General features: G+C 45.5%; 2 protein-coding genes and 2 non-coding genes across 4 annotated transcripts in view; 1 reads left to right on the top strand and 3 right to left on the bottom strand.

Annotated features, from left to right (window-relative positions):
- The window catches only part of LOC127551946 (prosaposin-like), a 27,949-nt gene extending 23,078 nt beyond the window's left edge, over positions 1-4,871 (bottom strand). Inside the window, exon 1 of the mRNA XM_051982195.1 lies at positions 4,404-4,871. Within this exon, the coding sequence (XP_051838155.1) occupies positions 4,404-4,467 (64 nt within the window). The 5' untranslated portion in view covers positions 4,468-4,871. The remainder of the gene's footprint in view (positions 1-4,403) is intronic.
- Positions 4,872-12,597: 7,726 nt separating this feature from the next.
- Positions 12,598-45,238, bottom strand: PSAP (prosaposin). Its single transcript, XM_051982194.1, has 14 exons — positions 45,041-45,238; positions 28,932-29,065; positions 26,636-26,710; positions 26,059-26,184; positions 22,356-22,562; positions 21,684-21,827; positions 20,278-20,334; positions 16,677-16,805; positions 15,111-15,200; positions 14,576-14,750; positions 14,307-14,464; positions 14,038-14,118; positions 13,787-13,897; positions 12,598-13,579 (listed from the first exon to the last, which is right to left on the bottom strand). The coding sequence occupies exons 1-14, from the start codon at positions 45,081-45,083 to the stop codon at positions 13,544-13,546; spliced, it is 1,566 nt and encodes a 521-aa protein (XP_051838154.1). The 5' UTR covers positions 45,084-45,238; the 3' UTR covers positions 12,598-13,543.
- Positions 45,239-56,239: 11,001 nt separating this feature from the next.
- Positions 56,240-56,311, bottom strand: TRNAM-CAU (transfer RNA methionine (anticodon CAU)). The gene has a single exon. It is a non-coding gene; the product is annotated as a tRNA-Met (tRNA).
- Positions 56,312-57,154: 843 nt separating this feature from the next.
- Positions 57,155-57,227, top strand: TRNAR-UCG (transfer RNA arginine (anticodon UCG)). The gene has a single exon. It is a non-coding gene; the product is annotated as a tRNA-Arg (tRNA).
- The last annotated feature ends 14,209 nt before the right edge of the window (positions 57,228-71,436 follow it).

Here is a 71,436-nt window from a genome sequence, read left to right as displayed (position 1 = left end):
AGAGTTGTCTGGGAAATCTGTGTTCACACACACCAAAGTCAATCAGGTCAGTCCTTGGCCCTTACCCTTCAGCCATGAGCCAGCCAGTCCAGTCCCCACCCAGAACACCTACCTCTGGGATGGGCAGCGGCTCCTCCCACCTGCCTCCCTCCTCCCTCCATGTCCATGAGAAGCGTTGCCTTTTCTCCCCAAAGCAGAGCTGGGGAGCAGGAAGAAAGAGGCAGACAATCAAAGCTACACTTTAAGAAAAATCACTCCAATAGCTGCATTGAACAGAAATGTTAAACATGATATTAAACAATGAAACTCCACCAAGGCAGAATAAAAAGACATTATTGTCAGTGGTAGTCGAGGCAGAGAAAAGAAGGGAGAAAGAGGGACTTCCCATTGACGCTGAATGGACACCTCAGGATTTGACTCCGATGGGGAGAGATGGAGAAGCCCAGGCTGGCTTTTTGTCTTCCTGGATTTGCTCATTCCCAAACCCAAAGTTTAAAAATCACCTTTCAGCGTTAGTTCCTAAGTGAGGAGCTTAAGGCAGAAAAACCTGGGTTCAAATTCCACCTCAGATACATGCTAGCTACTAGGTGGGGAGCTGGTCGTATCACTTCATTAATTTGTTTTTGAATCTCAGTTTCTCATCTGTAAAAATAAAGGGCTTGGGTTGTATCATCCCTCCCCCTGTTTCAGGGAAGGAGCCACCTCAGGGACCAGGTGCAGCAATGCTATTCCCTTCAGAGGCTGCTCTCCTCCACTGGTTAGAGGCTTCCTACCCAGACTCCTGGAATCATTCCTGGCATCTGGGAGAAGCTCCCCTGGGACCATAGATTCCTGCAGAGGATCAGGCCCCCAGCCCTGCCTGGTCCGAGGAACTCGGCCACAGCTGAATGACTCTCCCAGGAATCAGTTAAGGTAGAGTGAGGAGAGCTGCCCGGCTGCCTTTTTAGGCTCTGAGGGAGGACTTGTCCCTAATGATAGTGATAATAGGGATATTGACGGTGGTGATGATTGTAACACTGGTGGTACCGGGGATTTCAATGATGGTGATGGTTTTATCACCGGTGATGTTGGTGACAGCAAGATGACAGTGATAATATAGGTAGTGATAGCAATATTAGTGACAGTGACATGACAATATCGGTAATAATAGTGCTAGTGATGGTAGTCTAGGTAGTGATGGCAACATTATTGATGGTGATGGTGACAATATTGGTCATGATTATAATGTGGGCATTGGTGGTCAACAGTATCTCATTACTAACCCCCAGTTCTTCCCCCTATGAGGTTGTACCGTCCTAAAGGCTTGATCTCCTGAATACTAGACTTGTCATATCAACAAGATCATCAGACATCAGTGTCCCGAGAGCTGGTTCTTAATCCCATTTCCAATTGCCCCCACACTGGCCACCTCAGCCTTCAGAAAATGTGATACAATAGGAAACAAACTGGCCTCCAAGTCATAAGACAGTGAGGTATCCATACCATTTCTGTTATTTAATAGCTGTGTGGTCAGTTTGCCCTCTCTGAGCTGTTTCTCTGTTCATAAAATAGGATAATTACCTTACTTTTCTAGAGTGATTTATATAAGCTAATAAGATAAGGTATGTAAAGCCTTTGACAAATCTTGGATGTTGCAACATCACCTGCCCAGGCTATACAGAATTGGCTCAGTTCTGTGGGGCAGGGATTAGGATCCCTTATCATTTTGATCCATTATAGTTGTGTGCCTTCCTTGCTCTTCTTACCTGCACCAGAACAAGCATTACTTCACTAGGTTTCACATTTTGGATGATTCTCCAAAGAGAAGGTACCCCACCTCTCCATAGCCTCAGGATGTGGACCTATTGCTCAGGCAGAACCCAATCACTCTGAGCAGGTGTATGAGTAAGCCCAGAGTGGAAGTAGGTGAAGGGTAGGGAAAACAGAAGAAGGAGGAGGAGGAGGAGGAGGAGGAGGAGGAGGAGGAGGAGGAGGAGGAGGAGAGAGAAAGAAAGAAAGAAAGAAAGAAAGAAGGAGGAGAAGAAGGAGGAAAGGAGAAGAAGAAGATCAAGAACAAGAAGAAACAAGAAGAAGGAGAAGAATTGTGACTAGTGTAGGCTAAGGAGACTTTATTATCCTGGCCTAGTCAGAACATATATGAAAGTATGGTGTTCAGGTCTGGATGCATGGGATTTTAATTAAACTTTGGAAAGGACATTAGTAACCTGGAGGGCAGAGTAGGCACTCTTCAGTCTGCCAGTACCGTTTATATCTGCTGCTGAGAGTCTCTGCCTTCCAAAGTCACTTACAAGAGAGTCTAGAATCTGGGGAACCATTTCCTTAGCAGTCACGTGGTCCTGAACCCCAGTGGACACTAGACGGCCAAACATGATGGCCAAATGCTGCGAGGTGCTGGCTGTGAATTCGCCAATTAGTTCACCTCTGTCCAGAAGAGAGAAATCCATACTCTTTGGACTAGATGCACTGACCAGATTGCCAGACCCCTCCATGAGCAGCACTAGGGAAATTTGATGAGCCTGAATAAAGCAGAGACAGCTGCTGAGCACGGGGAAGCCCAGGCGAAGATCTTGGGCCATCCTGTGACTAAGTGTCCGAGTCCTTTCCTACCCCTGAACTTCTATGATTGGTCATATTCATGGCTAGCAAGAGACTCCCAAGCAAGCTTATGCTTTTTACCTGCCTTGCCTCTGACCTTCCCCATTCCATCTGCATTTATGGAAATTGGAGATCAGGGCCCAAGGTTTCTCATCTCTGCACCAGCCCATTCAGTTCATTTGGCCTGAGGAAGAGCTCCAGAAGTCAGAAATAAAAAGATTCATTATGTAGGCAGGTTATTCTTCCTCCCATCTCCCTCATCTGGTCTCTGAACATGACCTTCCCAAGTGTAATCACCTTCTGCCCAACCTTTGCCCTCCCACGAATGAAGGAATTATCCCCTATAGCTGGGGTTTCTTGTCCAGTCAACAGGATTCATCATTTTGGACATAAACATGTTATTCATCAAACTAAAAGAAGCAACTTCATTTAAAAGAAAAAATAACAGGTAAAGTCAACTTTAAAGGTATAACTATTGTAAAAGATACCTATTAATCAAATCTGTTCCTTAAAATACATAATAAGCTTTTCAGCTTTATCTTTTTAGTTAAAAAAAGCATCTTTCCATCCAGATCCTGCTCCCCTGACCTCACACTTTATCACGAGATTTAAGACATTGACTAAATATACATCCTTTTAGAGTCAGAAGTCTAACTCTTTCTCTCCTTGACCACACCAATCAGAACGCTCTGGGCACAAATCTACAGAAAGGGCCACTAAAGACAAAAGGGACAGGGAAAGCAAAAGGGAAAACATATCTAAATCAGGCATTCTTCCTTTCTTTGCATTATGAACTCTCTGGGCAGTCTGGGCTAAGGATCCTTTCACAGCTGATGGTTAGGGATTAACCTATGGCCCTCAAGCCAAATCTGGATGGTCCCCTGTTTTTGTATGGCCCATTAGAAGTAATGCAAAAGGGGAAACTAGGTGGCGCAGTGGATAAAGCATCAGCCCTGAGGTCAGGAGGACCAGGAGGACCAAATTCAAATTTGGTCTCAGACACTTAATACGGCCTAGCTGTGTGACCCTGGGCAAGTCACTTAACCCCAATTGTCTCTGCAAAAGCTATTCTTAGTTCCAAAGCCACATAGAGAGGGGGAAAGGGAAGGAGGGAGGGAGAATAGTGGCTCGAATTGACTCAAGAGCAGACATTGTTGGCTGCTGAACTAGATTCACGACTGAAAGAAGATCTAAATTTTAACTCAAGATTAGTGTAAAGATGTTATTTTTCCCCTATCCAATTTCACAGCCAAAATCTATCCTCAGATGTCTCAAGTTAAGAACCCCTGGTTCTGGTCTGGATGGTTTTTCCTGGACCCCACTGAATCAAGCTGGAGTCCCTGGGTGGGATGATGAAAGTATCTTGGGTTGGGGTGGGTTCAAGAAGGGACCCTGCCGGAAACTGGACTCTGCCAAGCCAAAGTGCAGCAGAACGGTCAGAGCAACACTCCCCAAAGAGAAGGGGCCGGGGACTACCGGCTGGCCAAGTCTGCTTGGGCTTCCTTCTTTCTTCAGTGTCCGAACTTTGGAGGAGGAAACAGAGGAAGGAAGAAAACAGCCTGGATAATCCGCATCTCCAGGGTCCCCATAGGCTGGCAAGTATGACCCCACACCAACAGGCTCCAGGCCATGGCAGCCCAGGAAGAGGGCAGCTGGACTGTGAGGGGGGCCGCTCAGCACTGGGCCACGAGGCAAGGACGGCCCCTAGTCGCATCCTCTCCCTCCAGACTCTGCATTCTTAGCTCCCAGAAGAGATCTAGGTGGGCTTTTCCCTAATTCACTGGAAAAGACAAAGACTGTGAACTTACCTGGGAAGAAAGGGAGGCAGAGAGCAAGGAGCGAGAGCCTCCAGTATCCAAGGGGCAAATTCATCTCGGGGGATATCAAGTGTGCTTCCTTCCGGGGATGCAGGACGTCGTGTCTCCCGGTCTCTCTTCTCTCTCTGGCTCTCTCTGTCTTTCTCTCTGTGTGTCTCTGTCTCTCTCCCTCTCTGTCCCTCTCCTTTTCTCTGTCTCTCCGTCTCTGTCTCGCTCTTCTCTCCTTTCCGCACCAGAGGGAGCCGGCAGTGCCCACCGGCCGCAGCGGGGGTGACTGGCTACACCTCCGGAAGCCTCCCTGAGCCACCGCAGCCTCTGCGAGGCTGCCCACCCAGCCGGGGTCAGAGATGGCAGAGGGGTCGCGCGCGTGGGCGGAGGGAAGGGGGGGCAGCGGGCTGCAGCTCGGCGCCCCCGCCGCCCGGGACAGCGTATTTGAAGGTTTGAGCCTGGGAGGGCGGGGCTCCGGCAGCCGCTGACTTAGAAGCGCCTCCCCCGGGCACCGGCACCGGACCAAGGTGCGCGCTTGTGCACAGCGCGGAGCGCCCGCACCCACACACACCTGGGGACCGGCCTGGGGCAAAGGCGCAGGATAAACAAGTCCGCGCCTCAGAGCTCTCTCCGTGGAAGGAGGAGCTCCACGCTCACCTGGCGGGCGCGCTGAAGAGATGCTCTGGGGCTGGGGGCAGGGCAGGGAGAGAGGGAGCCCGGGCGGGGAGAGGGACGCAGCAATCAGCGAGTGAGGCGGGGGTCTGAGGAAGCGCCGGGGCTCCGAGGGAGGTGTGAGGAGGGGGCAAATTCCAGGCAGGAGGAGCGTGCGTCGGGGTGGAGCTAGGACTAGAATCCTAGTTTCCTCACACACACACACACTCACCCACAAACTCACTCTCACTCTCTCACACACACACTCACACTCACTCTTACACACTCACACACTCTTACACACACACTGACTCACACTCACACACACTCACACTCACCCACAAACTCACTCTCACTCTCACACACACACTTATACACACTGACTCATACTCACTCTTACACTGACACACACACACACTCACACACACACATACACACATACTCACACATTCACGTTCACACACATACTCACACATTCACATTCACACATACATACACACATACTCACACATTCACATTCACACACACACACACACACCCAGAGCAGTGTATATAAAGGTTGTACCTTCCTAGCCCAGAAATTTCTAACTTGGGGTCTCTAAACTTGGTTCTATTTTAATATTTTAATAACCTTATTTCAATATAATTGGTTTCTTTTGTACTCCTTTATTTTATTGCATGCATTTAAGAACCTTATTTCGTGAAGAAATCCATAGTCTTCACCAGACCCTATCAAAAGGGTCTAAGAGAGAGAATCTAAGAGAGAGAAGCTTTGAATCAACAGAATGTATTCTTGCAGAGACTAGCCATCTTATTTTTTACTTGCCCCCAAAGCTTTCATCATAGTGTAGGTGATTAATAAATGCTTAGTGATAGATTGAAAGTAAAAAGAGCTCTGGAGACCAAGGTTCTAGTTCTAGTCCTAAGAATTTGAAAAACAAGGGGCAGCTAGGTGCTGCCATGGATGGAGCACTAGCCCTGAAGTCAGGAGGACCTGAGTTCAAATTTGACCTCAGATACTTAACATTTCCTGGCTGTCTGACCCTGGGCAAGTTACTTAAGCCAAATTGCCTCAGGAAAAAAAAATTTTGAAAAAACATCCTATTAATGAAAGAGGGATTAGCCTTGTTTCCTTTAGTTCTAGAAGGCAGAACAAAGTAAAATGGGAGAAAGGTACTGGGAGGCTAATCTAACCTTGATGAAAGGAAAAATTACCCAACCATTAGATCTCAGCTTCTACACCTAGGGAGAGAATCAGATGGTCTCAAGGCCTTTTCCAACTTTGAATCCAAGAATGTTTTATCGTTTGTTTACAAGCAGAGAATATTCTCCCTCCATTGACTAAAAAATAAAACCCAAACTCCTTATCTTGGCATTTGAGGCCCTCTATAATCTAAGTCTAAAGAGAATTTCCAAACTTATGAAAGATATGTGTGGGTTGTCTAAATGTGTGGATGTTGCTCACAGATAGCAAGAATAAATAGGATGTGGAGCCGGAGCAGCCCTTCAGAAAATTTGAGCCCTCAGAATGTCATCTTGGGGGAGGAATAGCCAAGATAGATGACCTCTGAGTCTGAGCAATCACTCAACATCAAAGAAGGCTACTGGATTAGAATCATCTCTAAGTCACCACACAATATTTCTAGTCTAGAGATACAATTGGTTTAGAATAAACATCACTTCCCTGATCACTCTTAACGGCACTCATGGATGTCCTTCACTTGGGCAGCAAGGTGGGGCAGTGGATAGAGCACTGACCTTAGAATCAAGGAGACTTCATGAGTCTCAGGCCAAAGACACTCACCAGCCATGGGACCCTGGGCAAATCACTTAACCCTGCTTGCCTCAGTTTCCTCATCTGTAAAATGAGCTGGAGAAGGAAATGACAAACTGCGCAAGGATCTTTGCCAAGAAAACCCCAACTGGAGTCACTGAGTTGGATGTGACTAAAATCAAGAAGTCCTCCACTTATATGCAACATCTGACCTCTCTTCCAAACACTGACCCCATGGATATCCTCATTTTACAGCTGAAAAGACTAGGAAAATTTAAGTGAGTTGCTAGTGAGCATTTCAGTGAGGATTTGATCTCGGATCTAACTAGCTCAAATCTGGCACTCTGACCATTACCTGGTTAAGTAATGGTTACCAGGTTAGATCTGGTTGTCTGAACCTGTGTGAAATGAATGAAGTCAGCATTAGAGATCAAAGAGGACCAAGGAGTGATCTTTAGTATACACTCAAAATTAGAAGGCATGATCCAACAAAAAATACTAAAAAGGAAAGGTCAGGCAGATAAGAGAACCAAGATTAAAAGTTGTCAAGAAAACTCAAGAGATGAGAGAGAGTAATCAATAATATTAATGCAGCAGAAGGGTAAGGAGGACTGAAACAAGAATATAGGATTCCACAATTAAGAGAAAAGAGAAGGGAAGGGAAGAGAAGACACACTTGTTAATTGCTAAGCTTTACAAATATTGTCTCATTTGATCCTCACAAAGAACCTAGGAAAAGGGTGCTAAGATCAGCCCCATTTTACAGCTGAAAAAACTGAGACAGAATTTAAATGACTTGCTTTGTATCTCACAGCTATAAGTGGATAAAGCACTGGGCTTGAAGTCAGGAAGACCTGAGTTCAAATACAGCTCTGGAAATTTATTAGCTTTCTGACCCTGGCCAAATCACTTAAACTGTTACCTACTTCACCAGGTTATTGTGAAGATAAATTGAAATAATATTTTTAGAATATTTTAGAAATCTCAAAGCAATTTATAAATTGCTATTATTCTTAGAGAATATTTAGCAAAAACTTACTTTTATGACATAAGAATGACCTTCTCAATAGCCATTCTAACCCTAAGATTCTGGTACAGTGGCTCTAACAAGTCAGTCAAAAGGAAACAAGGTTCTCCTAAAAGGCACAACCAGTTTTCCAAGTGTTGTCTGTTACTTTCCTTTAGAATAAGAGCCCTTTAAGAGCAAAGACAATGTCTGTATCTTTGTAATTTTCATGCTTGTAAATGCTTAATAAGTGCAGTGCTAAATAATATTCTAAGTTAATAATATATTTATAATAATGTAAATGCCTAACAAAACCTTTTTGTTTTTATTTGTATTTATTTGTATTATTTTTTGTTTTATTATTTGTATTGTTTGTATTGTTTGGTTTTATTTATTTTCTAAAAAACAAACATTGACCACACAAAAGACCATAAAAAAATAATGAATAGCAAATATACTCATTAATCCAAGCTAAACAGCAAACAAAAATTAAGATGTTTCTCTGAAAAAAAAAATGTATCTGGAAGCAATGTCTTTTATGCAGGTACCGTCATTCTCTCAATTAATCAGGAGTCCTATCTCTTATAGGAAATACATAAAACTACTCCAGATGTGGGTGGAAGCCAAGTTACACTATATATACCCTTCCTATATCCTCATATTCAACTGGACCAACCTTCTTTCCATCCCTAAAATATTCTGTACGCATTCCTAGCTGTTGCTCAGGCTCTCCCATTGAAATCCTGCTCATTCCCTGTGCTCAAGGCCTACGGGTGAGGCCTTTCCTGACTAAGGCAATTCCCAATGATGCATTTCCCGGATTCCCGCAGAACTGACTTTCCCATTGGGTTGTTATTCCTTCTTCACTCTGGAAGAGGACCGAGGGCATCGGGAGGGGATGTCTTTATTTGCACAGGAATTGGATTTAAGTGCAGGTACCCCTCTTCTAAAGATGGTGCTGTTTTCTCATGGAGTTTTTTTAATTCTTTTTCTGTCCTCATTAATTAAACTATAAAAATCTGAAAGCCAAGGACAATGTCTTAAAGAGCTGTGTGTCTTCCCTCACTCACCATCAAATGGTCGTTCATTAATAGACCAGAGATTTTGAACCAAAAGGGACTTTAGAGACTCCCTATTTTTCCCCTAAGAGAAGGAAACTAAGAGAGAGTGGCCACAAATAAGAGTCAGCATTTGAACCCAGACCCTGAGACTTTAAGTGTAATCCCCTTTGTACCAACTACACTGTCCCTTCTCAGCTAAGCTTCAGACCTTCATTTTCAATTGCCATCTGATAGATGATTTTTCATTCCAACGTCCTAACAAACTCCCAAATTCAACATGTCCCAAACTTCATTCCATCTTCTTGCCCATCTCCCTGTCCCCACACAGCCCCTCCGCTCCCACTCACCCAAGTTCGGATACATCTTCCACCTGTCCCTAACCCTCTCGGACCACACATGCATCTAATAAGCTGCCTGACTTCACTGATCAGCCTTCAACAATATTGCTAGTATACATCGCGGCTTTTCCATTCCTCTTGTCAAAATTCCCAGGATCCAAGGCTCTCCTTCCCGTCCTTGTTTGGGATGGGGGAGATAATAAGACTTCTGACCCGCTAAATTCCTCCAAATCACTTAATAAAATGTCACTTTTCTAGTGAGAATAATCAATTAATAGACATTTATTAAACACCTACTGTATGCCAGGCACTAGGGATACAAAGAAAAGCGAAAACAATATATAAAAGGAAACAAAAAAGAAGTCGGGAAGGAAGGACATCTGGACAGAGAACAAAGAGGTGGCTGGCCCAGGCTTCCTCCTTAAATGGGGTTGTTGGGGGAAGCTTTCTGCTCTTTCAAATCAGAGGCAAAGAGGGGTTATTGCTAGTTCCAGGTTGAAAAGGTCTCACAAAAGGTTCCCGGGGCACAAAGGTGATGTCCGGTGGGGGACCGTCGGACAGGAGATGCTGGGAGAGTGGGGGCTCCCACACTGAATGACTAAACTGCAGATTCTAAACAATCAGAAGCAGCCTCATTTCTGCCTCATAAAACGCTTTCAAACTCCCATGCGCCCGGGGAAAGGAAGTACAATGAAATGGTCCAATTTCACTGCTTTAGGAAGTATGAAGAAATTCCTCAATGGATGAAGCAACTAGCCATTGGCTGATTGATTTGCCATGCCCTCTGGTGGCCTCGGGAAGTAGGAGCAAGCCTTACTCCCTGGCAGTCCAGAAGAGAGCAATCATGGAGGAAGTTCTTGAAAGGAATTTCTTCCAAGGCAATCCCAATAAACTTTGGATGGAAAACACCAGAAAAAGAACTATGGCGATGGAATCTAAAGCAACACATGCTACTTTCACTTCTTTTTTCTGTTTTTTTTTTCTCTCTTGATTTTTCTCTTGTTCTGATTTTTCTCTCCCAACATGATTCATAAAGCAATGTGTGTTAAAAATAAATTAAAAAAAAAAAGCACAGAAAAAAAGAGATGGAGATAATTCATCGTACCTACTCTATAATCTTAATTGGCTATTAGGTTGAACAATTGCTAAAGCCTTCAAGTATTTCGATAATTTTCTTCTCATAAAATTTTCACTCATAAAAGATTTCCCAACTTTTTCTGAAGCTATTCCGTCATTTCTTATAGCACAATAATAAATTATATTCTTATAATCTAACTTATTCGGACATTTTATAGTTAATATTCCCTAAATTTCCAATTCTTTTGCCACACACACACACACACACACACACACACACACACACACAAATACGCCCTGCTATGTTTTTTTGTATATATGGGTCCTTTTCCTTTTTTTGACCTCTTTAGTACATACCTAATACTGGTTCACTGTGTTAGAATTTGCACAATTACTTTTCAGAATGGCTGATTCTATTCAGTTCCATCAACAATGTATTATTGTATCTATTTTCCCACAACTCATCCACCAAATGATTTTCCCTTTTAAGTATTTTTGCCAATGTGATGGGTCAGAGGTGGAACTTCAAAGTTGCTTTAATTTGCAAGTCTCTAATTAGTGATGAGTGATTTTCTCCAAAAAAAAAAAAAAAAACCAAAAACCTGTCTATTCAGATCCCTTTGACTTTTGTAATAAAGCACATTACGCATTTCAAATGTTTTCTTATCTTTACCCCTATTTAATCATTTCAATTCTAATTCTAGCTTCACTGGCTTTTTTTAACACAAAAAAATTTTATATCATCAAAATTACTCATTTTGGGTGTTAGAATGTTTTCTTATTTGATAATAAACCGCTCCCCTTTTCCATAGGATGGGGATTTCTTCCTTGTTCCTCTAACGTTTACGCCAGTCATGTACTTTTTTGGAGTTTCTTTTGTCATATGACATGCTAGTCTATATAGACCTAGATTTCTTCCAGACTTCTTAAGCATTTTCCCAGCAATATTTGTTGAATAGCAAGTTCTTCCCCCACGGACTGGGATTGCTGGGTTTAACATACCCTAGAATATGACAATTTCCTTCAGCATATTGTGTTCCCATGATAAACCTCCTTCATACCTACTAATTTGTCTTGGTGATTAATGTCTTGTAGTATACTTGGAGCAGCCAGAGGGCAGAGGATAGCGCAACACACCTGGAATCATGAAGATTTTTCCAAGTTTAAATCTGGCATCACACACTGGCTGCTGTGATCCTGAGCAAGTCATTTAACTGTGTGCCTCGGTTTCCACATCTGAAAAACGAGCTGGAGAAGGAAATGGCAAACCGCTCCAATAACTTTGCCAAGAAAACCCCAAAAGGGTCAATGAACAATAGTTTGAGATCCAGCATCGTTAGGTACCTTTTTCAAATTCCCTTGATATTCTTGACCTTTTGTTCCTCAAGAACAAAGTTATTTTTTCTAGATCTATGATGCACTAAATAAGTCAATTTAAAGAGCCTGCACAGTAACAATTTAATGTCTCCAATTGTTTACATGTCTTTGTAGTCTATAAAGTTGTGTGACTTAGAAGGTAGACCAAGAAGATTTCTTCACCTTCTTCTGGATTTTGTCTCTTTTGTTACTATTCAGTAAATTTTTCCTCTGAATCCAAACATCATATTTGTATCATCTAAGTTGAACATTGACACTTGTTCTCTATGGTTTTTTGTTATAAATTTTTATCTATATATTGCAACTGGCTTTCCTCCTCCGGATACCACGCTTACAACTCCTGCTTGGGGGGGATGCACTTGCTGATAATAAATTTTGTTCTAGCTGCCGATTTTTACTCTGAGATTGTCTTTATCTTGCTGCGTTTTCCTAAACAGTTGCTACCTTTCATTTTATTGCATTAGCTCCATTTGTTTAATATTGCTTTCTTCTGAATTAAGTTTCTTTTTTGTCGTTTCCCCCAATTATACATAAAAACACTTTAAACACATTTTGAGTTCCTAATTTTCTCCTCTCCCTCCCCCTCATTGATAAGGCAAGCATACTTTTGGCTAATCTCCTCAAAAACAAATTCCTAGTTTTCCTCACCCTTAACTGTCCAACACTCCCTCCCTCTCTCTCCCCCCTCCTCTCCCTCCCTCTCTCCTCCTGTCCCTCTCCCTCCCTCTCTCCTCCTGTCCCTCTCCCTCCCTCCCTCCCTCCCCCTCCCTCTCTCCCTGTTTTCTCCTTCCCTCCCTCCCTCCCTCCCCCTCCCTCTCTCCCTGTTTTCTCCTTCCCTCCCTCCCTTTTTCTCGCACTGCCAGTCCTGACTCTCGGGACAAAAAGCTGCAACGACTAAAATGATTCCGACAACTTTAGTTTACTGGAACTTTTATTGTTAATTACAGAAAGCTTTAAGGCAAAACCAGAACAAAATTAAAAAAAAAAATCAACATTCACTTCATAGCAACAGCAGGTCTCGCCTCGGAACCCAGGGCAGAGCGGCGGCTGCTATCACAGGGGGAAACTGAGGCCCAGCCTACGTTTGGTAACCAGGGAGAAACTTACACTCGGGTGGGTCGGCCACGTTTCTACTAGGAAGTGAGAAAAGCAGGATCTTGTCACCCATGTTAATTTTAAAACCATAATAATTAAGAAATCACACTAAGAAGGCTCTGCCCGAGCGGCGCTGGGTAAGATCGGCCACGACAGAAGCCACCGTCCCCCAGAACTAACCCTTTCTGGGCTCCCTGACCTTGGACCAAGCAAGCGCCCCCCCCCCAACCCTTCCCCGGCAGACCCAGGTAGGGCCCCAGCCCATTTCCTCAAATCTCCCCCAAAAGCCAATGCTCCTAAGCACCGCAGAGAAGCCAGAGCCTGCAGACGGGGGTCAGCGAGGCCCGAGAGCGGCTCCTCCGACGGGGGCTGCGGCTCCATGCTGGGGGCTCCGAAAGTGGGGAGGGCTCTGGGTGTGGGCTGTCACATGGCAGCAGCTAAGGGGACGACCCCGGGCAGGGCGGTTCTAAACCCGGAGGCGGCCGAGGGAGGAGGGCTCAGGCCCCCTGCTCCCTCCCAGCCGCCTCCGGGGCCCCATCCTAGCAGGGGAGGGGGGACCACGTCCTAGCGGGGGAGGGGGGCGCGTGGCCTCTCAGACCCGTGGCAATGACGAACAAATGCACAAGAGGGAAGGATGGAGGAAGACGTCGTGGGGCTCATTTACAAACAGAAAAAACATGGGATCGCTACGTTCCCTTCCCCCAGAGACAAACAGGAAAGAAGGTGCAATTTCCCCGAGAGAGAGAGAGAGAGAAGGCGCTCCTCTAATTCCATACGTGGCGCTTGCAGTGCTCGACAGCCTGGAACAAAGACAAAGCGGGAATTAGGCCCCACGGGCCCAGCCGGCTCAGAGCGAGACCCGCGAGACCCCCGGAGCTGGCCGGCCCAGGGCCCGCTCCGCAGCGCGGGTGAGGGCGCCAGCGGGAGGTGCGGGCCCAGTCACTGAGGGGCCGGCCCGGGGGGAGGCGCCCCTGGCTGGGCCCGGGGAGGACGGCGCGGCCACTTACGTTGCACTGAGCTGCCGTCTCCATGTTCTTGCACCAGTAGCTGGGGCCCCACACACACTGCTCGGTTCCCAGCAGAGGCTTAGGAGCCGCCTTGGGGCAAGCTCCAATTTTCTGTACGGGGACAAAAGCAGAATGAGGGGGGCCCGGGGAGAGGGCAGGGACTGAGCTCCCAAGGGGCCTCTCGGCTTCCGGACACATCCGAGTGGTCCCCTTCCCTGGGGCTCCCACGGACCCGGGGAGTCCCCTCTTACCAGACACAGAGAGTTAGGGTCCATCTCGTCGTGCAGGGCCGCTATCAGGACGGGCTCGTACTCCTCCACAAACTCGTCGCACTGCGCACAGGAGGAGACTCCTTCAGCCCGGGGGGTCGGGGGCACCTCCCCCGCAGCAGCCCCCTCCCCCACACTGGGCTGCAGAGCTGCCGCCCCCGAAGGCTCCCCGGCCCATCCCCCTCCCGGCAGGGTCCCCGCTGGCCTGAGGTTTCCTGCCAAGTGCAGGCCTCCCCCCCCTCCGGCGGTACCTGATCCTTGTACACCCCGGGCAGCAGGCTGCAGGCCTTCTCGAAGGCCGAGAGAATCATGGCCTTCGTGCTGTTCTTCTCCAGGTTCTTGTCCAAGAAGCCGTCGACCTTTTTGCACATGTCACAGAAGACGCCGCTGCGAAGCCGGGCCACGTTAACTGCAGAACGGAGGGGGCGTGAGAGAGGGGCACGAGGGGGTAGGGGGGGTATGAGGGGGGATAAGGGGGAGCAGGGAGGTCCTAAGCCACGTCAGGGTCCTCCGACCTTACCTGACTTTTTGTCACGGCAAAGTTTGATCAAGCTGCAGACCAGGTGGGGGCTGGTCTCGTCCAGGAGCAGGTCCACAATGGACGGCCCGTAAGACTCCACCAGGTCCTGGCACTCCGCCTGCATGGACTTGGGGATCACGGAGCACACCTTCTCCACTGCATGAACCATATCCTCCTAGGGGGGGAGCCCAGAGTTAGACTGGGCCGGGCTCGGACGGGGGGGGGGGGGGGGGGGGGGGGGGGGGGGGGGGGGGGGGGGGGACGGCGGGCCGGGGGGGGGGGGGGGGGGAAGCGGGGTGGGGGAGGGACGGCGGGCCGGGGGGAGGCTGCAGGGGGGCTGGGGGGCTTTGTTCTGGCTTTGCAGGGAGCAGAGGTGGGGGAGGAGAGGCCGAGATGCTACCAGAGCTCTAAGTCACAGGGGTACCAAAGTCTCAGGGGGGACAAGCCCCTCTCCCCCTCGGACTGAGGGGACAGCCCGGCCCTCCGAGACCCAGGGATGCCGATCCCGGGGAGGGGAGGCCGTGAGCACACGCACCTTGGTCTTGTTGCCTTCCAGCAGTTTGATGATCTCCTTGACAACATACTGGCACAGCTCACAAGTGGGACCGCTCTTCACCTGGTTCTTCTGAGAAGAGAGCACAGGGGACAAGGTCGGGGACACAGACTCGGCCCCGGCCCTCCCAGAGCTTCCTGCCCGAGGCTCCTGCCGAAGCCCGGGGAGACTGGGGCCGCAGGGCCCCACGGGGGGGGGGGGGGGGGGGGGGCCCTGACCCTGAATTCCTGGGGGAACTTCCCGGGCCTCAGTGAGGAAAGCCCCGGGGGGCCCACAGGCCCGGGAGCCGCGGCCGATCCACACCTCACGCCCCAAGTTCCTGGACCTCGGGGTCCCTGCGGCAGCGTTCGCTCCCTGCCTCTCTCCCACTGGCACCGGGGCCCAGAGCAGCGGCTTAAACCTGGGCCCTTCCTTGGAAAAGTTAAGTGACCCGGCGAGGGGGAGGAGCAGAGGGAGGGCAGCCTGGGAGGCAAGGCCGGCTCTGGGGACGAGCCCAACCCCGAGACACGGACTAAGATCGGCTCTGGCCACTCCTTGGGGGGCTTCAGGCGCGTCACAACCTCTCCGGGCCTCAGTTTACTCCTCTGTAAGGACCAGATGGCCTCGGGCCATCGGTGGCTTCCTGGAGGTGTAATTCGGGAACGTTCAGGCTGAAGAGTTCCCATAGTTTCCATCTGTTCGTTCACTTTTCTTAAATCAGTGAGCATCCTCCATTTTCCCGATTTCTTTTTTACAACGAACACTGGGGAATTCCAAGGACTTAGAGAAGGTTGTAAATGCCCTTGTTCAAGCTGCTCCTGTACTCTATCTAATAAGGCCTGAATTTTATTGCTACCTAAGGGCCACTGTTCTATCCACACTGGTGTTTCAGTTTTCCACTGGATAGGAATAGGTGAAAGTGTTGGCAGGCCTTCAACAGCAGCCCTGCTTAAAAAACCGAAGTACTCATTTTTAACCCCAATTATTGTAAAACGTCTCTTCCCCACAGATTGATGGGGATTTTTTCAACTATAAAAGGAGTAAAAACTCCTGTTTTGCCTTCAAAAGTCCATCTCATAGGGGCAGCACTAACTTTATTGCTATTGATCCTCCTACTCCAGACATATAGGTGTCTGCTTTAATCTTTGGCCAGTGACTGGGCCAACTGGCACCTCTAATAACTGTATGATCTGCACCTGTGTCTACCAATCTTCCAATGGTAGGCCATTTATATAGATCGTGAGCATAGGTCGGTCAGCTGTTACTGCTGCTGTCCAGTATATTCCTGGATTTTGTGGTCTGGAGCCAGAACCTGGGTGACTGTCACCAGGCTGCTTATTAGGAGTCTGCTCCATCTCTCGTTCAGGCCTCCCTGACACCGAGGCCCTGAGCCCGTGAGACCCAGGCCTGCGGCAAGGCGGGGCCCAGACAAGGAGACCGATCCTGGGCTCTGAGTGGGCCACTTCACCTCGCTGAGGCAGGAGCCTCTCCCAGAAGGCCAGGGGGCTGGGCCCCGTGAGCGCCTCCTGGCGCCCGCCCGTCCCTCTGCCCGCCTCCGGCCCAGCTTACCTTGAGGGGCTCCACCAGCTCCAGGGCAGGAATGTCTTTGGTGCTGACCACGTGCGCCGGGAGCAGGGCCTGCAGAGGCACGTTCTTCTCTGCACAGAACCCGGCATAGTCACAGATGTCCCTGGGTTGCTTTGGAGAAGCACAGGGGGGAGTGAGCTCCAAGGACGGCCGGCACGAGCCCCCCTGAGTGCGCCCCCCACGGCCTCCCACCGAGGCGGGAGAGACAAGGCCGGCCCGCCCCCCCACGGCTGCGCCAGTGCTGGTGGGAACCAGCCCAGGAACCTCGGCCAACCCTGGCTTCCTCACCCACAGGCCCCGCCTAAGGCCCGTCCCGAGACCCCCGAAGGCCGCGTCCCCAGGGCGCAGGGAGGAGCTATTCCCCCAGGCAGTGACCAATGACAGCACCCGCAGCTCTGCCTGCCTCCCGCCCCCAGCGGCTCAATCACATCCCCAGAGACCCGGCCGGGACGGGCTGCAGTGCCCAGGGATCCGGCGAGCGCTGAGCCAGCCCAGGCCCGGGGGTCTTATGGACGATCCCCAGGCGGGCAGCCCCGGGCAGCTCTAAGCTGGGTTCCTGGGAAGGAAGACGAGGAAGCTGCTTGAAGGTGCTGCTGTTTAAAGAGCCCCCAAGCTGAGTTCCACAAACCCTACAAACTGAGCCGGGTCCCCCATGGCTGCGCGCACGCCCCCGGGAGTCCGGCAGACGCAGAGAACCAGACAGCACCAAGGGCCAGTGCACGGGCCTAAGGCGGAGGAGAGGAGCCGGAGCCAGCGACCGCTCGGCCTCCCCTAGAACCTTCCTCCGAGGGACAAACGCCCCGGCCCCCCAGCAGCTGCAGGAGACTGAAGAATGGGGGGAGGCCTTGGGTTTGAGCCCAGACTCCCAACCACTCAAGGAGGTCCCATCTCTGTACGGGCAACGAAATCTACCCGGGTCCGTGGCTGCTACTCAGCCGCGCAGGGACTTGGGGAGTAATCGGCGAGATACAAAATATCTGTCAGTGAAAAACTGCTGCAAGGAGCAGGACTCAGAAGCCCAGACTCCCAACGCGTCTCTGCGCAGGAGTCTCTTCCTCTCCCTCCCTTGGCAAACTACACGGGGGGCTCGGAAGCTTCTCTGCGTCTGGGACCTCCCAGCAGTGTCTGCGGACTCCCTGTGGGCAGCTTCCTGGAATGGTGGCTTTTAAATTCATAATTTAAGGAAATGATACATTTCAATTAGAAGTTAGCAAAAACATTTCCTTGTTTACATTTGCTCCAATAACTTTTCAATCCTTTACCTTCTCCTTTTCCCTCCTCTAGGGCTTTTGAATAATCATCATTGAGGCAAGAACTTGGTTTGAGGTTGGGGCACGAGAGACTCCTTTTCAACAGTAATTAACAAATAATTTTGTAACTGCTAAAATTTCAAACACTAAGGCTTTTTATTAAAATTTTCCCACTTGCTTTTTAGTGCTGCCTTGACTTCTCTGCCCTAATTTTATGGTATAAAAAATTAATGCAGCTAAATCAACAACATTCCGAGGCGTCCCTGAAGAAGGGACTGGTTGGTCTGACAGAGACACATCCAAAGGAGGCGTTTCCTTGGCTACCAGTCCTGGCTTTGCTGCTAACTCCCTGCGCAACCCGGACAACTTCTCTTGGGCTGGTTTCTCATATGTGAAAATGTAGCACCAAAGAGTTTTCAGTAGTTACTGCCAGTGTTAATGTTCTCACTGCCATCGATTACACCGATTTTTAATTGTACAAAATTAATAGGTGCCAGTTAACATTTAGTGAGCCTGCTGATCATCTAACCTGTCAGGAGGTAGATTAGCGGGGTTTATTAATAATTTTGTAATCAAGCTAAAACAGAAAACATCAAGTTACATTTCTTCCCCCATCCATACGGGGGGAAAGGGTTACGGACGCCACAATTCTACAGGTTAAAGGTCCCCCAGTCCTTCTTTCAAATAAAGACTATTCTCTGGTCAGGTGGCATCTAAGCCGGACCGCGTCCCTTCCCAAGGCAGGCGCGGTGGGCCCCAGCGCAGGCCCAGCCTCGGCATGATTCCCCAGAGGCAGCAGAGCCCGAAGTCCCAATTCCCTGGATCCAAGAGACCTGCTCTGGGGCTTTAGAGCGTCGCTCATGCAGCACAAGCGTTTCTAGGGTTAGGAAAGGCAGGTCTGGAGGCATGCAGTCCTCAGCCCGAAAGACCCGAGGTCTCCCTGAGCAATGAGCTGCTGCTGCTGCAGCCACCCCCGGGCCCGGCAGGAAGAGGCAGGTGGGCTCCCATCCCCTGCCTCCTCCTCTCTCCCCGGGACTATGGATAAGCGAGAGGTCAAAGGACAGCCCTCGAGACCAAGCTGGGAAAGGGAAATCCGAAAAGGAAACAGCCGCCAACCAGCACTAACTACCACTACCACTGACGGGTTTCCCGACACATACCTGATCCTGCGGTTGAGAATAAAAACAGGAGATCGGAGTGGAAAATCAGAGAAAGGAAAGGACACAAGAGGCAAGAAAAAAATGTTAAATAAAACAAAATCAAGCCAAGAACCACATGTCAACAAAGGGGTTACACGGAAGCTGAGGAGCCCGCCTGTCTTCGGGGGGGACCTACCTGGGCCCTGCCTGCCGGGCAGCCACACAGGCAAGGGGCTCCCGGCGGCCCCTCCACGCTCTCTGGACCTCGACACGCCCGAATGAATTCTAAATATAAACCCCCACTTAAACTAAGGGCGTGCGATTTGAGTCCATCGACACTTTCTATGGTTACGTGTGGTGAGGAGGAATAAATTCCCAATTCTGTAACGGACAGAGACCCGAAGATTAAGGATTCTGAACTACAGGAGGAAAGGTAAAGGAATGCCAACTGGTAAAGGTCAGAGGAGAGAGAAGTGCCCACCCGGAGGGGGTTAATACTGGCGAGTCATTTCTGGCGGACAACACCGAGCTCAGCCAGTGACAGTACGAGACTGAAACTCTTCCTTCACTCTATGGTTTTTAAAAACCATCTCTGCCGGGCCGGTCCTTACCCCCAGCTTCCTCTCAGGAAAGGGGGGGGGCCCCAGGACCACCCACCTCACGGGGATAGGACGCTGCCCGCCGCCAGAGCGAGGGCCTGCGGGATCCCCGGGGAGCCCTTCCCACCCCCGCCGTGGCAGAACACTCAGGGGGAGCATGCCATCTCCGGACTAAGCAGCACCAGCCCCGGTGCGGGCCCTGGCGGAGCAGCCCCACCTCGGCCCCCTCCACCCCGCGGCCCCCACCTCGCCCTCCGCGTGAGGCTCGAGCTCGGCAATTCAAGGATCCAGGGACTCTGACGCACGGAGCATCTGGCCCCCAGTAGCGGGTCCGCCTCCGGGCTGACCATCAGAAATAGCAATTTGGCAGTCGGGCTAAGGGGGCCTACAGAGCCCACGAGAGGCGCTAGGCCCCCTCTGCAAATAAGGAGAGCTCACATCTAAGGGGGAAGCACGTTAGTAAGAGGGTTAATTTTGCCAAAATCCTGCAAGGTCCAACAGAGTAACCCTGAGGCTGGAAGAATGACTCGGCTTCTGGCCGTGGGGGAAACCACGGTGGGTGGTCAGACCCCGGGAAGCTCTTCCCGCCACTTACCATGTGCATCATCATTTGGACGGCGACCTCGGAATACTGGTTGATGTAGTTCTTGCACTGGGAGTGGGAGAGAGAAAAAGTCCAGTCTGATTAAAGATGGAAAACAACCATCTAAAAAGAGACCAAGCCCGAGTCTCCCAGCGCCACTCTTTAAGATGGCTTCCCATTCTGCTGGACGGGGTCTGCTGGGAAGCGCGGCTCCGGGACCCCCATCACTTTCTCCAGGATTCGTGTGCACCTCTGGGAGGGGGCTACACGGCACCTCACTGCTCTCCCACCTGGGTCCCGGCGTCTCCCCGGCACCAGCTCCCCCCCTCTGAGCTCCTCGTTCTGGCTCGGGCAGTCCTGAGCTTTCCGGGCGGCTTCTCACCGCCTGCTAACCGCCACTTGTAGGGACAAACCCTCCCTCTCGCCCCACCCTCTTTCATCTTTCCCTTCCCTTGCTTTATTGGGATATAAGCGTCTGTGGTTTTCTATTGGCCAGAGCTGGCACTGAGAAGCCTCCACAAAACATTCTCACTTTTTGCTGCTGTTCGCTTGCATTTTGTTTTTTAATCTGATTTCTCTTGTGTAGCAAGAGAACCATATGACGGTGTTTATACACGGTGGATTTAACATAGATTTTAACGAATGCTGCCATCCAGGGCAGGGGGCCGGGGGAAGGCGGCCACGCAAGGGTCGATGCTGTCAGATTACCCGTTTCAGAAACAGAAAGCTTTGGGGGGCCTCCACAATCAGTCCAACCTCCCTTTCCAGCCTCCCCCCACTCATGTGCATTCCTGAAGGATCCAGACTGTTCCTTGACCTCAAGATTCCCTCTCTTGCCTCCAGGCCTTTGCACAAACCCTGTGCGTGCTTGGAGTCAATCCTCAATTCCACTTCTCAGGCTCTTCCTTTCCTTCAAGATCAAGGAAAACTACTCCCCTCTTCGGCCCCACCCACGAGTTAAAGCTCTTCCCTCTTCCTCAGATTTTCTATCATTTTAAAGACATTTTATTCTTTCTACAGAACCTAAATTCCTTAAGAAATGATTTCATTTTAATCTCTATTTTGAAATGCCGTATATTAAGAAACATCCACTTCCTGCACGCCTTTTTGCCTTTAATTTTTAAATAAATCTCCAGATTTCAAATATTTGGGGGGCTTGGCCCCAACTCCCATTCCAGCCTCCATGACTGTTTGCCTTGGGCCAATCTGAGGACTGGACGAGATAACCCCACTGAGCCAGCCCCAAGGTTTCCTGTCTTTGTAACTTAACCCACTTGGTTGATTTCCCTTGGACCATTTGAAACGGTGCCATTAAAAGCCTCCCCCAAAATGGTGGGAGGCCCAAATTCTCGGGTTTAGCGAGCACCGAACCGCCCGGCCCCGGGGAAGCCCTCGCGCGCGGAGCCAGAGGCGGTTACCATGTCCGACATGCCGGGTCCCAGGCGGTCACACTCCTGCTTGAGATGCTCCACCAGAGTGTCGACGAAGGAGGCGTTGGTCTTGATGGCGTTCTGAACGTCCGTCACCATCTTCACGCAGTCCTGGCACACGTCGTCTCCGGCCTGAGGAGAGGGAAGGTCACGCTCAGGCCTCCCCGCTGCCCCGCCTCCCACCCCCAACCACCCAAACCGCGCGGGCACCGACGGGGGCTCCCAGCGAGTTTTCTGCACCCACCCCGGGGGAAGGCATTTCTTCCAACCACCACTGTGCTGAAAAGTAACACAGCTCTCACTGCGGGGAATTCAGAGCCTCGAGAAGGCTCAGCACGTCACAGGGACCGAGCCACCGGAAAGAGCTCCCCAACCCCTCCCAGGGCCGCAGGCCCCCCCCCAGCTGCCCCTCCCAGGGCCACAGCCTCCCCACCCCCAGGGTCGCCCCTCCCAGGGCCGTGGGCCCCCCTCCAGGCCGTGAGCGGCTGAGAAGGTGGCCACTTGCTGCAGGGCCTGTCCCTGTGACCGGAGCTGGCAGGAAAACCCGGTCTCCGGGGCTCGGGCACGCCCTGGCCAGGCCGCAGGAGCTTTCCCGGTCCCCGCCCCCCACATCCCCCATTTTCCCCGTCGTAGCCCCCCCCGACCCCCCCGGCCGCCCACCTTTGGCAGAGCCGGCTTCTTCTGCTTCTCTCCCTGGGGGTACAGGAGGAGAGGGACGTTGGCCATGAAGGGCGGCATCAGTCGGGGCAGCTCCGCCTCAGGGATCGAGTTGGACTCCACTTCCAGCCGCCGCGGGTTCAGGGCAGCCAAGTGCTTCTGAAGGGACCGGCAGAACATGAGCGCGCTGCACACCTCCTCGGGGTTGCTCTGGAGGGACAGGAGAGCGGGCCAGGAGTTACCTCAGCCGGCCGAGCCGTGAGACAGCCCCCCGGAACCCCCGGCAGGCCCTTCTGGGGCAGCCGGAGCTGCTCTCTGCTCCCCGGGGCCCAGCGCTCAAGGAGACCAGCCCAGGCACTTTATCCCCGGGATCACAGACCGGGACGTTAGGGCTCCCAAGGCCATTTGCTCCTCATCTGACACCAGCCCCGCGGCGGCAGCGCCAGCAGCGAGCTCTGCTTTTAGCGACCCCTCTGGTTGGAGAGAGGAGGCTCACAAGCCCAGGGGGGCGCGTCCCGTGCGGGGTCACTCAGCCCCTTGTCTCACTGACCCCAAATCTGACTCTCTATCTTGCCCTGGCCGTAGCCCTCGTGCAGGTCCTGGACCCTTCCTTCAAACGCCCAAGGCCGTGAACCATTCCCCCGGGCCCAATTCTGCAGGAAAAACACCTCATGCTCCTCCTCCAGACCCACCCGAGCCTGCCCGGTGCTTCCCAAACCTGACCCATCCCCACACGGGAAGGGGCCTGAGGGGGCTGACAGCGGTCTGGCCGCCTCTCTCGCCCCACCCCCACCCCGGGGGGGCCGCAGGGGTCCCGAAGCAAGCCCGAGGCCGCGAGAGGCTGCAGGGGGAGCCCGGACTCTCCCGCCTCAGTCCCTTCCAGGGACCGGCCCCGGCCTCCACCCGAGCAACAAGGGACCAGGCTCCCGGCACCCGAGAACCCCGTCCCCATCCGGTATTAGACGAACGACAGTGCAAATGGTGGCCGGGCCCCCAAGCTCTGAACCCAAATTCCCATCAACCCGTGTTCCAGCTCAGGCCACGAGAACCCTTGCCCGCGGCCAAAGCGCAGTCGGGGTGACCTGCGCCCCAAGAACAGCGAGCGTGCGCACCCCCTCCCCAAGCCGGGGGAGTCATTGCTGCGCCTGGTGCACGCCGCTGGGGCCTGAGAGAACACCTCCTGGCTGGGCCCCAGGCACCCCTCGGGGAAGGCCCGGGGTTCCGAGGCGCTCTCTTCCCGAGTCCGACCGTGCCGTGTCTCCCATTTTACAGGAGAGCCACCTAACTCTGGGCTAAGTGCCCTCTCCCCTGCATCACACTGGCTCCCCAAGGCTCCCCCCGCCCGGCCTGGAGTCAGGACCCCTCCCGAAGACCTCCTGTCGACGCCCCACCCTCGGGCTCCCTGCCAGCTCCTGCCCTCCTAGGGGCTTGTGCTCCCACTGCTCCCGAGCTGGGTGGTGCTCCCTTGGGCGCTCTCTTCCACCCCCCAGCCAAGCAGACAGGCTCTCCTCCTCCTGAGGCCCCAGGAGACTAGGAGACATCAGCCGCAGGAGACGGTGAAGGCAGGCGTTTTACCTCGTCAGCAATCTTCCCTGCCACCACCAAAAACCCTCAAAACCTTTTTTAGACATTTAAGATTCTATAAATGCTGATAGAAGATGGGTCTTTGCTTACTAAAGATGGAAGATTTCTCTACATTTCAGGGGAAAATCAGACTCAAATTAGGAACATTTCCTCAGGTACAAAAATTCTAGGGTAAAAAAAGACTTAGACACGAAGCAGCGAATGAGGCCACGGGGGGAGTTGCCCGGGAGGTGCAGCCTGGCAAACCAGTTTAACTCCCTAATATAACCTGCCTTGGAATGCCAAGCTTCTCTACCCTTACTTGTACCTGACAACGCTGAGGCTCTTTCCATAAAGCTTCCTCTCTCCTCCCAGACACGCAGAAGAAAGAACCCCCGATGCCCTGGCTCCTCCTGCAGAGCTCCTCCTCCTCCTCCTCCTGCTCCTCCTGCAGAGCTCCTCCTCCTCCTCCTCCTCCTCCCTCTTCCCCCCCCCCGCCCCCGCCCCTGCTTCATCCTCTACAAGGTACCAGGGGCCACTCCCTCCCAATCCTCTTCCCTCCTCTCAGGTCCCTCAGCTTTTCCTTTTCTCCAGTGGGTGCCTGGGTGGGTCTCCCCCCACCTTCTGGTTCCTTGTGCCTCCCCACACGCCCCAGCTAGAACCCAGCCGCCTCCTGCAGGTCCCCGCTCCACTGCCTGGATCTGATGCAAGGGAGGGCTTTTCTTTTACTTTTTTTTTTTTTGGGGGGGGGGGGGACGCGGGGGGCGGTGAGGGAGACAAGGAAAGAGCGATAAACAATCTGAGAAGGAAACAAGCAGTGAATCTCTAACAAGTAAATGAGAGAGAAGGGAGAAGCACAAAGCACAGGGATGTGCATGAAGAGAGGGCAAGTGCAGCCGGGGCCGCCGCCACACAGGGAGACTGAAGCTGGTCCTGCTGCCTGGCGGTAGGGGCGGTTTCAGAGGCAGCCCCAGCCTTCCTTTTTCTTTATAAAGAACTCCCTGAAAAAACCACCTCCAAACTCCATCCCCACTCAGGGCCTCTGCATCCAACTTCACTCTCACGAGCCCCGAGGGACCAGCGGCCTGTGGGCCATCCCCCCCCCCCTCCCCACTCCCCACAGGTTCCCGGCCTCCAGGACCGCCCTTTCCTCTGGGTTTCTGTGACACTTCTGTCTGCGGGTTGTCCTCATTCCGCCTAACCACCTACTCCACGGCCAATGACGGCAGCAGCCCAAGGCTCCGTCTCGGACCCTTTTCTGGAAGCCCTCACTGAGTGACCAACGGTTCCCAAAGGTCATTTGTCTCCGAAGACGACTTCCAGGCCCGTCTCTGCCCACTTACGCCCTGCCCGAGATGTTTGGGACCACAGCCATCCGCCTGCCGCTCCTCCCCTCCCCAAGGTGGGCAGCCCGATCCCTCACTGACCGAGGCCGTCGGGGGCTACTTTCCTGACTGGGTCCCTCTCCCCTCAGGCAGCGCCTGGGGCCGTGACCCTTCTGCCCCCAGCCCCTTCCCTGCCAGGGCTGGGGAATACGGGCCAAGCCCAGAGCCGGGAGCCGAGGCTCCTTCCAGATACAAACCCTCATCTGACAGTGGGAAGGCCAAGGAGAGGCAGCAGGGCCCGGGGGGACCACACACGGGCCGCTCTCTGCCCCTGCAGACACCGTCCCCTGCGCGTGCTGCATCGCCGCGGTCCGGGCTCACAGGCCCAGAGCTCCCCGGCCGCTCCCCCGGCCCCCTCTAGCGCCCAGGGCCCGGGCAGGCTCCACACGGGGCCTTTTCCTCGATGCCCCCGGCTGCGTGCCTGCTGCCCGGGCCGTGTCCCATCTAGTTATAACTGTCCAGCTGTCCCCTAGGGCCATCTTTGCCCCCCGGGGCTTCAACAACGCCTGAAGCTTTTCTGTGGTTCAGTCCACAGGGACCCCACGGGGAACAGGATCCCGGGCTGGTCTGCCATTTCCTTCTGGCTCCTTTCACAGACGAGGCAGCGTGAGGAGCCTTGCTGGTTCCAGGTTGCCCTGCCTGATGCCGGCAAACCTCAGTGAGCGAGTGATGGGCCGCCCTGAAAACTGCCGCAGGCCTGGGCCGCGCGCATCCCCCGCCGGGGAGGCCAGCCCTTGCCACCCAGCCCCGGGGCTCACCATCTCCCCTTCGAGGGCGTTGATGATAACCGGGAGGTAGGACTCCATGATCTCCTTGCACTTAGACACCCAGTCGGCTTCAGGAAGCATCTCGCACTCCTTCTCCAGGTAACTCTCAATTTCGGCCTGGGACAAGGAGACAGGACAGCAAGGCCTGAGATGGGCTCCCAGCCATCCCCCGTGTGTGTGTGGGGGGGGGGGGGGGCGCCTCCAGCTGTAATTTCCCAGGGAAAGCTCCCTTAGGGGAGCTGGCCCAAGGTGCCTGATCCCAAGGCCCTCTCAGTGCTCATCGGTCCTGGCTGGGTAGAAAGAAGGGAAACTGCCAGCAAGGCCTGTCCCTCAGGCTGGAGCCTCGCCTCCCCAGGCTTTCATCAGCCCCTCCCTCCAGCAGAAGTGAGTCACCAGGAACCAAGACAATTCCTGGTTCCTTTTGGCAGCTGGGGGAGGGGGTTGGGGAACCAAGCAGAGGGGAGGAAAAATTCTTTGTGGCAAGATGCCTTCGTTGCCCTGGTAAAGTTCTCCAAGGTCGCCCCCCCCCTTTCTCCAGAGCAGGGCCCCTCGCCCAAGAGCGGCTTACCTCGGTGCCATTTTGTTTCAGAAAGTTCTCAACTATGGTGACCACCTTCTTGCAGGCCTCACAGGGGATGGATTTCTGAAAGAGAGAGCAGAGGCGAGTCTGGTGAAGGCTTAGAATGCGGAGGCAGGTCTGAAAGCCGGGGCTGCCGCCCAACGCTCTCCGTTTCTGGGTGCCCCCCACAGAAGGCAGCGCCAGGAGGGGGCCCAGCCACGGCCTGGCAAGCAGGGGACGGCGCCCAGCACAAAGATGCTCAGGGAGTGTTTAACCGGCAGAGCCCCGGATGCCTTCAAGCAACGGGGCGCAAGGACCCGCCCAGGGGTTTGGTTCACAAAGAGCGGGACCGGTCGTCTCCGAGTCCTTTCCCATCGGGATCCCGGGATTCAGAGACGTTTAATCCAGGAGTAATTTACTAAGGAAAGAGGCACCGAGAACAGCCGCCTGGATGCCATGAAATGGATGGAGAGATGAATGAACAGACACCGCTGTCAGACCGGCCAACCTAGAGCGCACCAGTGTCGGCGCATCCAAAGCTCAGCGATTATCCAGGAAAAAAGGGGCGACTGCAGGGCCAAAAGCAGAGGACAGTTTCTTATTTCCAAGGGCTAAGGACTGGAAAGAAGGAGAAGCTGAAAGACAGGATTTTAACAGGAAATCTGGCTGAGCAAAGGAATGATGGGATTATCTTGGGGGAACGAGGGCGTGCTTGAAGGCTATGGAAATCTGGGGAAATCAGAAGCTGGTCTTTGCAAAGAGATAAGGGCCGTGGCTTAGAGGGCAAGTTCTCCTAGAGGTGAAAAACAAGGTTTGAAATGTTCCTTGGGCAGTATCAATGAGACAGACAATTAAGGAAGGCCAAAAGGACTGTCCTTTAGGGGCCAGTTGGCCTCCTTCCTTATCTGCAGCAAGGGGAAAGGCCTGGGGTGGAGGGCAAATGGCGAGAGTAACGTAAGGCTGGGGACCGGCAAAGGATGACCCGGGATAGACAAACGAGAGCGGGAAGGGGCAAGAGGCCAAGATGGAGTAGACTGAGCTGATTTGAGAATATAAGGGGAAAAGAGTCAGAGCAGGAGGAACACTCCTTTAGGCACTAAAGGGATATTGCCCAGAGTCAAGATGATGGCAAAGAACAGATTTGGAAGGAACGAGGCATAAGGAGAAAGTTATTATCAGAGGAGAGGGGGAGAAGGGGCCGTGTGATTATCCAGGTGTGGGGCTGAGGGGGAGTAGGGGAGCCATGAGACTGGGGGACTGGGGAGTTTGAGAAGAACATCCATGTGGGGAAATGCCCTAGTAAGGAAGGACAGGAGTTCAGGAGGACAATTCTGAGGCAGGTTATTCTGAGGGAATCCTGAGGAAAGAGGGAGAGAAAAGAATGACCTGGGAGCCAGTGAACCACATCCACAGAGACTGGATGGAGGCAACATTGAATTAAATGAGTTTCTCTAACAGGATTTTTGCCTGGGAATTCTAATTTGCCGGGTGCGATGTGATGGACTTGGCTGTTTCCAGATTCATGCCATGACCGAGGGCCTCTGGGTGTGGCTAAGGCAGGGTCGGAGGGTTTGACCCGTTCCTGTACAAGTGAGCAACTGCAGAGCAAGCTCAGGAACCCTTCTGCTGCCGCCCAGAGTCAGCTGGAGCCAAAACCTAAAGCACATCTCCCAAGACTCCATCTCCCAAGACTCTCTTTCTGCAGAAGTTATTAGAAGAATTGGGGAAATTAGAATTCTGTGCCCCCAGATGCAGAAGGCAGGACTGCGCAGAGCTGGCTTTAACTCTTCTCTCCTGTCCCTGAATCCCCCTTCTACCCCAGATGGGCTTTTGCTGGTAAAAGACAATGTCAGCCTGGTTAAGGGAAGGCCCGTCATCTCTGTAGGGGCAAAGCTTGGCTTGGGGCCCCAAAAAGCAGGGAAGGATGCTGGGCGGGTAGAAATGAGCTAATGACCTCAAAAGATCTCCCAGTCTACAACCTAGAATCTCAGGCAGATACTTTTGTACCACACAAAAGCGAAAAGAAGGAACATTGTTAAGTTCAAAACCAAAAGCAGATTAAAAACTAAAACTGAAAATGATTATTTCCTAAATTAACCCGATTTATGATTGTTTAGAAAAGCAGGTGGAATCCTGGCAATTCCATCTGTCCTGATCTGCCAAGGGACAGATGACACACTTGTATCACCACAGAAGGACCTCCTTGCCCCCAGCCGGGCTCGAGATACCATTTCAGTCTGGAAGCTACTCTGCCCCGATCTACACCCGTACAACCCAAGCCACCCGACGCTCCACAAACACTCACCACCGTGGGCTTGCTCCAGACCTCCTGCCGGCAGTGCCTGAGAGCTCCACACTCGGAGGCCGTCTTCAGGTCCCGGCACCAGACCCCGGGACCCTTTGCACAGTCTTCCTTTTGGAACACAGCGCCAGCCAGGGCTAAAAAAGAGGGGGGGGGGGGGCACACTCAGAAACGATAAACTCTCCCACCCACGAGGCTGCCCTGGCCCGAGCTCAGCGTTTCCTCGGCAGCAGCGGGCCAGGACCCACCGCCTAGGCCCTCACGCTCGGCTCGCTTCTTGAAAGAAGGCCCATGGCCCCGACCAACCGGGTTTTAAGCCGTGCAAGGCATGAGATCACAGATCACTGGACAAACTCCTTGCCACTGGAAATCCCCTTGAACTGTCTCAATTTTCTGAGTCTTGAAAGAACATTCCCACTAGAAATCTACCACCTTGTTAAAAGAAACTCCATGAAAAACTTGCTTTAAGGCATCCTCCCGATACCTCTTTCTTTTCCTTCTCTAGAACAATAGCACCAGTCATTGCTGTATCGAACCCAGAAGGCAGAAAGTTCCAGGCTAGCTAAGGGACAACACCAACTCCCTTTCTACAAGGGTAAATCATCTGAGTTTTTCAGTTGAAAACGAGAAAAGGGGAAGCGCCAAGAAACAGGCTGGAGGCGGACACTAGGAGCATGTGACCTACCACCCACCGGAGTCGGGCCGAGGGGCACCTGGAGCCCTCCCTCCCGGGTCAGTTCAACCCCTTCCTGCCTCAGCAGCCTGCAGACAGCAAGATGCTCAGATATGAGAAACTGGAGACAAGCCAGTTTTGAACAGCTTATCCACAATCTACTGTCCAGAACAATAATTAAATGAATGGACAAATGTCTTCTTGCAGAAGCTGAAGATGGTTTCAACTCAGAAGGCATCTGAACACTAAAGATTGCCAGTGTCCAGAGGCTGTGAAAGAGGCTAAGGGGAAAACGAAAGCTTTCCATGACTGCTCCTACTCAGGAAGGGTCCAAGCCCATAAAATGTTGTTTTGGAGATTTATCAGAAGTCACATAGTGGATTTTCTTCTTTTTTTTATAAATAGCTATTAATTTTTTTTAATGTAAAGGGTTTTCAACAATTGCCCTTGGAAATCTTGTGTTCCATTTTTTTCTCCCTCCTTTCCCCTCCCCTAGATAGCAAGCAATCCAATATAAGCATGTGCATAAATTTTCTTTCTTAAAGCAATACACTGGGGTTTCTGTAACCTCATCATAATTTTAGGTAGACTAGGATGAAATTTTCACCAATTTATGGTTTAAAGAGTTCTGTGGTATCCAGTTTTTATGTTGTCATGGTTATGTACAGCATTTAGGGCAGCTAAGTGGTGCAGAGGATAGGAGCACTCAGGAAGAACTGAGTTCAAATCCAGCCTCAACACTTAGCTGTGACTCTGGGCAAGTTCCTTAACCCTGTTTGCCTCAGTTTCCTCATCTGTAAAATGAGCTGGAGAAGGAAATGGCAAACCACCCCAATATCTCTGCTAAGAAATCCCCAGATGGAGTGACCAAGAATTGGACATGACAGAATTAAACGAGCTTAAAATTAAGGGGGAATGATTAAGAAAGGTTTCTTCAGGTCAGCCTTGAGGAAGGTTTAAGGAAGCCAGGAGCCAGAGGGATGACAGAATGTTCCTGTGAGCACGCTCGAGACCAGGAACGCACTCTCTTGTGGGGCGAACAGCAGAATCAGAGGGACCTCAAGTCTTAAGAGAGCTTTGAATCTCAGACAGGGTTTTCTTCTGGACACTGGCATCTTATGAAAGGTTGTGAAGGCGTCTCCTCCCTCCCCCACCTCCAGTTCAAGCCTCCTGAAAGGAAACAGCGTCCCAAGTCACAAGTGCTGGTGGGCAGGCTCATCGGCCAAACAAGCAAGGCTATTTTATGAGAGGGTGACGTAAGACTAGATTACTATAACGATCTAGACATCAAATGAATTTTCAAATTGTTCCCATTACTCATTTAATGTCTCCTTGATCAAACCTGTTACTTACAGCACCCCCTCCCCCCAAGCTTAGGATTACTTTGGATTAGAACCTTATTGTTGGGAGGGAGGAGCAAAGAAAAGGAAAAGAACACAAAAGAGCTCTCCCACCCCCCAACCCCACCTCAGGAAGAAGATATTCCAAATGGTTTATGGGCAGCAGCTCCACATTATAGAAACATTATAAAATGGCAAGTGGGTTCCCATGTTTTTTATCTCAGTGAGGTTATAATCTGCTACAACAAAACTACTCCCAGCCCTGAAGGGGAGTCTAAGGGAGAGCTATCAGTACCTGAGCCTAGGGGGCGTGGGGAGTGGGAGGGCTGGAGAGCTCCGGATCAGGTGCTAGGCTTTAGGGGCTGTGATGTAAGCAATAGATGAAGTGCCAGAAAATGTCTCTTTATATACAAACCTCCTTACTTCTATCCCCCAAGTTGCTCATTTCCATTCTCTAGACCAACGGTTCCACATAAGTGTTCCACAGCGTGGACCGGACAATGCAGTAGTCTCTGAAACCCTCACAAATTCAACATTTTTATTTCTAAATATGCTAAGCATTTATAAATATAACCCACATACAAAAAAAAAAAAAAAAAACAGATCCTCAATAAGTTTTATTGGTATAAAGATAATGAGTAAGGTTTGAGAAGCCCTGCTCTAGATGAATATGGTAAAGAGGAGGAAAAACATCACCATAAAACATTTAAGGCAGATATTCCTTATACCGGGTCTGACTTTGCAAGGAGTATTGAAAAGGTAAAAGTTCTCCCCAGTGAAAGCACTGAGTCCTATCAGTACAGAGAAAATCGCCAAGTTCTGGATTCTGAAGACCAAGAGTACAGTCAACATACTAATGCTTTTTAGAAACAAAAGCACCGCCCGTGGAAGGCTCCCCACCAAATGGGGAGGGGACGCGAGAAAAACCATTTCAATTCCCTTCAGATCAGCTACACTACTCAGCGCCACATTAATGGTCCCCTAAAGATCAGCCACAAATGAGCAAATGCACTGCAGCTAACAAACGATGGGCTTGCACACACACACACACACTTAGGGCCCAAGGCAGCGCCTGCCACACAGTGGGTGCTTAGTATTTACTGAGAGACTGACTTATAGGGATGTGGGGTGCAAGGTGACCCAGGTTAGGAAGGATGATGGCAACTTCCACAAATGGGGGATCCAGAAGATGGGAGGTGAGGATAACATAATAAATCTACAGAGCATCTACTAAACCCTCCCTCCCTGCTCATCCAGTGGCTCTCACCCCGAAGTAGTTAGCTCACTGCCCCCGGTCAGCGCCTTCCATCCTACACTGTGAGTGTCACACGGTGCTATGGGATTCCTCAAGAGGAAGGTGATCAGGACCAGCAGTGTCGGCGTGAAGGGGCCCACCAGCAACTGGCCTTGGCAAGGCTGGACCTGGGAGGCGGGAGAGTTCTAGTCCGAGGGGACTCTGAGAACGGTGGGCTTCTCAATGGAGGGGAGGGGAACTATAATGGGTTCAGTTTGGGACATGCTGCATTTAAGTGTCTTCCAGAATACTCTGAGATATTTAACAGGCTGGAGACCAGCAGAGAGCTTAGGGCTAGATGGGTAGACTCAACGGCAGAGAGACTAACTGAATCACCAAGTGAAATCTCCAAGAAGATGCCAAATCTTGGCATTTCTGCCTCTAACATCCCGCTTGCATTCGTCTCCTGGTCTCATTCTGCTTCTCAGATTTGTTAAGAGAGCAAACACTGGCCAAATGAGAAAGAGGGGGTCAGGAAACCTGGGTCCCAGTCCTGGCTCAGACACTTAACTATGAACTTCCCCGCAATACAATTATGAATTTCCCCGAATTTCCCCATCTATAAAATGACTGGGGTAAGTAAATAAGATTGTGCTTCCATATAAGGAAAGGCTGTAATAGCCAATAAATCTGGGGTCAAGTTAACACTGATTAAAGCTAATCTAGATAAGTCCTTTATCTAAATTCTGAACAACAGGATTATAGGCTGGTCTACTAAATGTAACTGAAAATCTCATTTTGATTCCTGATTAGAAAAGAAACATCACCTGATGTAAACTGCAGACAATCTCCATTAGAATTAAGAAAGTCTATTATGCTCCTTTATCTTAAGACACAGCCTTTGACCCAGAACTCCAAGGGCCGAGTCCACGCCCCAGGGAAGAAGACTTTTAAAAGCCCCTATTTTACAGCTGCCAAGAACCACCCATTGATCGGGGAATTGGTGAATGAGCTGTGGTGCAAGAAGGTAATGGAACAGGTGCTGTGACCAGTGACACTGAAAGACAAATGGCAAGAAACAGAAGTCTTCTGTGAATGGCGCAAAGTGAATGCGCACAGAAGCTGCTAGTGCAGAAGTGCTTGGCCGGGTGGGTCTGGAGCTCAGTTCAAATCCTGCCTCAGACACGATTAGCAGAGTATGAGCTTCTTACTGAACTGACCCGTCTGCCTCAGTTTCCTCATGGTTTTTGTGAGGATTAAATGAAATTTCTGCAAAGCGCTCAGCACACTGGATTGTAAGCAACCTTAAAGGGAGGCGCAGTGGATAGTGCCAGACTGGCATCGGGAGAATCTTCTTCCCGACCTGAGGTCTAGCCTCAGATACTAACTGTGTGACCCTGGCAAAGTCACTTCAGCCTGCTTGATTCCGTTTCCTCATCTGCAAAATGAGCTGAAGGAAATGGCAAAGCACTCCAGGATCAGAGTCAGACAACACTGAAAATACAACTGAACAATGATTATTTCCCTCAGCAATATAAATGGAAACACAACAAAATTAAAACCGAAAAACTTAAAGCAGCAGCAGTTAGCTTCCAAAGATACTGAACTAGCTCCAGAGGGCCAACCAACCATCTTTTTAATCTAGATTATAATCTGCTGATTTTTACACAAATCCCCAGCACAATATCCTCTCACATGATTTAATGTCCAGACTTTGCCAAACAAAAAAATGCACTCAGGAAAAACTCGAGCCCCATCTAATCTCAAAACTCTTCTCCCAATGAAAATAGAGTGTAAGTTTTTTAAACAACAGTTTTATTATTTTTTAAATTTCATTTTTATTGTATCAAAATATAATGAACAAGTAATTAAAGTCTGGGGGAAAAACAGCGTCACCTCTTCCTCCCTCCCCTCAAAAGAATTCAGGTTAGTATGTCCAAATTCATAGACTCAATCTGTGACTGTAGAAGCCATTCATTAAGCATTGTGCAATACCCCAGGAAAGCCAGGCCTGAGAAGCCTAATTCTCCAGGGAGTAGAGAGGAGAGTTGGGGAAGAGTCAGGTTCCCGAGGGGGTGGGGAGAGCCTTAGAACAGTAGCAATGGTGACACACCCTTTCAGGGAGTGCTTAGGGACAACAGCTCTTGCCCCAGCTCCCTCCAGAGCTTGCAGAAGACAGGAGATGAGCTGGAGAACAGGGGGTATTCCTGAATTGCAAAAATTCTAGTTATTAACTGTGGAAATTCTAGTTAAGTAGCAGAAATTCTGCTGGTACTGCGCGGGCACTTAATACATGCGGACTGATTAGGCGTTTTGCAGCACAGAGGGACTAAAGCCTGCATGTGGAAATCTGCCCCTCAGACTGATTAATTAAAAGCAGAGCTCGGGCCTTCGAGCAGGGAGTAGGGGGTTTGTGGGCTCTCCCTATTTACTGCAGTCACAAGTGGGGGAGAACCCGGGGGCTATCCCACCCCACCAAGGCCTGACCAGCACTATGAGCTGCTATAATGGAACGGTCACAATGCCATTCCCTGGAAGCAAACGAGGCCTGGGACTGGGAGGATCACGCCGGGAGGCTGGCAAAGAGACACTGTCAACACTTTTCATAAGCCCCCTAACATGGCAATTCCAGCCACACACACCAAGGCCAGGGCTTAGGCTGGGCTCAGGAACTTGGCCTTTTAAACACTTTTTAGAAAGTCGGAGTCCGACACAAAGGGGTCTCTCTGCGATCCTATGGACAGTTTTCATTTAGGCGACTATCCTTGTCCTTCCTTCTCTGAGGCCCAGGACCCCAGGGAGGGGCCCGGGACATGCAGGTGAGTCCCACTGAAGTGAAGGAGGGAGGGAGGGCGGGGCAAGGTCACCGGCCTCACTTTTCCCTCCAGAGCCTTCTGGGTCCAGTGGCCAGAGACAGATGAGGACGCCCCGAGGAGGTCCTGGATGCCCGGGGAGACCTTGGCCTTTTATGTACAAGTGAACCCTCCAAAAGGCACGAGGTCGCCTCGGGGGCAGACACTGAGATAAGGGGCCAAGGAAAGGCTTCCTGGGATTCCAGGAGGCAAAGGAGAGGGATTGGGGGAGGGGGGAAGACTGGGAGAGGAGGAGAGTCCCTGCAAATGCATGGGGGAGGGGTTCATCTTGTTGGAGGCATAGCAAGGAGGGCAGCTGTCTCCGGCTGCAGACGAAGATAGGAAGGGTGGAAACTAAAGGGTTTTTAAAGGGAAAAAAGAGAATTTCCTATTTGATCCTGGCAAAAACGTACAGGGAGCTGCTACAGCCAGGTCACAGGTCAGACAAGCACTTTAAAGCTAACCTGACCACTGAGTGGAATGGAGAAGAGTGGGAAGATGGGGCAGAGAGGCTGTGGCCTAATAATGTCTAAATGGCAGTGGGTCGGCCTCTGTCTCCGTCGGTCTCTCCCTCTGGAACACATCACAATTACAAACATCTTCCACACACAGTCAGACCTAAATTATAAAAATGTCAGTTGCTCATGGGTAGGCTAAGTCAATATAATAAAAATGAGAGTTTTACCTAAACTTATTTATTGAGTGTCATGCCAAACTACCCAAATTATTTTATAGAGCTAGAAAAAAATAAAATTCATCTAGAAAAACAAAGTCAAGAATAACAAGGGAATTAATTTTTTTTATACTTTGAAAACTAAAGCTATATCAGAACGTGAACTAATTATAAAATGGTAATCATCAAAACTACCTGGTCTTGGCTAAGAAATAAAGTGGTGGATCAATGTAATAGTTGATTTTCACAAGACAGTAATTAATATATGTGATCATTGTAACCTAGTGCTACATAAAACCCCAAAGACCCTAGCCTCTCACTCTTGTCAAAACCTGCTGAGAAAACTGGAATACAGCAGAAACGAGGTGAAAACCAGCATCTCGCACTATACCAAGGTAAGGTCCAAATGGGTACATGTTGGCATAAAGGATGCCATAAGCAAACTTGCTCATATAAGAGCAAAGAATAATCTACCTGTAAGATTTATGGAGAAGAGATAGAGAGCATTATGAAATGAAATATCTCAACACTTTTATACAAACAAAACCAAAGTGATCAAAATTATAAGAAAAGCGGAAAGCTGAGAAATAATCTATTCTTCCCAACAAGTATTAGATAAAAGCCTCATTTCCAAGATAATAGAGAACTGAGTCAAATTTATAAGAAAATAAGCCATTTCCCAATTGATAAATGGTCAAAGGATATGGACAGTTCAAATGAAGAAATCAAAGATATCTAACTATAGGAAGAAATGTTCTACGTCACTTTTGAGTAGAGAATAGCAAAAACTCTGAGGTGCCACCTCACACCTTTCGGGTTGGCTATGACAGAAAAGGAAAATAATGAATAATTGGAAAAGATAGAGGACAACAGGGATACTAAGGCACTGCTGGTAGAACTGTAAACTGATCCAACCATTCTGGAGAGCAATTTTGCACTATGCCCAAAGGGCAACCAAACTGTGCATACTCTGATCCAACAATACCACTACTGGGTCTGTATCTCAAAGAAATCACAAAAAAAGGTAAAGGACCAACGTGTACAAAAAAATTCATAGCGGCACTTTTTGAGGTAGTAAAGAATTAGAAATTGAAGCGCTGTCCATCAATTGGTGAATGGGTAAACAAGTGGGATATATGAAGATAATGGAATGACTGCAATAAGAAATGATGAGGCAGATTAAAAAAAAAACCTACAAAGATCTATATGAACTGATGCTAAGTGAAATGAGTAGAACACAGGAGTACATTATGCTGAGTAGGAGTTTATTCAACCATGAATGACTCAGCTCTTCTCAGCAATACAATGAATGATCCAAGACAATTAGAAAGGATTCATGCTACCCACAAAGAACTAATGGACTCTGAATACAGATTGAAGCACATTCTTTTCAAATTATTTTTTCATATTTTTTTCCTTTTGTCTGTTTCTTCTTTCAGAACTATGACTAATACAGAAATGTTCTAATCAACATCAAATTGCTTACCATTTTAACAAGGAGAGGAGAAAGGGGGAAAAAATCTTTAAATATAATTGGAAATAATCTCCACAGCACCTGTGGAGATGGCCTTCTCAAAGAGTTTCTCCACAAAAGGAAAGAAAGATACATAGGCATGATAAGTAGCCAGATTCAATAGATTTCTAAGGAGAATACATCTTTGATGGTTAACCCATTACAGCTGTCTGCCAAGTTTTGCCATTCCAGGACTGAATCATGTACATAAAGCTTTACCAAACCTTTTAGCACACATTTCAGGAAATATGCACTAGGGGGTGCCTGTATTTTAGGAAATGTGTGCTACAACCCCTGCAGACTATTCAGTGCACTGGTAAAGATGCCCTAAGAAGCAGAGCAATGCAGGTGGCTGCCCAGGTGAAGCTTCACTCCAAAAAGCAGAAAGCTGCTACAAAGCCGTGATTAATGAGGGCCCAAAGGACCGTACATTCCACAGGGGAGCTCATCACCTCTCAGTTCACCCAGCGGTGGTGGCCACAGTAGCGTCTCTGCCCTCTGTGATGCAATCCCAAGGGAAGCTCCCTTGCCCCACGAGCACAGGGCCCAGTGCAGGCAGCCCAGACCCCTGCCGGAACAAAGAGTCAGACCCTGAAGATCTGTGGCAGGCAGGAGCCAAGAGCTGGCCCTGCCTTCCTGTCCCCTGGCACATCGGCAACAACAGCCACACTGAAGGGATCAAAGGCTCAGCCCTCACCTCCGTCCCTTTTGCTCTCTGGCCCAAGTTTTAACCTCCCTCTTCTGTCCTCTCACAGGCAGGTGCGGGGCAGGGGACAGTTTTCACTGACTGCACATTTCAAACAGTGTGGCACAAGCCTCAGAGGCCAGTTTTAAGAAACTTATAAAAAATTCCTTGCAAGAAACACTCCAAAGGGAACGGGATGCTTTATAAACAAGAGGCTCCAGTCCCTGGAGGTCTTCAGAGGCCTCAGTGATGCTGGCAAGGGGACAAATGTTCAGGCAATGGCTGCAGGACAGGCAGCCGGCATGGCAGCACAGAAAGAACTGGATCTTCAGTCAGGAAACCTGGGCTGGCAAACTTTGTGGTTATATACAAATTGTTTTTTTGTTCCAACAGAATAAGCTGAAAGCTGGAACCGTTTCATTGCTGACTTTGGATCCCAACAGTCCCTGGCACTCAGTAGGCATTTGTTAAATGCTCTTGTGCCCATCACTATCACTTTAGCTCTGGGCCTCAGTTTCCTCATCTGTAACAATGAGTTATGTTTAACCAGAGCATTTAAGACTTAAGGAAGTCCCTGCCAATTTGAAACAAGTTAGACCCTAGGGGACAGACACACAAGTATACACAGAACTTTTGAATGTTACTTTATATAGATTCATATTACCTGCTTGTCAAGATGGAGAAAGGTAACTGGGACGGGAGGATAAATTTTACCCTGACTTCTTATGAATACAAGGGGGATAAATGATAGGCCTAGTGACTACTGAAAGGAATGGAAGGGAAAATATTATTTTCATAAGACCTCTAAGTAAAAAGCGGAACAGATTTATAATTAATAACTCATAGCACAATCTCTTCAATTAGTCCACTCAGCCATATTATTCTCCAATCCAACAAAAACATCTGATAATCAGCATTAGTCAGGTGACAAAAACGGAGATAAGCTTCAAAGCCTCCTCAGACATACTCATCTGGGAACACCGATCCAGATGCCCCAAAGAGTACTCTCACAAGAAGGCCTGGCCGGTATCCACTGAGAGAAGACACCATGAATTACAGTCAATGAGCTCAATGTGGCCGTTAGCTCTAAAGGTCTATTTTTTGATAAGCGCAACGTTCCATTCAGCCTGCCTGTACTGACTCCAGTCAATTAGATGGCACAGCAGCACCACCCATCAATAATGAAATTTTATTGCATTGGTAGAAATGACAAAAAGGATGATCTGGGGGAAGCCAGGGAAGATGTACATGAATTGATGAAAAGTGAAACAAGCAAAAACATTACTATTCTAACACTGTAAAGACAAGCTAAACAACGCAACCTCTCCTCCGATTCCAGAGGACAGATGATGGATGTGACCCATCTCATCATAGAGGTGGACATCAGTTGTAGAATGAGAGAGCCTGCAATGGGGAAATTTGCTTGTTTTGTTTGATTGCATCATGGTTACAAAGGCTATTCTGCTTTTTCTCCACTGGTTAGGAGGTGGGTGGGTGAAGAGATATGATAGGGGTACAAAAGAAAGTAAGATCATTGAAACTTGCTTTTGAAATGCTGAGAAAAACTAAAGGCCATAAGAAATCAAACAGAACAGCTTTGAGAAGAGCAAGTTGGAAGATCTAAATAAACCTATTTTAAAAAAGAAAGTGAACAGGTCATAAATGAACTTTCATACATTAGGAGTAGATGGACATACTAGCAAATTCTACCAAACATTTGAAGATCATTTCATTTCAATACTGAATAAATTATTTGCAATAATAAAGAATTCTGCCAAATTCCTTTTAGGAAACAAATGATATTTATACCTAAACCAGCAAGAACAAAAACAGAAAACTATCGACATCAATTTTACTAATGAACATAAGATGCAAAAATACAAATTATACACTGTAACCAAGTAGAATTTATACCAGGAATACAGGACTGGTTCAGTATTAGGAAAACTGTTTATATTATAACAAAAAAACATTATTATAACAACTCATTATAACAAAAAAAAACAAAAATCATACGATTACCTCAACAGAAGCAAAAAAGGCTTCTTTCTTAAAATCAATCATTTACCTAAAACCACTGACAAGATTTTTAATGGGGATAAACAAAAAACCTTACCAATAAGATCAGGCGTGAAATAAGGGTGCCCATTATTATCGATATTATTCAATACTGTAGTAGAAATGCTAGCAATAGCAATAAGAAACAGAAACAAAGAAATCAGAATGGACAATAAGGAAATGAAATCATCTCTTCACAGAGATGACAATATGCTTGGAAAATCCAAAGGCAACAAAAAACAATTAATAAATAATTTTAGCAAAGTAGCAGGATATAAAATAAATCTACATAAATCAGCATAAGTCCTGCTGAGATAGTAAAGACATTTCACTCAAAATAACCATAGACAATACAAAATACTAGAGTATATCTGCTAGTACAAACTCAAGAATTATACAAATGTAACTATAAAGCCTTTTTTATAAAATTAAAGTCAGATTTAAATAACTGGAGGAAATTAATTGCCCATGGGTGGGCAGAGCCAATATGACAAAAATGGCAATTATACTTAAACTAAAATAGAATACCATCTCAAATTTCTTACACACTTGAAAAACAAATTGTACAGAATAGACTAAATTTCACGTACAAGCCTCTCCTGCTCTATATACTCTGTTCTCATTAGTTGTTCGTTAATTTTCTTTTACAGGGAAAATATAATCTGACTTCCCTTTGAGAGTATGATTCTGAATTTACTAAAGATCTAAATGGAACTAAAATCTAAAATCTCTCCGAAATTAACTCTAGTAGCCTCTAGGACAAAAAGGCAAGGACTGGAGTGGGACCTCTCCCACTTAAACAGTACAGTCATGTGACCTTTCAATTCTAAAGTGACATAGGAATAGAAGCCCGAGTTCAAATCCTAACTGTGCTTTAGGGACTTCAGTGACAAGTCCTTAAACTTCTCAGTGTCTCAATCAATTCTCAAAAACTAGATACTTGTCTGCTCTGATGGAAGCTGCCTACAATGAAATTAGATTCAGACAAGGAAAAAAATCATCACGATTGTTAGGATTAAATTGATTCCACGTGTATCATACAAACTGGAGCTTGGCTGTAAAAGATGATCATGTGTCATTTGATGCGTCTGCATCTTCAGAAAATACAGACACAGCTTTATTAAGCTCAATCACTCCTTGCTCAGAGGACCAAGCTCCAGCCATCACACTCCCAGTCACCTGTAACAGGTGACTTGCCAGGGCTCCTCCTCATTTACCAGGCTTTTTCCTCAAGTCTTACACCAAGTCTGGCTATTCTCTTCTCTACTTTACTAACGAATTTCACAAAACAAACTCATCTACCCCATACCTACACTTCATCTTCCACCTTCTTCTTGAATCCCTTGCAAGCTGGCTTCCTACCCCGCTGCAGACCACATAAAGAGGTTCTTCCTCTTCTCCATTGTCAACTTCTGAGGTATTTGGCACAGCTAGTCACCTTTCCTTCTGGCAATTTTTTTTTTCCTTGGCTTCAGGAACTATTCCAGAAAAAGCTGCCCTGTCTTGTTCCGACCAAGATGGAGGTTCCCACCAAGATGGAGGTTCCCACAAGGTGCTCTCCATGGTCCTTGTTGCTCTGTATATATGCCCTCACCAGCCAACTTCAGTCTCTGGTCTCAATCCCTTCTGTCTACAGAAGACTTTCATCACCATGTCTCCCTAGTAATGGAAACCTGTCTGCAGCCGCACTTATCTTACACCAGGGGCTGGCTCAGCTGAGTTTATCTTCCCCCCTCAGGCCTACTTCTCCCTCAAATTCAGCTAGATCACCATTCCAAATCAAGCTTCAGGTACCACCACTCCCCCCAATCTCCCAAGTTGAAGTCCTCGGGTTTAAATTAACTCTTCTACACCTCTGAATCAATATATCAATTCTTAAGCCCATTCCCACCCAATTCTCTTCCATTAGTCTTTTTCTAGATTCCCAAGACTCCTGGCCAAGGATTAATCTTGATGGTCCCACGTTCCCACTCCTCTCACTGTGTCCTTCCTTTAGGATGAATCTTGGTGGGCCCTCATTCCCACCTCCAGTTCGGAACCAGCACCACAGGTCTTCCTATCTGTGCTCTCTGCCCTTTGTCCATATACTGTTGTAATCCTTTCTAGCGCCACCAGAACAGTTTTCTTACTGCAGAGATCTATCTGATCAAGGGCAGAAGAATCGATTGCCAAAACTTAGTAAAATGCAAACTCTTTGCCTACACTCAAGGCACTCCACCCCATCTTTCCAGGTTTATGTCACTAATTAATGCCATAGACTTTTCTAGCCCAACTGGCTCCCTCCCTCTTGCTAATCTCCCACCTAAGTTCCTCTGCTCATCAACTATGCCTGAAATGTCCTCCCTCCCCCTCTCACCTGGGTATTTCTACCTACATCCTTTAAGACCCAACTCGGATGCCAGCTTCTCCCTTATGGACACGATAAAAGCAATGTCACTTCATGTGTCCCAAGCCCTACGTTCTCAAAGTTAAAAGAAAAGTTATGGCAAGCCAGAATTCTCTATTAAGTACTATACCACATACCCATGAATTTAACCCTGAGAGAAGCCAAGGAGATCCCCTTTATCCACAATGGAAAAGAAATGACATCATTCCTTTGGCTTAATGGAATGTTCCAACCAATGATGGCCACATCTCAATCAATTAACATTAATTAAATGCATACAGCCAGCTTTTAAAAAACCGCAAAAAGGAGCAAGACAATCCCCAAATTCAATCAAGGAGCTTATAATCTATTTTAATTTAACCCCCAAACTACTACGGAAAAGTATTTTTTTTAAAGATAAAGATCATATCCATGTGAGGGTCCTCATGGAAGAATTATTAGGTAGAGCAAAAGTTCTGTGGCTTCCAGGACAGAGGGCCCTTATCTTATTGTTATGTAGAAATAAGCTATGTAGGGAGGACAAGAGCTAAGATTTTCCAAGGAATGGTGAATGAAGGCGACTTTTCCTTCTGGAGTCGATCACATCATATGTACAAAATCTTTATATCAAAGCCATCGCCATCATATTAAATCCATTTTCTTCTAGCTTAAATCCATTTTCTTCTAGCTCAAGATTTACTATCAAAATCTCCAGCCATGTTCTCCATTTTCTAACCCTGTGGCTAAGAGGGAATAAAGGAACAAGTTAGATGATTACTAACTCCCAATAACAGTCTTCCCATTTGTTTTCAAATAGCATATACTTACAGCGTGCTACTATGGAATACTGAGGTGGCTCAATGGACAGAGCAGGATGACTCAAATCTGTCCTGACATTGACTAGCTATGTGACCCTGGGCAAGTAACTTAACCCAGTTTATCTCAGTTTCCTCATCTTTAACTCCAAAAGGGGTCACAAAGGGCCAGAAACAAATGAACTAAACTTTTATTTCAAAAAATTCATGCTAGTTATCAAAAAGAAATGAACTGATCTAAACAATTTTACTTACCTCTTTTAAGGAGCTTAAAAAAAAAAAAAGCTCTGATAATCTCACATGGGCAATTTTATCCAATAACCACATTTCACTAGATTATAAATTCCATTAAGGCACCATAAATTCCACCAAAGGAGACTCGTATTAGTCAATTTTTTTTTGAGGCAATTGTCCAAGTTTAAGCAGTTAATAACTGTCTGAGGCTGAATTTTAACTCCTGTCCTAAATTTCAAGGCTGATTCGCCATCCGAGGAACCACCTAGCATCCAAATTCATTCTTCTATCTTTCTATTGTGGACATGGTACACTAGGCACCGAATTGTCTGAATTGAATCTCAGATAATGTATTTCCACATTTCCAGTTTTCCCCCATCACAATGACCTGGGATGCTGGAAGCCTGTTTTAGAAAAGAAAGGTCCACTTTTCCTGACATTTTTACCCTAGGGGCCCATCAAATCTAAGTTTGCTCAAAGTGGCTAAAAGGTGCTAAGGATCTTATGAGCTCTTCGCTAGGACTCTCTATCTCAAGAGACACTTGTACTGCAGAGTTCAACAAATAATCGTACTGTTCAGGGAAAACTCCATCAAGTAGGAAGAGTAAGTGTCCTGCACACAAACTTCCGGGCCTTTACCTCTCCCCTGAAACAAAGTAGCAAGCCAAAATCCCAGAGGTGCTGCAATCCCGGAGCCCATCAAATGAGTCAGCAGTTCATAGTTGGGGAAGAGAATGCAAAGCTCCATGTAAATTTCTATCTTCCCGTCTCTCACCGAGCCTGAAACCACCTACAAATACAGCTCAGGCTGCTGGTCCCGAGCCAGGCCCGGAGTCAAGAGCAGATTGGGGAAGGACTGATTGCAGAAAGGATGCCGGGTTATGTACAACTGTGGCTGTACCAAGACGCAGAAGGAAAGCTTCTGACGTTGGCAACCCTCGAGTCCCCATCCGACCATGCAATCACCATTTAACATGCGCCTGGGGTGTGCAGGGCCTCCGGCTCGGGACTGAAGGAACCCAATCTCCGCAGGAGACAGAGCCCTCCCTAGTCCGCACGGACGGCTCCCAATCTGGCTGCGTTAAGGGATGCAGTGCCCTACATGGGGACGGCGACTAAGAAATGCCTATTAAGCCTAGAAAATGTCCCGGCGGGGTACAATGTACAAGAGAAGGCCAGTGGGTAGGAGTGGGCTGGAAGCAGTCCCGCAGGCTGGGATGGTGACCTAGGGCACCTGAAGGACAGGGGGAAGGTCACTGGTCCTCGAAGGGATGGCAGGCTTCTAGGAGGAGCGGCTCCGACACCCAGGACCCCACGCCTCAGGCGGAGAATCGTCATTGCAAGGCCCGGATGCACTCCCCTTTCTCCCACCGCCCCTGCACCTGTTGCCCCCCACATCCGCCACGCTCCCCGCCCAAGGAAGCAGAGGCTGGGTCAAGCTGGGAGATCCCCGGAGGACCAAGGAAGCCAGCTTCCCCAGGGGCCGGCGGCGGGGCAGTACCTGCCCGCGCCCGGCCCCCTCCCCCCCCCACCTCTCCGGCCGCGGGGTGAGAGCGGCGCTTGCGCAGAGCGCTCCTCCAGCCCGGACCCGAACCAGCCGAGGAGCGGGAGGGGGTGGGAGCCGCTGCGGCCTCGAGACGATCCCCTCCGCGTGCCCCTAGCTGGCTTACCCGCGCCCAGAAGGCTGGGCAAGAGGAGCAGAGCACACAACATGTCTCCCGTGGACACCGCCGATCTGCAATGCGGGGAATCAGCTGATCCGCCGCGGCTTAAACCCCGGCGCACCCAGAGCTGCGTATTGCGCAGACGCAGTCCGGGCACGTTTCTCGCCTCCGCCCCCGTCCTCCCGCCTGAGATTGACTCAGCAACTCCAGAGCGCCTGCGCGAACCTCCGCGGAGCGGAGGAGGGAGGAGTCGAGGGCGGAAAAGGGGAGGAAAAGACTGGGGGAGGGGCGCATGGGAAAGAAAGATGAAAATAATAGAAGCGGGGAGGGGAGGAGGAGATGCCTTGGAACCTCTGTTTTTGAATCCTCAGACTCCTAGTGAAGTTGCTAAATGCAATCCCCTTTAAAAAACTGCTCATGTTCTTGCTAAAACGTTCCCCCCTCTCAATCCTGGACCAAGAAATCCCCAGGACTTGCCCTTGGTAAGAACTGGAATTATGTAACTGACATTTGAAGCTAGCTCCAGTTAGTGCATAGACTGAGCGCTGGCCCTGGAGTCAGGAAGGTCAGAGGTCAGGATCTTGGACATTTATCAGCTCGATGGCCCTGGGAATGTCACTTAACCGCGTTCTGCTTCAATTTCCTCAACTGTAAACCGGCGATAATAACAGCACCTACCTTCCCGAGTTATTTATTGCAAATAATTGCAAAGTTTCTGCTGCGTAAATGCCAGCTCAATTATCTACCCTTCCTTAATTGCAGCCCTTGCATGGTGGGAAACCTCCCCCCAAGTTCTTTTCTTAAAGAGGTGTCTTGGAGTCCTGAGAAGTAAGCAGTTTTGATCATGATTACATAATCTGCCCAAGTGTCAGAAATAAGGTTAGCTCCTCTACTTCTCCTTAACTGAATATCAGCATCAGAAATCGCTATAAAGAGAAGCCGGTTCCCAAAGACAGCGTTCCTATATTTCTCCAAGCCTAAAGTAGAGTATGTAGGTTTTCCTTTTTTAAAAAAGATCTAAAAAGAAAATTATTCCCCTCTCAGAATGAACCAATCCACTATTTCATCAATATGAGCAATCATAACAATTGCAAATCCATCCACAATTTCCCATCCTGTGTAGATCCTTGCCTCGGGTCTATTCAAAGTTCTGGAGACTTTTCTCTGGTTCTCTTTACATCTTATGGAGTACTGGTACAGTACTTGGATTATGCCTACTGACCCACTTCCGTTCCTTCATTCTCCTAAGTGATTTTTTTCTCTCTATTCTCCTCTATAAAATAGATCATTCTTTTCAGAGTTTAAGGGAAAAGATCTAGCTTCTTCATGGGAGCACACAAACCTGGAATCACACGGCCAACAGATAATAAGCCATTATTTTTTGTTTTTCTCGTTCAATCCCCTCATTTTACAATAGGGGGAAAAGGGGAGAAGTGGTTTGCCCAAAGTCACACAGCCAGGACTAATATCAATAACGATAATAACTGACATTTATAAAGTATTTTCTGAGCCCTTTCCAAAACAACGAGCAGCTTATTCTTAAACACAACACAAAAAAACTAAATCAGAAGTGGGATCTCTTCCCCTCTCCTCCATGCCAAGGCATGCCTCCTCCATGCAAAGTTTTGGTCACAGGGCTGGCTTTTCACTTCCCACTGGCAGAAGCTAGATGAGGAAGGGCTGGCTGAAATGAGGAAGTGATTTTTGAGTCAGTAGTGAACTATGAGTTTAGTAATACTGTGGAATTTGGTTTAAACCAAAGGAAAAGGAAAGGGGAAAGGGGACTTTAGGGGACTGTGACTGTCATATAAAGACTAAGTCAGATTAGAGATGACAAACTAAAAAACAGTCATAGGAACAGACAGGGGACTTCCCAAGCCAAGTGTACTATAGCAATGGTTAAAATGCAATGCAGCTAAGATTTTCTGAATAAATCACTCCTCCTGTTATCTTCCTTAAGATCATGAGTCCAAACTTTCAGACACCGAAATTAAAACCATTTCTAATCACATAAAAGAATGCTCTAACTCCCTATTGATCAGAGAAATGCAAATTAATACAACTCTGAGATAGCACTATACACCTCTCAGATTAGCTAATAGGACAGGAAAAGATAATGATAACTGTTGGAGAGGATCTGGGAAAACTGGGACACTGATACATTGTTGGAGGAGTTGTGAAGTAATCAGCCATTCTGGAGAGCAATTTGGAGCTATGCCCAAGGGTCTATGAAATTGGACACACCCTTTGATCCAGGAGCGTCTCTCCTGGGCTTATATCCCAAAGAGATCTTAAAGAAGGGAAAGGGACTCCCATGTGCAGAAATGTTTGTGGCAGCCCTGTTTGTAGTGGCCAGAAACTGGAAACTGCGTGGATGCCCATCAATTGGAGAATGGCTGAATAAATTGTGGTATATGAATGTTATGGAATTTTATTGTTCTGTAAGAAATGACCAGCAGGATGATTTCAGAGAGGCCTGGAGAGACTTACATGAAGTTATACTAAGTGAAATGAGCAGAACCAAGAGATCTTTGTTCACAGCAACAACAAGATTATGTGATGGATGCAGCTCTTTTCAACAATGAGGTGATTCAGGCCAATCCTAATAGACTTGTGATGGAGAGAGCCATCTGCATCCAGAAAGAGGACTATGGGGATTGAATGTGAATCACAACATAGTTTTTTCACATTTTTTGTTGTTTGCTTGCTTTTTGTTGTTGTTTTTTTCTCATTTTTTTTCCTTTTTGATTAAATTTTTCTTGTGCAGCATGATAAATGTAGAAATATAAGTAGAAGAAATGTACATGCTTAACATATATTGGTTTAATTGCAGTCTAGGGGAAGGGGTGGAAGAAGGGAAGGAGAAAAATTTGGAACACAAGATTTTGTAAGGATCAATGTTGAAAACTATCTTTGCATATATTTTAAAAATAAAAAGCTATTGTTTTTAAAAAATAAATTCAAATTGGAAATTAAAAAAAAAAAATCTTGAGCCTATCTTGGGACAGATGTCATCTGTATCCAGAGAGAGAGCTATGGAGATTGAATGTGGATCAAGCATAATATTTTCACCTTTTTGTTGTTGTTTGTTTACTTGTTTTTTTTTTTCTCAAGGTTTTTCCCTTTTGATCTGATTTTGCTTGCACAACATAACAAATATGGAAATATACCAAGCAATATAATTGTATAAATATGTATGCCTATATTGGATATATTTTTACAATATTTAACATATATTGGATTACTTGGCATCTAGAGGAGGGAATGGGGGAAAGGGGAAATTAGAACAACAGGTTTTACAAGAGTCAATGTTGAAAAAGTATCCTTACATATGTTTTGAAAATAAAAAACTTCAAAATAAAGTTAAAAAAAAAAAAGAATTACATATATTTAACCTATATCAGATTGCTTACTGTCTTGGGGAAGAGGGAGATAAGGATGGGAGAACAATTTGTAACACAAAGTTTTACAAAAAATGAGTGCTGAAAAGTATGTTTACATGTATTTGGAAAAATAAAATACTATTGGGGAAAAAAAAAATATTGGATCTATAGAACCAATAGTTTACTTTGCAGGGGGATGAAATGGGCTGTGGAGGGAACTGAGTTCAGAGAAGTTGACAAAGTTCAGTGGTATAATGTATCCCATTCTTATTGCCTATCAGGGTCAATTGTTAAATTTCCAGGATGAGGATTTATACCTTAGAAATCATCAAACCCTAAAAATCAGGATTGAGTCTATTGCTTTATTGATTGTCTAGACTTAAGATGATAGAGAAAATATTCATTATGTTAATACTGTTAATGATGCAGAACAAACTTTAAAATGTGTCAGAAGTACTTTCCCACTCCCCTCCTCTCCAACAGGTTGTTAAAATACCGGCACACCCCTGGTGAAGACCCTGCAATGGTATATCAGAAAGAGGACTGGATTTGGAAAGGGATTTGGGTTTGAAATTCTGCAGAACATTGGGCAAATATTTCTAGGGGTTTTAGTTTGGCTTATCTGAAAAATGAATATCTGGGATCTCTGAAACCCCTTTCAGTTCTAATGATTAAATACAGAGCTATAATTAGGACTTTTCACCAGAAAACCAAGACGGGGAAGATGGGAGAGTCCCTCCAAGCAGCTGTCCAGAAACCACTCTTCTGCCTCTGACCAAGCTGAAATAGGAGAGGTTCCATGACCTTATGACTCTACAACCCTGCCCTTACCTGAACTGAGTCCCTTATTATTTACTTACTAGGCCCACTGTAGCACAGCTGTCTATGCCATTCTTTGTCATCTCTGCTGCTGTTGCTCTCCCCTAATTTGCACAGTTTACAGGGAGTGGCTCTTCAGGAAAGCAATAGCAGTGATGGAAGTAGAAAAGTAACTGAGCTGAAATAATTGGTACAGAAGTTGGCATATAGTCGGTGCTTAATAAATGTTTATTGACTATCAACTTAAGACCTCAAATTGCCCTGGCCACAAACACTGAACTTTATGCTAATATTTATGGAGAAGAATCTTCAGTGTCACTTTTTTTTTAAACTGTTTGATTAAAGATTTTCTACACTGAACCAAAGTGTCCTTTGGTTTTGTGTTTAAAAATTGTACACACTGGTGGGGGCTCTTGAGATATGGTTTTGAAGGGATGTTGACCCTTGAACCCTGAGGAGCTTTGGGGGAGAGTGTGGCTCAGATACAACTTATAAATGTCAGCTATCATTATAATTATTCCCATGCTATTCTATTACTGAGTAAATTCTCCAAATCTATTATGTAAAAAGGCAGCACATTGGAAAATACCAACAATAAGCTTTTCTTTTTTCTTTTTCTTTTAGACTAAAGCTTTTTATTTATGATATATATATATATAAAACATATGCATAGGTAATTTTTCAACATTGATCCTTGCAAAGCCTTCTGTTCCAAATTTTCCCCTCCTTCCCCCACCCCCTTCCATAGATGGCAGGTAGTCCAATACATGTTAAATATGTTAAAATATATGTTAAATCCAACATATGTATACATATTTATACAGTTATCTTGCTGCACAAGAAAAATTGGATCAAGAAGAAAAAAAAACTGAGAAAGAAAACAAAATGTAAGCAACCAACAACAAAAAGAGTGGAAATGCTATGTTGTGGTCCACACTCGTTCCCACGTTTCTCTCTCTGGATATATATGGCTCTCTTCATTACTGAATAATTGGAACTCGTTTGAATCATCTCTTTGTTGAAGAGAACCACATCCATCAGGATTGATCGTCATCTAGTCTCAACAATAAGCTTTTCTAATATTATGTATACCAGTGCACAAGAGAGAATATAACTGATAAAGAACTAATTAAAATATATAGATATTGGGAGGAAGGAATCATAAAAGGAAGAAAATTTACATCCCTTTTTGACCTGGTACCATATAGCTTTTTTCTGCTAACACTTTTTTCACTGTTTCAAAGGAACGAGTTTTTTGGAGAAACAAACCTAGTCAAATTCCTCCAGAATTGCTTAATCAAAACTTTCCACTGAATGGCCAGAGATCACACTTTCCCTTGCAAACACGTGTTCTTGAATTCCCCTATTTCCGACTCATGACAAATTAAGTCAACAATCCCCTCATCCATTTCTATGAGGTATCTTGCCTGAAAGATATAAATATTTCTTTAAATGAAAAAGGGGCTGGGATGGGTATTATGTATTTATTTAGTTTTTACAAAGTCTGAAATTCCTGGATTCAAAATCCAGATATCTAACCATTTCACCTCCAAAATATCCCAACTTGACCAGCATTCCATGGTTCTTATGGTCCTTAGACTTGTTACCAGCACCCCCAGGAATCTGAAGAGTGGAGATATGTCTCAACAGGGAAGGGGAAAAAGTGGGTATACTCTTGAGAACCATGCTTCCCCATAAAACAGCTGTCTGACATAGCATCAGGTATCCTAGGTGGCCCTGAAAGTACCTGACTAAGGCACTCTGGTCTTGTTTTCCATTCTGAAATCTCTCAATGTCATTGTCCTTTGACCTCAGGGCCAGGGAGCCACTGGGGATGAGGAAATGGGTTTGTGTGTGAATGAGCACTACCAGAAGAAATTGTGTCAAGTGAAAAGCCAACAAAGTCTGTTCAGACCTGTGGACTCCTTTCCCAGACACTACAGATCACAAGAGATCTCTACAGATGTGACTCAAAAAATATTCTTTTATTTTCCACATTATTTCATCCAAGACAAATAGACAAAGAACAGATTTCAAATGTAGACTGTGAACTCCTTGTGAGCAGGAATTGTTTTTGTCTTCCCAGCATTTAACTGTCTGTGGTGCCAAAGCAGGTACTTGTAATAAATGCTTGTTGACCATTGGTCTGAGAGATGTCCAAAGGATCATCCTTTTATTAATAACTTGCGGGTCACCACAGAAGAGTTAGAGATCATTATTGAACAAAAATAGGTAATTTTGATTATATTAAGTTAAAAAGGTTTTGTGCAAACAAAACTAATGCAGACAAAATTAGAAGGGAAGCAATAAAATGGGAAAACATTTTTATATTCAAGAGTTCTGATAAAGGCCTCATTTCTAAAATATATAGAGAATTGACTCAAATTTATAAGAATTCAAGCCATTCTCCAATTGATAAATGGTCAGAATTGATCATCTTTTCAACAATGAGATGATTCAGGCCAGTTCCAATGGTCTTGTGATGAAGAGAGCCATCTACACCCAGAGAGAGGACAGTGAGAGCTGAATGTGGATCATAACACAGCATTTTTATTCTTTTTGTTGTGGTTTGCTTGAATTTTATTTTCTTTCTCATTTTTTCATTTTTTTAAAATTTTTTATCTGATTTTTCTTGTGCTGCAAGATAATTGTATAAACATGCATTCCTATACTGGATTTAACTTATTATTATTATTATTTTTTTACCATATTTAACATATATTGGATTACATGTCATCTAGGGGAGAGGGGGAGAGGAAGGAGTGAGGAAAAATTAGAACACAAAGTTTTTCAAGGGTCATTGTTGAAAAAAATTATTCTTGCATATGGTTTGAAAATAAAAGACTTCAATAAAAATGATTAAAAATGTAAAAAAAAAAAACCTTGCTGGTTTTATTAATAAAATTATTAAATTATCCAGAAACTATGTCTCTCAAAACTTTTTAATCATCACAGTTATGGTTAACAAGGAAGGAATCAGAGCATTTTCACTCTAGATTTTTAAGAAGGAGCCCCTCTCAAATGAATTCACATGAAGAGTTTCTCCACAAGGAGAGTTCTCCCTTAGGACTCTGACCATGATCTGACTCTCCCTTTTACCAGTAAGTACATTTTCTATGGTAAGTATACATGTGGCTATATGTCTGTTGTTAAGTTTGTGTTGTCACTTTTTTTTCCCCTAATTTTCATTCTCACAAAGAGGCTATCATAAGGTAGACATGCCTAATTGAAAAAAGATCCTTTCCACTAAACTATGTGGGAATGAGAAAAAGAAAATCTGTATACCTAGTAAGAGATCAATTGGGAAATTCAAAATATTATCACCAATTACTGGTGAGCCCCAAAAGCACTAGCAGTGTATTCTGAATTTCTTACAGGACCACAGTATTTTAATAATGAATTCTGGGCATTGTACAGGATTGTACAGTGATCAACTATAATAGAAATGGTTCTTCTCGATGGTTAAATGATTCAACGAAATCCCAATAAACTTTGGCTGGAAACTACCATCCAAATCATCTATATGGAAACATAGTATTTTCACTTATTTTTTTTTCATGTTTTTTCCATTTTATTCTGATTTTTCTCTCCCAATATAAATATGGAAAAAAAATGAATATACATGTATAAACTGAAAAAATAATAGTTTACATATATGGGGAAAATAAAAATAAAATTTTTAATTAAGTAAATTAAAGTATAAAGGTGTGTGGGACTGCCCAAGAGGACCTTGAGGTCCTATTCTTAACCTTTTCAGGCTGAGCTGTGTCAAAAGGATCCTCGTTGTCAGAGAAAGTGAGTAAATTAAGTGAGATTAAAGCAAAGAAAGAAAGTTGTTTTTAATCTCAATTTTTGGCTTTCTGTTCCATTTGTGTTCATCTGTGTGAGGTTTTCTAAGATTAGCTTGTTATGTAAGAGAATTGACAAAGCAGGGGGAAGAGGAAGGAAGGCGTTCTGGAAAAAGGTTTTCTCGCTGAGGGCTTTTTTGAAGTAAAAGGCCCAGTTTTTCTAAAGAACTCAGAACTGTAGACTGCAAAGGATTGATGAGAGAGCTATGTTAAGATTTTTTTAATGGGCAAGTGAAGTGAAATTCAAATTCATCTGAAGTGAAACTAAATAGCCACAAAAGATATTGTTCCCCTGTGCCCAAAGAAAGACAAAAGGGAAACAGGGGCAGATGTGGGGGCTCCTTTCTGAAAAACAGCCAGTTTAAGAACAGGGATCAATAGTGATAGCAAAAGGTTTTGGATGACCTCAGAAGTTCTGAGGTTGGGTGTGGCATTGTGAACTATTTATTATTTCAAAGTGAGGTTGAAACTGGTGAAAGTGGGACAGTTTATCCCCAGGCCTCGGCTTGGTCAGGATTTTACCATTCTTAAGAAGGAGATAATGTGGGGCTTAAGTCAAAGATTCCCCATGTTGTGTAGAGTGAGAGCTGGGGCCCTGGATTCAGGAAAACCCAGGAAGGGATGCTGCTTTGACTGTTTTCCATACTCTTCGAAGGAGGTTTCCTCAAAATGACATAACCTAGGGGCCTCTACAAGCATAGAGTTGTTCCAAGACTACTGAAACAATTTAAGCTGATTGGGAAATCAACATCAGGAAAATCTCATTGAGCTGGATGAATGGGCTACAATAGAAAATCAGTGACAGGTGGAGTTTAAAAGCAACCATATCAATCTGATATTAGATTCAACCATAATTTTTAAATTAATATACTATGTTTTTTATTAAAGTCTTTTATTTTCAAAACGTATGGATAATTTTTCAACACTGACCCTTACAAAACCTTGTGTTCCAAAATCCACCCCCCTTTCCTCCCACTCTCTCCCCTAGATGGCAAGCAATCTGATATATATTAAACCTGTTTTTAAAAATATATATTCATCCATAATTCTCATTTCCTGAACATATTTTAAGCCAAAGAAGTCCCCCTTCTCCCTCTAATAAGATTAGCTTCCTCAAGTTGATAAACAAAACAAGATGGAAAACAAAAATGGAAGCTTTGTACAAAAGCAAACACAAAAAACCCACCAAACATCTTTGACTTTCTACCCTGATCTTTCTTTCATCATAGGATTCAGAAAAGTTCTGGAGAAGAGCTGCCAGACAATTTCATTTCTAATCCATCATTAGTGAATGAAAAGCTCTGTTCTCCCATGTATTTAGGGGGTTCAGTATCAGACAGGAAGCTGCCTTCCTCTATGAAGCAGGTATTCACACCCAATGATTCCCTGAAAAAGGGCAGCGACTTATATTTCTGCTGAAATGAAAGGTTCATTTACTGACTGAAAAGATAATTTGACAATCATTCCTAAGGTACGGCTGGTAGGAGCCAATAGAAAAAGGCCCAATCACCAGAGAAGGAGGGGATTTCTATCTCATCTCTCTGAGGCACCTTTAGAGACAATTCAGAAAAGCTTGGAGGTAGAATTGAGGGAGACACTCTTCAGGCAGACCCTGATACAGGAGACAATCACTAGACACTAGAAGAAGCTTGGAAAAAAAAAGCCCACTGTAAACTCAAGAAAACTAGTCCCCACGGAAAACTGAGTAAATGCCCAAAGGACTGGGGAATGGCTGAATAAGTTATGGTATATATGAATGTAATGGAATTTTATTGTTTTATAAGAAACTGATTTATAAGGCTGATTTCAGAAAAGCCTGAAATGACTTACATGAACTGATGCCGAATGAAGTGAGCAGAACCAAGAGAACACTGTACACAACGTGATGGAAAATGGGCTCTTTTCAATATTGGGGTGATTCTAGGCAATTCCAATAGACTTATGATGGAAAGAGCCATCCTCTAGACAGAGAATGTAAGTGGATCAAAGCATAGCGTTTTCATCTTTTTTAGTTGTTGATTTTTGCTTGTTTTTTTTTTTCTCTTTTAACCTGATTTTTCTTGCTCAGCGTGATGAATATGGAAATATGTTGAGTTTCACATATTTAATCTATATTGGATGGCTTGCTATCTAAAGAAGGGGGGAGAGGGGAAGGGAGAAAATTTTGCAACACATTTCACAAAGGTGAATGTTGAAAACTATCTTTGCATATGTTTGGAAAAATAAAAAGCTGGTATTAAAAAAAATTAGCAAGCTGACTTCATGACATGCACTAATGTTAAGTGAAGTGAGCAGAACCAGGGGAACATTGTACACAGTAACAGCAAGATTATGTGAAGATCTATGATAGACTTAAGTCTTTTCAGCCGCACAGTAATCCAAGACAATTGCTAATAGATTTGGGATGGAATAGCCATCTGTATCCAGAAAAGGAACGTCTTTGGGACTGAATGAAGATGGAAGCATACTATTTTCATTTTTTTTTTTTTTTTTTTTTTTGCTTGGAGGGAGGGGTATCTCACTTTTTTCCCTTTTCTGATGTTTCTTTCACAATATGATTAATAAGGAAAAAGCTTAAAAAAAAAAAAAAAAAAGGAAAACTAGTCCTTGCAATAAAGATTTGAGTGCAAATATGAAGAGAGAAAGCATTTGGACGCCTCCCAGGACTGGAGAAGCAAGGAGTTACTGGCCACCCCTTTATAATAGTCTAAGATTATGCCCACTCATCCCAAGAATGCCTCTGATATTGTAAAAGCTTTTTTTTTTTTTAATTATTCTATTTTAGTAAATAATAACATAAGAAACAAAACCTTACTGTGAAAAATGCTTGTTGACTTGATTAGGGGATGTAATTGTCAGCCTCTGACCTGGGAATAAAGCGTGCCTTTAATCAATAATTTTAAATTGAATCTGCGTTTTGCAGGGAAAGCGCTTGCAGCTGCTCTGTAACAGAGGGGGAGGTTTCGAGGTTCCACTCCACCAAGCCGCGGGGGAACTGCCTGGAGAAGAAACCGGCGAGGAGGACTGGGCCACCTGCAAAGTTCCGCAGCTGCACAGGCTTATTTTTTCCCTTTCCACCTACGAGCTTTCTAGTTCCTTCTAATTTGACGAGAGGATCATTTAAACAAATGTGTCTCGATTTTTCAAAATTCACGTAGCAGAGGGTGGTTTCGATCCACCGACCTCTGGGTTATGGGCCCAGCACGCTTCCGCTGCGCCACTCTGCTCAACGAGGAGACGCACTTTGAATACGCCCCTATCACTGATTCTCCACTTAGCCTCCGGGAAACAATCTATTGTCTGGGCTTAGGTGGGAAGCAGCCGGAGAAACTCCCTCCCCCGAGGTCTTCCTTTTCCCACTGCGCTAGCGGAAAAAGGGAACACGTGTGGCCCAAATGTTAGCGCTTCCAGGGATGACCCGGAGCTGGGCCATGGTGAGGGGCTCAAGTTTTGAGCTCTGCACCTGCTTCCCCATTGGACTTTCTTAATTTTGCTCCTTGGCTCACAGACTCCTCCCCTAGTTCTTGGATAGAACGGGCAGGACCAAATAGGAGAAAATTTAATGGTCAATAGATGTCAGATCTCCTCTAACCAATCAATGAATCAACAAGCATTTATTAAGGGCTTGCTGTGTGCAAGATAATAAGTCAGGATTTATTTGTCTGCTCGGATGTGTGTGTATCCGCTCAGACGGGGAAGGTGGCCGGACGGCACAGCTGGTACCGGGTCCGAGGCAGGGTTGGATAGCACACGCTGTTGTGCAATGGCCCACATGTGAAAAGGTGGCAGCAGGTGCGGGCGTTTCTGCGTGGGGGGGCTGGCTGAAGAACAGCCTGCCCGCCTCCCAGAGCCTGGCTGCGGACGCCGTGGTTTGTGGTTCTGGTAAGGCGGACCTCGAAAGGGTTCCCTGCTAGAAGCCAGTATGTGTTTCTAAGGAGACGGTCCGTGTCTGTGGCTTCAATTTCGCGCATTCACCTTCATTATTTCTCAGCATCCGCAGTCAAAAAAAAAAAAAAAAAAAAAGGCTTTGTAGTATTTTCAAAGTCTCAAGCAGCCCTTGTTCTCATAGCGACCACGTGGCCTAATGGATAAGGCGTCTGACTTCGGATCAGAAGATTGAGGGTTCGAATCCCTTCGTGGTTGCACTTTTTCAAAAATTTTTTTGGATGGTTAATTTCAGTTCCTTACCTGATTCCCAGAGCGGAGCCGGGAATTGGGAAAAGCCTGCTGGAAATTAAAGGCCCCTTTTTTCTTCGGTCTTTGGACCGTTTCTTAACTCACCGGGCAGAAGCCGTTAACAGCCACGTGAGCTAGAGATAAGGGGTGGGGTGGGAGGCGCTCATGGTTCTGAAAACCTTTTTTCAAAGGAAAAGACTTTTTTTCTAAGGCTTCCAGTCCTGATCCCTCGAGACAGGAAATTTCCATTTTTTCCAACATCTGATCCACAAGTACTTCGGAAGTCTAATATTACTCACTGCTGCTTTCTTTCTTTCTTTCTTTTTTTAAAGATAAAATCTTTGTAGCTTCCAATCTGGGAGGCCAGAACACAGTTATATAATGGAGAATTCCGGATAAATGAGTGTACTGCAACCTGGGGCTGCTTCCCCTAGCCTGTCCTGGTCCTCAGGATACTCTGATTCTTCCAAACAAAGGGGAGTTATTTCACTAAGTTTTGAGCTGAAATTGAATTGCATGGTTTTGAGAGTGATACAACCCTCACTTCTCTTTCTCACCATCCCAGACGATGCTCCATCAGTCTGGTCCACAGGGCACCGATTAGTCAATAAACAAGCATTTGTTAATTTCTTATTATGTGCCAAGTACTGGACCAAATTCTAGAGATGCAAACAAAGGCTAAAAATAGTCCCTGACCTCAAGGAACTCCCATTTTAATGAAAAAGAAAACAATAATAATAATAGCTTGCATTTATATAGCTCTTTAAGTATTTTTTTTAATGTCATTTGATCTTTGACAACCCTGGAAACTAAGTGTCATTATAATTTAAAAAACAAACAGGAAGGCTGATATTAAGTAATTCTCCCAGGATGACACAGTTTAAAGGGCGAAGATCAGATATGAACTGAAGGCTTCCTGGCTTGAGCTCTGTCCATCACACCCTGTAAATATATAGAAGTGTGCAGAATATGTAAAAGTGGAGGGCATCTTGCCATCTGTCCTCCTGCTCCACCAGTAGCACGCCTGAGCCCATCTCCTCCTCAATCTCATGCCGGAGGGACGATAACCTAAAATTAATTCCACGTTGCTACGGGAACACACCTGACAAGGTCCCATCCTCCTTCCAGCGCCTTGCCCAAAGCCACCTTTCCTGGTGTGTCTAGTGTGTGGTGTGAGACACCCGGTAGACCGGAAGCGCCCTTTGTGTTCCTAGAACTCAGCTCAGGGCCCGGCACATATTAAGGAGTTTAACAAATGCTTATCGCTTAAAGGATTGAACGCAATGAATGAAAAACTCCCAAGTCTGACATTTACCAGTGTATGATGATGGCAGACCTAGTCTACTAGAAAGGGTACTGGGTTTGATGGCAAAGAACCCAGATGGAGATCCAGTAACGTATCTCGGGGTGGGGTCAGGACCTGGGAATCCTTGATTAATTTGATGAGACCAAATTACCTGGAGATTGGAGGCGGGTGAAGGACACCTCCCCAAGAGGGTGGAGACGCTCTAATTGGCATTTTGCTGATAGGACACAGGGAATTCCAGCTGATTACCTAGTTGGAACTCAGGAAGTCACTCATCTCTGTCTCTCTCCCTCTGTCCCTTTGTCTCTCAATCTTTCAACAGATAAGTTCAAAGTTCAAAGAAGAGAAAGGAAAGCAACTTTCTGGTCCCAGAACCAATGAAGCTGAAGTGCCATTAAAAAAGCTCAAAACAGACTCTAGTTTTTTTTTCTTTAAAAGTCCAAGATATGGGGCAGCTAGTTGGTGAAGTGGCTAGAGCACCAGCCCTGAAGTCAGGAGGAAATCTGGCCTTGGACGCGTAACATTTTCTGGCTGTGTGATCTGGGCAAGTCACTTAACTTAGATTAGAGAAGATTAGAGAAGAAATATTTTCTTAACTGTTTTTTAAGATTATAGACACATGGGAAAGAACTAGGAAACTTAACACCCAGTAATAGCAGTGTTGTACAAGGATCATCTCTGAATGACTTGGCTAATTTCAGCAATAAAGTGTCTAAGAAAAAAAAAATTTTATTATAACTTTTTATTGACAGAACCCATGCCTGGCTCATTTTTTACAACATTATCCCTTGCACTCACTTCTGTTCGGACTTTTCCCTTCCTTCCCTCCCCCAGATGGCAAATAGTCCTATACATGTTAAATATGTCACAGGATATCCTAGATACAATATATGTGTGCAGAACCGAACAGTTCTCTTGTTTCACAGGAAGAATTGGATTCAGAAGGTAAAAATACCCTGGGAAGAAAAACAAAAATGCAAACACTTTACACTCATTTCCCAGTGTTCTTTCTTTGGGTGTAGCTGATTCTGTCCATCATTGATCAACTGGAACTGAATTAGTTCTCTTTGTCGAAGAAATCCACTTCCATCAGAATACATCCTCATATAGTATCGTTGTTGAAGTATATAATGATTTCTTGGTTCTGCTCATTTCACTTAGCATCAATTCATGTAAGTCTCGCCAGTCCTCTCTGTATTCATCCTGCTGGTCATTTCTTACAGAACAATAATATTCCATAACATTCATATACCACAATTTACCCAGCCATTCTCCAATTGATGGGCATCCATTCATTTTCCAGTTTCTAGCCACTACAAACAGGGCTGCCACAAGCATTTTGGCACATACAGGTCCCTTTCCCTTTTTTAGTATCTCTTTGGGGTATAAGCCCAATAGAAACACTACTGAATCAAAGGGTATGCACAGTTTGATATCTTTTTCGACATAATTCCAGATTGCTCTCCAGAATGGTTGGATTCATTCACAACTCCACCAACAATGTATCAGTTCCCAGTTTTCCCACATCCCCTCCAACATTCATCGTTATTTTTTCCTGTCATCTTAGCCAATCTGACAGGTGTGTAGGGGTATCTCAGAATTGTCTTAATTTGCATTTCTCTGATCAATAGTGATTTCGAACACTCTTTCATATGAGTGGTAATAGTTTCAATTTCATCATCTGATAATTGTCTGTTCATATCCTTTGACCATTTATCAATTGGAGAATGGCTTGATTTCTTATAAATTAGAGTCAATTCTCTACATATTTTGGAAATGAGACCTTTATCAGAACCTTTAACTGTGAAAATGTTTTCCCAGTTTGTTGCTTCCCTTCTAATCTTGTCTGCATTAGTTTTGTTTGTACAAAGGCTTTTTAATTTGATGTAATTAACATTTTCTATTTTGTGATCAGTAATGATCTCTGGTTCTTCTTTGGTGATCCAAGAAAATTTCAAAGGACTCGTGCTAAAAAATGCTATTCCCCTCCAAAGAAAGAATTGATGGAGCCTAAATGGAGGTCAAACATCCTGTTTTTCACTTTCTTTTTTGGATTGGGTTTTTTGCTCTGGGTTTTCATTTCAACTTGACTTATATGGAAATGTTTTGTATGATTGCACATGTATAACATATCAAATGGCTTACCATTTCAGGAAGGAAGAAGGGAAAGAGAAAAAGACAAAAAGAATTTGGAATTCAAGATTTTTTTTTTTAATGTTAAAATTGTTTTTATATGCAATTGGGATAAATAAATATTTTTAAAATAGTTTTGCTTTTTTTTTTTTTTTAAGATTACAGATAGATGGAGAGACTAGATTGTTCCTCTCTTCTATAGCAAGATGGAGGACTACTGTTTTAGAATGCTGTGTGTATTGTCTAGATTGTAGAGAAGGAAAGTATCCAGAAGTGGCTGTAATATATTTTTTAAAGGGCAAAATTAAAACTTTTAACTTTTTGTAGCATATGATGTGAGTTGTTGGTATAAACCTAATTTCTGTCACATTGCTCTCTGGTTTTCCAAGTGGTTTTTGTTGAATAACAAGTCCTTAACTTGGGAATTGTAGTCAGAGCTCCTTGAGTGAAGGGACCATATTATGCCTTTGTATGTTCAGGTGCAGTCCCTGCCTAGTATGTGCTTAAAATATATTGGTTGTCTTGAGTTGATGATATTTGTTGCTATATATTATATTTATATTATATTATATTATATATTATATATATATATATATATATATATATATATATTTTTTTTTTTTTTTAACCAGGACCAAATAATTTTGATGGTTGCTATTTTATATTCTAGTTTGAGACTTGGTATCATAGAATTTGTTCTTAAAAATTGGGTGCTGAACCTAAAATAAGAAATCTTTGTTTATGAGGAAATGAGGTTGTCAAGATGAACTAGATGCCCTTTAATGACCCCTTTCAAATCTAACTCTACATAGGAAAGAACTCTTATTTCTGCCAATTTATTAGCTTCAACACTCTGCTCCTCATTTTTCTGTTTTGTATAATGGGACTGCTAATACCAGCATCGCTTTATTTCAGAGGAGAGCCTTTTGGAAGTAAAGTCCTAAAGAATAATAGAATTGTATCTTATTTCAGTAAGTGAGATTGTAAAAATAATTTCCATACATGAAACTGAGAAAAGTAAAAAATATTCTTCCATCACACATTTTCCCTCCCACTCTCTTGGATTTCTCAATAATATCTAGTTCTCTTTTTTATGTATGTTTGCTTGAAGGAGTGTATCAGTGTGAGAATGGTAGACAGGAAAGGGTGGAAAGGTGCAGAACAGAAAGACAGAGACAGAAATGATTGAGATTTGTAATGAATGAACCGATAACTTTCTTGACTGAGAATTCCTCATTGTTTCTTGGGGTATTTTGACACTTGACTTTTTGCTTGAAATATGTCTCAACCACTAATTCATTAATTCTCAATCCCATTAATTCAAGGAACAAACTAGATAAGTAAATATAGGATATAAACTAGATAAGTATATATAGGATATCCTATATAATATAGGATATATTGGCTATCCCAAGCTAGTAAAGCTTATAATGACACTAAAACTTTCAAGGACACTCTGTATCCAATATAAATACGTAGTTATACTGAAGGGACCGTTAATAATTGAAATAAGATCACCTATCCATTGGAATATAAAAGTAATATTGGATTAGTTGTGAAGCTCAAATGAGATCATATTTGTAAAGCCCTGATCAGATTTTAAAATGTTATTTAAAGGACTAAAATGAGTAGAAGGACAGGTGAGAGGAATCCTCATTCCTACCTTCCCTTCATCTTGTTCTTTCAAGATTTGGGGGTTTAAGGCTGTGGGTGGTACCAGGAACAATTCAAATGAGAAACATGGGAGAGAATGTCGCTTCTTTATAGAAAAGCCTTCCAATGTGGCTCAGACCTGAGATTTGGCCGTGGATCACCGACCATCACATAACAAACCTCAGAATAACATTCATAGATCTATAATTTCCTCAACTATAAGATGGGGATAATAATAGCATTCATCTTAAAGGGTTGTTGGGAGGATGAAATGAGGTAATATTTTAATAGCTTAGCACAGTGTCTGGTACAAAGTAGGTACTGCTGTGTAAGTTTGTTCTCCTTCCCACTATAGAGTCACATGCTGGGAATCGGTTCTTAAAGCTGTTGTGACCTCCTTCTACTCAATTTCAAAAGCCTTGAACCATCCTGAAGCTGACAGCCTGCTAAAACTCTTGCCACATACAACCTTCCCTCACCCACTTCCTTTCCTTCTCCCCCATCTCAACCCGCAGAAAACCCACAAGAATGTGTGAGAAAAACTTCAACATACTTTCCCCTAACTGCCAGTACCTCCTACCCTATTTTACCTTCTTTGTATTTATTTTGAATTTTTTCTGTATATATGCATATAGCTATATACTTGCATATATATAAGTATATATGCACAAATACACATCTAGCAGCTAGTTTAGTGTCAGGCACACTGCGGGTACTTAATAAATGTTTATTAGTTAATTGACTGACTGTCTTTACCTTCTGTCAGAGTCTTTTTTTCAGTCATCATAGATAGATATAGTTCACTCTCATCACATAAATACAAAATATCAAAATATCCAAAACATTCAGAACAGAAAGTAACCAGGATTTAGGGGACACCAACCCATATGTGAATCATTATTTCATTTTTTTCCTACTAATTACCTAAAACAAACAAACAAAAAAATCCTGACTACACTAACATTATCATTTTCAAAACTTTGTTCTGGGACCTCTTCAGATGAACTCTGATACACTCTAGACAATAAAGTGTCTCATAGTTTTCTCTGTTTTCTGTTTTGGTTGAAGAAATGGGTGGTATGTATTCTGGAGAACAATTTGGAATTATGCCCAAAAGGCTATCAAATTTTGCACACCCTTTGATCCAGCAGTGTTAATACTGGATCTATATCCCAAAGAGATCTTAAAGGAGGGAAAGGGACCCACATGTACAAAAATGTTTGTGGCAGCCCTTTTCATAGTGGCAAGAAATTGGAAACTCAGTGGATGCCCATCAATTGGAGAATGGCTGAACAAGTTATGGTGTATGAATGAAATGGAATATTGTTGTTCTGTAAGAAATGATGAGCAGGATGATTTCAGAAAAGCCTGGAAAGACATATAAATTGATGTTAAGTGAAGCAAGCAGAACCAGGAAAACATTGTACACAGTAACAATCAGATTGTAAGATCATCAACTATAATATATCTAGCAACTCATTGATCCAGGGCAACTTCAATAGACTTGGGATAGAAAATGCCATCAGCATCTTTAGGAGGATTATGGAGACTGAATGCGGATCAAAGCATACTATTTTTACCCTTTTTTTTTTCTTTTTTTTTTTTTATTTCTCATTTTTCCTTTTTGTTCTGATTTTTCTTTCCCAACATGGCTGATATGGAAATATGTTAAAAATGAACGTATACATATAACCTTAAAAAAAAATAAGAAATAAAAAGAAATGGGCGTTTGTGAACTGAGATTCACAGTTTGTATATATCTGGTTAGAGAGGAGATTACCAACCCCTAATTCCACCTGGGACTAAGTTCTAGCTACCGTCTGACCCTTCAAAAAATAGATTTCATTGCTATATAGAGGCAGTGGTGAAAATTGGGGGAGGTAGAAAGAGAAGTTTTTTCCTTTTTCTTCTACTATTACTTCTTTCTTCCTTTTCTTCTTTGTCATCATTATCTTCATCATCAAAAGGAAAGATGGAGTAGTTTTCCCAGTTCCCTCAGAGTCTTAAATTTTCTCTCTGTCTGGCTTCTTATAAGAATGCTTTGGTCTATCTTCTCTGATGATGTGATTAATGTAGGCAATTTCTGGTTGCAAATGATGTGTTTGGGGTTTAGCACCAAATGATGAGATTCCGAGCACCAAATATTGGGGCTCGGTCATGTGAAGAATTCACAATGGCCATTCTCTTTGGCAAAAGGTAGATTTATTTTTTTAATTATTTTTTTTGTATTTTAATTATTTTTTATTATTTTTTGTGAATATAAATATATTCACATATATTTTATTTTCTCTTGCTTCTGGTGCAGTTTAGTGAGCATGAAAGCAATTGAGAAATTTTGAAGGGAATTTTACTGAAAAACAACAAAGTTAATTTACTTATTTAAATATGCTCATGACTGACTGATGAAAGTTTGAATACTATTCCAAGAGGATGAAAATTTCTAGAATGCACACTACTACAGAAATAGATGGAATAGTTCACATACTATGATGAAGATTTAATATCCCAACAAAATATGTGAAACAAACTTCAGTAACATTTAATAAAATATAATTCAATATAATTAAACATAAAGCCTAAGGTAGATTTATTTAAAAGAGGTTACAGACAAAATGAAGAGACACAATAGACACCAGGAGTCATAAATATGAAATAGAGCTGGGAGAGCATATAGTTATCTAGGAAAGATGTTTAAACAATTAATGATGGAAAAGACAAGTTCCCTCTTGGAACTCACAATAAACTAGGAGAAAGGAAACACTCTCTGAGGTTGGAATATGCCCTTAGCTGGCAGGCTAAATCTATAGAGGAGTTTAGCACCCTAAAAGAGTTAGTTAGATAATTTCTACCATGTTTAATATGTACTGGATTTGTCATCTAGGGGAGAGCGTGGGGGAAGGGAAAGAAAATTGGAACACAAAGTTTTGCAAGTCCACGCATGTGTTTGAAAAATAAAAAGCTTTAATAAAAAGAATAATAAAAAGAATTAGTGAGCTATAAGAAAGAGAAAAGAATAGAGGCATGGTGGGGAATGAAAGGAGAAACCCTACAAAGCAGAGTATCCGATCCAAAAAGTGGACTGATCCAAAAGAGTCCAACAAAGGTGGTGTGAGACATGGATAGATTTATAGGGGAAATTCAACCTCAGGGGTCTGACATAACTCAGATTTCTGACCAGAACTGGCCAGCCACAACCTCCACAGAGGGTGGACTGTGAGACTAAACTGATCCCCATCAGTGGTCTTCCCTGCCTGCCTCAGGGAGCAATTTCATCAACACTTCAATCTTGAGTCTTTCTCTGCCAACTGCACTCAAGTTACTCAGGACCTCATCAGCAGAGAGAGTTGTAGATTTAGGAAACCTTAAATCCTTATAGAATAATGAATTCAATCAAAGAATCTTAGACTTGCTAAGTCACCTAGTCCACCCCTTTCCTGAAATACAAAATCACTCTTCCTCATCCCAGAAAAGTGACAATGACTTCCAGAAGCCAGGGAAGATTTCATCTTCACCCCAGAGCAGTCCCCTCCACTTGGAGACAATTCTAATTAAGAGGAAGGAAGGTCCCCATTATTTTTCATTGAAATCTGTCTCTTCTCCCCACACTGACACTAATTCTGCCTTATTAGGCCAAACAGAATAGATCTAATCCTTTTCTATAACAAAGCTTTGCAGACAGCAAAGCATAACATGGGCTCCTTAGCTCTTTTTTTTCTTCCAGTTTCACCTAAAGGTTTTTATAAGATAGGGTTTCTTCAAGACTTAACTAGCCCGGCTTTATCCATTTGTAACTTTGACTTCCAAAATGTGTTGCCTAGGATTGAACATAATACACTATATATGGCCACCTTGTTGTTCAGTCCTGACTCTCTATGACCTCATCATGAGGTTTTTCTTGGCTAAAGCTACTAAAGCTTTTTAGGTAAACATACCAGGTAAACAAAGGCTGAGTGTTTTGCACAGAGTCATACAACCAGTATATGTTTGAACTCAGATCTTCCTAATTCCAGTTCGAGCACTCTATCCACCCAGTCACCTTGCTGCCTCCATATGCCTTCAGCCAAGGTGAAATGCAAGTATCACCTTTCCTGTTCTGGACTCAGTCAACACAATCAGAGAGACTATGAGTTCTTTTGGCTGCCACATCACTACCCAACTACCCCTCGTAAACTTAAATTCAAACTTTTTTTTTTTTTTAATAAAAAATGGTTACCCTAACAATGCCTCAGGCCCATCCAACAGCAGAAGAACTAGACATTTTCCCCTATTACATTCCAATTAATTATCTTTGACCCAGATCCAGGCCAAGGCCTTGCAACTTGTGACCAAAGATAAGATTGTTATTGAGACTTAAAGGCTTTCACAAAAAGAATGAAAGAAAGTGATGCTGAAAGCTTGAGGCCAGTCCAGGAGGATCCAATGAAATAATATATTCAGAGGACTTTGCAGACCTTTAGTTGTGTAAATGCTGATATTTAACGGTTCCTGTGAATGGAAGGAAGGAAAAGAGATTTTATACAGCACCTACTAAGTGCCAGATATTTACAAGCATTCCCAAAGAGATCTTAAAGGAGGGAAAGGGACCCACATGTGGAAAAATGTTTGTGCAGCCCTCTTTGTAGTGGCAAGGAACTGGAAACTGAGGGGATGCCCATCAGCTGGGGAATGGCTGAATAAGTTATGGGATATGAATGTTATGGAATATTATTGTTCTGTAAGAAGCAATCAGGAGGATGATTTCAGAGAAGCCTGGAGAGACTTAACATGAGCTGATGCTGAGTGAAATGAGTAAACAACAAAATTATATGATGATCAGTTCTGATGGACATGGCTCTCTTCAACAATGATGAGATGATTCAGATCAGTTCCAATTGTTCAATAATGAAGAGAACATCTACATCCAGAGGGAGGACTATGGGAACTGAGTATGCATCACAACATAGCATTCTCACTCTGTGTTGTTTGCTTGGATTCTGTTTTCTTATTTATTTTCCTTTGGATATGATTTTTCTTGTGCAGCAAAATAATTGTATAAATATGTATACATATATTGGATTTAACATATATTTAACATGTTTAAAAAAATTTTAAAAAAAGATATTTACAGGCATTGTGTTATTTAGTACTTATAATAACTCTCTAAACTTGGTGTTACAGTTATCCCCAGTTTACAGTTGAGGAAACTGAGACAGGCAGAGATTATGACTTGCTCAGGATCATACATCAAGCAAGTGAGAGGCAGAATATGAATTCAGATCTTCCTGACATTGGGAAGCTACAACCAGAAAAGTGACTAGATCTTGGGCACCAGGTCTCTGGGCTGTGGCAGAAGGTAGAAAGATCAATGATGGTCCTGTCCCAAAGTTGCTCCTTAGCTCTGGGACCATCGCTTTTGACTCTCCATTCATTCCTTTTGAAGCTGAGGGAGATAGCTGAAGTCTTCTCTACCAAATGACCCCAAACTAGGGCAGCAGCCAGAACCTCCAAGACTAGGGCAGCGGCAGAACCTCCAAGACTAGGGCAGTAGCCAGAACCTCCAAGACTAGGGCAGCAGCCAGAACCTCCAAGACTAGGGCAGCGGCAGAACCTCCAAGACTAGGGCAGCGGCCAGAACCTCCAAGACTAGGGCAGCGGCAGAACCTCCAAGACTAGGGCAGCAGCAGAACCTCCAAGACTAGGGCAGAATCCTGTACCTTCAAGACTAGGGCAGCAGCCAGAACCTCCAAGACTAGGGCAGCGGCAGAACCTCCAAGACTAGGGCAGAATCCTGTACCTCCAAGACTAGGGCAGCAGCAGAACCTCCAAGACTAGAACAGCGGCAGAACCTCCAAGACTAGGGCAGCAGCCAGGACCTCCAAGACTAGGGCAGAATCCTGTACCTCCAAGACTAGGGCAGCAGCCAGAACCTCCAAGACTAGGGCAGCGGCAGAACCTCCAAGACTAGGGCAGAATCCTGTACCTCCAAGACTAGGGCAGCAGCCAGAACCTCCAAGACTAGGGCAGCGGCAGAACCTCCAAGACTAGGGCAGCGGCCAGAATCTCCAAGACTAGGGCAGCGGCAGAACCTCCAAGACTAGGGCAGCAGCAGAACCTCCAAGACTAGGGCAGCGGCAGAACCTCCAAGACTAGGGCAGCAGCCAGAACCTCCAAGACTAGGGCAGAATCCTGTACCTTCAAGACTAGGGCAGCAGCCAGAACCTCCAAGACTAGGGCAGAATCCTGTACCTCCAAGACTAGGGCAGAATCCTGTACCTCCAAGACTAGGGCAGCAGCCAGGACCTCCAAGACTAGGGCAGAATCCTGTACCTCCAAGACTAGGGCAGCAGCCAGGACCTCCAAGACTAGGGCAGAATCCTGTACCTCCAAGACTAGGGCAGCAGCCAGAACCTCCATTACTAGGGCAGCCGCCAATAGCTCCAAGACTGGGGCAGTGCCCATACCTCCAATACTAGGGCAGCAGCCAGAACCTCCAAGACTAGGCCAGTGTGTCACCTTCCTTCGTGAAGTCCACACCTCCCTTACTGAAGCAGTGGGCCAATGCCACACCCAAAGTAGAAGCCCAGTCACTGGGACAGTCCTGGAAATTCTATGGACCAGGAGTTCTAGAGAGAGGTTCATGGTCCCATCAGAGTGCATTTGGTTGATTTCCTATACTTATTCCAAACGGACAGAACCATCAATTAGCTGAAGAGGCCACATCCATCATTCCATGGGGCATGAACATTTCCAGAATGGAGGTTCTAGACTTGCAAGATTTCAGGAAAGGAAGAGAGTACAAGGAAGAAGAAGGGGCAGATCCAGAAAAAAAGGTAACCTATTTCCAGAAAAGACTGGCATGTTTCACCCCTCCTTCTTCTGAAACTCCAAGAGTTTCTTTACCACCAACATGTGAGTAAACAAGAAAGAAACAAACTAAAAGCTTGGAAAATTGTTGTCCTGACCAGCACAAAGTTCTTATCAAAATGTAAATCAAGCTTAATCAAAAGGTGGTGTGGCCAATGAGCTATGGGGCATCTGCTTTTTTTTTTTTTTTTTTTTTAATTTTTTTATTTAATAATTACATTATATTTACACTCATTTCTGTTCCGATTTTTTTTTTCCCCTCCCTCCCTCCACCCCCTCCCCTAGATGGCAAGCAGTCCTTTATATGTTGGATATGTTGCAGTATATCCTAGATACAATATATGTTTGCAGAACCGAACAGTTCTCTTGTTGCGTAGGGAGAATTGGATTCAGAAGGTATAAATAATCCGGGAAGAGAAACAAAAATGCAGATAGTTCACATTCGTTTCCCAGTGTTCTTTCTTTGGGTGTAGCTGCTTTTGTCCGTCATTTATCAATTGAAACTCAGGTCTCTTTGTCAAAGAAATCTACTTCCATCAAAATATGTCCTCATACAATATCGTTGTCGAAGTGTATAATGATCTCCTGGTTCTGCTCATTTCACTTAGCATCAGTTCATGTAGGTCTCTCCAAGCCTCTCTGTATTCATCCTGCTGGTCATTTCTTACAGAACAATAATATTCCATAACATTCATATACCACAATTTACCCAGCCATTCTCCAATTGATGGGCATCCATTCATTTTCCAGTTTCTAGCCACTACAAACAGGGCTGCTACAAACATTTTGGCACATACAGGTCCCTTTATGGGGCATCTGCTTAAGCATCCTTTTGCTCAAATGCATTTAGTACCACGAGGGATGTATTTATATCTGCAAAAAATTTTAAGAGGAATGAGGATGTCCCCGGGAAGCCTGAACACAGATGGGGAAAAAATTAGGACAAATAGAGAAACAGAGGGGAAAAGTGAGGGAGAAGAGATACAGCTGAGTATGTTGGTCCTTTCCTTCACGTCCAGGTTTATCACTCAAAAAATACTTTTTTAGAGTTACCCCTAGTGGCAGTCACCTCTTTTTTCTCCCACAATGTTACCAGTTTGATGTCCTTGGTGATTTTTTTTTAGTTAATTGAGTTTAAGTGACTTGCCCAGGATCACACAACTACTAAGTGTCTGAGGCTGGATTTGAAATCAGGGCTTTCTGATTCTAGGTCCAGTGCCCTATTCACTATGCCACATCACCTTGCTGCCTCTATCCTGCCTTGATTTGAAAGGAAGAACTTATCTATCTCCAGGACCAATAGAATGGAAGTTCCCCTAGTACCCAGCGCAAGGCCTGGTGCATAGTAAGCACTTTCAAAATTCCTTTGGAATAAATTCCTCAAGTCTGTCTGTTTTTAGGGCATCCCAAACCAAATAGATCTAACTATATTTTAGTCAGCTTACTTCTCAGGCTCTTCCATCTATGATGACTTATCCTATTGATGGGGTACTAGTGGCAGTCAGAGAGTTGTGGAAATCCACTTTTGGTCGATGCAGGTCCTTGGAAAGAATTCACGAATCCAGAGAATTTTAGGTGGCAAAAATGGAAGTTTATCGTTGGAAGAAAAGTCAGCTTTGCTAGAAAAACTGACTTCTTTAGTGGCAAAGACCTATTAGGGAAATGGAGGCTGGCACTGAGAAAAGAATATCTTCTCAATGGGCAACTACCGCTTTGGACATTCTGCAAAAAATGAGAGAGCAGAAATCTATTTTATAAGTAGATCTTGGTGAGGGGTTGAGGGCAGTTTGAACTAATCAGACCAGAATCTCCCAATTGAAATTACTTTGAAGGCTTTTTTCCACCTGAATTTGAATGGAGATCTGGCTATATCAGTGGAGGTGATTTGCCTTAGAAATGACCCAACTTGAGAAGCTCTCTCACAGATTCCACGGAGCCTGGGAGGGTCAGGAATCAAAAGGAGGGCAGAATTTCAGAATGTTAATTTTACAGATCAAAAGGGGACCATTTTTTATAGTTTACTCACATCTTCATTATGTCATGATTTTACCAGTTCCATTTAAAAGTAAATTTTTAGGATAAATAAGGGCTGTAGCTAGATCTCTCATCAAAGGAAAAAGGCCCTAAGTAAAGACGGACATAAGAGAATAGAGCATTCATGGTCCCCCTTTCTGATAAGGGAGAATCTGGGTCCAGATTCTGGAGCATTATAATCTATTTTATTTTATTTTTAGGTTACAC

This window comes from Antechinus flavipes, chromosome 2 (genome assembly GCF_016432865.1).
Source record: "Antechinus flavipes isolate AdamAnt ecotype Samford, QLD, Australia chromosome 2, AdamAnt_v2, whole genome shotgun sequence".
NCBI classification, from domain to species: domain Eukaryota; kingdom Metazoa; phylum Chordata; class Mammalia; order Dasyuromorphia; family Dasyuridae; genus Antechinus; species Antechinus flavipes.
The sequence above is the reverse complement of the archived record's forward strand: the minus strand, read 5'-3'. Positions and strand labels throughout refer to the sequence as shown.

Excerpts from the sequence above, each read along its gene's own strand:
- PSAP (XM_051982194.1), bottom strand. The coding sequence starts at position 45,083 with ATGTTGTGTGCTCTGCTCCTCTTGCCCAGCCTTCTGGGCGCGG. Across the intron at positions 14,751-15,110 it reads TGGAAGGCAACAAGACCAAG|GAGGATATGGTTCATGCAGT; the intron begins GTGCGTGTGCTC and ends CTCCCCCCCTAG. Across the intron at positions 14,119-14,306 it reads CCGGGGTGTACAAGGATCAG|TGCGACGAGTTTGTGGAGGA; the intron begins GTACCGCCGGAG and ends TCCTGTGCGCAG.